This window comes from Anarhichas minor, unplaced genomic scaffold (assembly GCF_050575085.1).
Source record: "Anarhichas minor isolate MPS153535 unplaced genomic scaffold, ASM5057508v1 ptg000021l, whole genome shotgun sequence".
Lineage (NCBI taxonomy): Eukaryota > Metazoa > Chordata > Actinopteri > Perciformes > Anarhichadidae > Anarhichas > Anarhichas minor.
Window position 1 is genome coordinate 502,501 of NW_027466467.1, and position 65,000 is coordinate 567,500.

The 65,000-nt window shown below is 41.0% G+C and overlaps 4 protein-coding genes and 1 pseudogene across 5 annotated transcripts in view; 3 read left to right on the forward strand and 2 right to left on the reverse strand.

Annotated features, from left to right (window-relative positions):
* Positions 1 to 14,813: 14,813 nt before the first annotated feature.
* On the reverse strand, positions 14,814 to 18,786 carry oser1 (oxidative stress responsive serine-rich 1). 2 transcript variants are annotated; one of them, XM_076095779.1, is made up of 4 exons: positions 18,659 to 18,786; positions 17,467 to 17,576; positions 16,218 to 16,334; positions 14,814 to 16,060 (listed from the first exon to the last, which is right to left on the reverse strand). In XM_076095779.1, the coding sequence occupies exons 2-4, from the start codon at positions 17,541 to 17,543 to the stop codon at positions 15,121 to 15,123; spliced, it is 1,134 nt and encodes a 377-aa protein (XP_075951894.1). In that variant the 5' UTR covers positions 17,544 to 17,576; positions 18,659 to 18,786; the 3' UTR covers positions 14,814 to 15,120. The 2 variants fall into 2 exon arrangements, with proteins under 2 accessions (XP_075951894.1, XP_075951893.1); XM_076095778.1 differs by having other exon boundaries at positions 18,408 to 18,779.
* A 1,721-nt stretch (positions 18,787 to 20,507) lies between these two features.
* Positions 20,508 to 24,168, forward strand: manf (mesencephalic astrocyte-derived neurotrophic factor). Its single transcript, XM_076095755.1, has 4 exons — positions 20,508 to 20,716; positions 22,108 to 22,235; positions 23,175 to 23,316; positions 23,739 to 24,168. The coding sequence occupies exons 1-4, from the start codon at positions 20,629 to 20,631 to the stop codon at positions 23,921 to 23,923; spliced, it is 543 nt and encodes a 180-aa protein (XP_075951870.1). The 5' UTR covers positions 20,508 to 20,628; the 3' UTR covers positions 23,924 to 24,168.
* A 3,169-nt stretch (positions 24,169 to 27,337) lies between these two features.
* On the forward strand, positions 27,338 to 32,536 carry rbm15b (RNA binding motif protein 15B). Its single transcript, XM_076095754.1, has 2 exons — positions 27,338 to 28,088; positions 28,731 to 32,536. Exons 1-2 carry the CDS (start codon positions 27,559 to 27,561, stop codon positions 30,823 to 30,825), a joined length of 2,625 nt encoding a protein of 874 aa, XP_075951869.1. The 5' UTR covers positions 27,338 to 27,558; the 3' UTR covers positions 30,826 to 32,536.
* A 5,120-nt stretch (positions 32,537 to 37,656) lies between these two features.
* Positions 37,657 to 37,748, forward strand: LOC142955026 (U6 spliceosomal RNA; annotated as a pseudogene).
* Positions 37,749 to 60,094: 22,346 nt separating this feature from the next.
* Positions 60,095 to 65,000, reverse strand: part of pcbp4 (poly(rC) binding protein 4) — a 51,616-nt gene continuing 46,710 nt past the window's right edge. Inside the window, exon 13 of the mRNA XM_076096332.1 lies at positions 60,095 to 61,054. Within this exon, the coding sequence (XP_075952447.1) occupies positions 60,649 to 61,054 (406 nt within the window). The 3' untranslated portion in view covers positions 60,095 to 60,648. The remainder of the gene's footprint in view (positions 61,055 to 65,000) is intronic.

The following is a 65,000-nucleotide window of genomic DNA, read 5'->3' on the forward strand; positions in this document are numbered from 1 at the left end:
GAGGCGTTATTAAACCCATTATAGAGTAATAACACTATGAGCCTTCTGTTACACCTGACTCACCTGCTCCTCTCCTCCAATGGAAAGTCTTCGTCCCGCCCTGTTTTGCACGTGGTTGTAAAAGCATCTTGATTCGTGCCGTTCTTTAATAGTCGAGCATCACATGTTAACCAGTAACGAGCATATTTCTGGATAATCCTCCGCTCCATAAAGACTTCTAATAAACTCTCACTCAGTCGGCCATGTTGAAATGATTCTTCCTCCTCCTCCTCCTCCTATTTTTAATTATTTTCTTGTTTTCATAAAACATTTATAGATCAGCTGTCTGTACCTTTATAATAATCAGACAGAAGATAATTAGTTAATTGGAAAGTTTGTTTTTAAACACTGGATTAATTGTTGTTTTTCAGATAAACTATATTTATTTTAAATAAATGCACAAACGAACATGAATGTGTTGTAATAACTGGACCATGATGGCACAATATCAGCCTGTTCATTTACCTGCATGCTGACTCTCCAGACCGGCAGTGACCTCTGATGGCTCCGCCCACCTGCTCACCTGCTCACCTGCTCCCACTTCCCTCATTAAATCCCTGCAGTACATATACCGGCCTATTTACAGCTGCTCACGTGTGCTGGTCAAAAGATGCTTCTAGCTTCTGATCCTCTGGTTCTGATGGTTCTGATCCATTAAGCAGAACAGAAACATTCGATGACTTTTAGCTGTTAAAATGCTCCAAACCGTTAGAACAGAAGATCTGAGAGGAGATGAACATATTACTATTTCTAAACAGAAACTAACAAACATCTACTAAGTCTTTGCCCTCATGTAGTGATTTATGATTTCATGTTTTTGTTATTGTTATTGCGTCTGACTTTATACCACGTATCTGTTTTCATGCTGTGGTTTTATGTATTTATACATATTTTATTTCTTATCTTATTTCGCTCTAATTTTACTTTATTTTTTACTTTTTTACCACGATCAATTTATTCAGTGTTTCATTTATTTATTTATTCTTAATTTGGTGAGCATTAGTCATTCAACTTGATTGATTGAAAACATTTCTAGCTTTTAGGGTTTGCGTCAGCGTTTCTCCTCAGGTCCAAATTATTTGTTGATATAAAATCATGCTTTAAAAAAATCAAAAACACAAATGAGAAATCATTGATCTTGTCTGCACTACAAGGTGTCTATTTTAATGGAGGTCTATGGGGGGAAATGTTTTCTTAAGGCCACGCCGTGTCCAACTTTCTTCATACATCCATGACACATTTACCCACAATGCTGTTCACCAGCTCACTAGTATTTGTATCCCTACAGATTCTAAAATCTTTCTAAAGTCTTTAATTTCACTACAGAGCGATCAGGACGCCTCGTTAACTATGAAGGTAAATTGTTTTTTTATCAACTCGTGTCCCCATCAAACATTCAAAGTAACTTTATTGGTCGTTTGCATCGATACAAACATGTCGACTCTCACACGGTTCTCCGTAGTTTAGAAGAGAAACAAAGAAGAAACAGACGGATTAACAAGCGCTTAAATACATAGAAACACAAAACATGTTTTTAAATTAAGTCGTAGATCTACTCAGGTGATTTTAATGTGTTGATTGAACCTTTAGATCTTCATGAATAACATTCCTGTAGAAGTTTGTTTCTCTCTTCAAGCTGCAGCTTGAACGTCAAATCCTTTTCTTCTTCACCTCTTTTCCCCTTTTCGTTTCATCCAACATTTTCCCCGTAACTGTGCCTCTTCTCCCGCTTCGCTTCGAGGGTTTCTCTTTCTTTTCTTTAAAATGAGTCACTGACTAATGAGGGAGAGGAAGGAGGAGGAGGGGGGGAGGAAGAGGAGGGGGGAGGAAGAGGAGGGGGGAGGGAGGCTGTTGAGGTGAATGTCGCACCCACCTAAACTTTAGACTTGCTCACTCTACACACACACACACACACACACACACACACTTCTGTTGTGTAACCATTCTGGGGATCATTAATTGGAGCATCAGGTAGATTTTATTTCATATTTTCATAATAAACTGACTTCAGTGTGTTTCTGTGGTCGTGTTGAACGCGTTGCCAACGATGACGCTCGTCCTCGCCTCGTCTCTCTCTTCTCGGGGAGTCGATCACTTCCTGTTATTAAGTCCGGCTGAGGGTCAGAGGTCAGGGGTGAGAGGTGAGAGACGGACACAGTGATGACAAGGAGAGGAGGGGAGGCTGTGTGTGTGGGGGGGGGGGGGGGGGGGGGGGGAGAGAGAGAGAGAGAAACGTGAGCAGTGAGAGGAGGAATTACTGAGGAATGACTGGAATTTCCCAAATGGCAGTGATGGAGGCTGTCTTTATGTCTGTCTGTCTGTCTGTCTCTGTCTCTCTCGTTTAACAAAAACAAACAGTCGGTGGCATTAGATGAGATAATATGCGATTAGTTAAGCTAAGTTAATTTAAATGTGATGTGTTGGGAGTGAGAACGAGTGTATGTGTTCAACACATCCACTCGTTTTCATTAAACAAATTTCAATTCTCCAATACTTTTGTATATCTTTGTGCCGTTCGACAGGAAAGCCTGTTTGGAACACTGATGCCGGTGTGTTTAAAGACACTCCGTTATTCTGAGACCATTATGATCTGGTGTTAATGATTCCAACATTCATGTTTGTTTGTTTTTCTTCTGGGTTTCATGAATAGCTTTCATTGAACACCTTGAATAAAGTGTTTGAAAGTGTTTGCACAACAAAATGATGATAAATGATCACACGTGACCTCATTTAGTTTACACTTGCTCTGCAGGAACGCGTGACACGTTTTGTCTGAGAATATATATATATATATAAATACAAATAATTCCCTTGGTGAGTTCCACCTGTGAGCCGCTCTGCAGTAATCAGGATCATATTATAGCTCACTGAGGCCCTCCAGCTAACCCGCTCTATGTGGACGTGTTACACCTCCCGCATTGTTCTCCAGATGAGCTCTGGGAGGATCCTGTTACACGGCGGTGTGACCCGCCAAGCAAAGTACAATGAGAGACGGCACAAACACACACACACAGTAACACACACACACACACACACACACACACTGCTCAGCAGAAATGTCATCAAGGAGGCAAGCATGAGTCCAGATGGTTCTCGTCTTTGCTGTGAAAGGACAACATGCGTTTCTCTGCACGGCTCAACAAGAACAACAACCTGAACTTCTTTCCCCCACAGGAGATTTGTTTCCGTTAAACAATTGAAGGGGTATAAACTCTGATATAGATCATTTCACTGCTTAGAAATAAAGTGGAAATGACTCTTTATCGGTACATTTGTTTCTGGAACGGGTTTTTTTCACACACGCTACACTTTGATAGACATTTGTCGGCTCTGTTTAGCACGACACATGTTCCAGTTGCAAACAGCAGCTAGCTGTGATAAAACAGATAAGACATGATAACACTACATCACGTCGGCTCTACAGGTAGTGAGAAATGAACCGTCCCAAACCATCAACCGGCAGCGTGCGTTAAAAGCACAGAAGCCCCGCCTCAAACATGTCATGTATGAAATTACCCAGTCATCAGAAAAAATGTTGCATTATTCGCCAAACATTCATTGAATGTTTAAGTTTCTGCACTAAAATTTGTTCCACAAATATGTTTCATATCAGCCTCGTATCACCTTTGCAGAAACTCACTATGACACAACGTTAACGTCGTGAAATAATTGGTTAAATTTAAGCAACAAAACTTCTTATTTAAGATTAGAAAAAAGATCATAGTTTGTTTTAAAATAACTTATAACGTAATATTACAACACAACGTAACAACATAATCTAACAATGTAACATAACCAAACAATGTAACATAATGTAACAATTCAACAAAACAACATAACGTGACAACATAACACAACAATGTAACTAAACAACATAATGTAACATAACAACGTAACATAACGTAACAATGTAACGTAATATCGTAACCCTACAACGTCACAAAGTAATGTAAACGTAACAATGTAACATAACAATTTAACATAAAAACATAATGTGACAACATAACACAACAATGTAACTAAACAACATAATGTAACATAACAAAACGTAACATAACGTAACAATGTAACCGTAGTGTAAATAATTAACCGCCCCGAGCAGATTTTCTTACTTAGTGTCACAAAACATTGTCAAAACATCCCACACACTAGATTCCTTCACAAACAACTTAAAGCTAAAGTATTTATTGATGAGCTACACAGGATCGTTTGTGATTTCTTTCTCTCTGTGTAACAACGTGATGCATGTTGTTTCCTGTCTGCAGTTGAAGTCTTGTTACTGACTTTAACCACAATCTCTACCGCAAACACACCGCTTGGTTGATGCTTTAATCTCAAGGACTCTGTGAACATGGCCGATGAAAGATTAGAAACGTCATGGCCGTCTGCTTACGATCACACCTAGAATCTTTGGTGAACATTAAACACATTGTGATCGTAAAGAGGTCATTTTATTTAAAGCTTCAATGCGTATGATTTCAGTTCGTGATAAAGCAGCGTGTTGATTTCTATGAATTATTTTGACTTGACACCAGAATCTCCTGGAGAGGAGAGGTGCTGAGCTTTGACAGGCTGTGGAAGAGGAATTAGAAGTTTGGGGGATTTGTGTTCGGGTCAAGCTAAATCAGCACCACGTGTGTTTGAAGGTACAGTAAATCCAGCCCCAGCCCCAGCCCCCCCCCCCCCCCCCCCGGGCTCATTTAAGGGAGGCTGGGATCAAAACTAAGCTGACTAAAGGCTGTTTGAGAGTCCCCACCCTCAGGGGAGACATCAAGAGGTAAAGTCAGCATACTTCATGCATGGAGTCAAAGAAATATGATTCCCTTTCTTCCACTGCCTCCTTCTCATTGTGTGTGAACATGTGTGTGATAATGTAACTGACTCTGTGTGTTTTAAACATGTTTCGTTTTTTATTGTGTGACATGTGAATGTGGGTTTAATCAGTTTAATGTTGTAAAGTTTTAAAGCTCGAAGTGCAAAAGTTGGTGTATCGATAAAAATAAAATGTTATAAAGTGCGACAGAAACAGAAACAACCAGTTAAAAGTTCCTCATAATGATTTGAAATAAACGTGATTGCGTTGTGCGAGTAGTTCGCTTAGCTTTCTGTGTGAACATCCAAACGACTGACACAGCGATTTTTGTCTATAACGTGTTTTGTTCCACCGTGGCGGGGTTCTTCAGCTCTGGATCTCCAGCTACGTGATTGGCCAGCGCCGGGTTGCGTTCCTCCAAAGGTTTAGTCTGTTTACATTTTTAGCCGCAAGACACCAAATTATTTCACCGGCCAAACGTACATTCAAATAAATGACATTACACACAATCACGAGGCTCATCATCTTCTTATCTCACTTTTGGAAAGACGGCAAACACAGAAACATCTTTGTGAGACTTCGGTAATCACACGAGACAACACCGGGTCCGTTTCATGTAACCTGCTGAAACGCTTTGCAGCTGTGATGAAACTAAACTTGTTCCTAAATCGGTTTCTCTCAACGACAAATGGTGATAAAGGGCCGGTGAGAAAAATGGCTTGTTTATCATCTGCATTAAAGCTGACGGAAGCAAGAGCATGTGGTAGAACAACAGCTGGTGAGACGGGATATTTTTAACCGACGTTCAAACGGCCACATATAGAATTACATGAAAGTGAATTAAACTGAAAGAAAACAAGAAGTGTCGGCTGGCTCTCTGTCCTTCTGTGATTCTATGTGTTTGAGGCCCACAGCGACTGTGAGAGGGTGAGGATTAACCCGAACCCCCGAGCCCTTCACTCCCACAGCGTGCAAACGCGACCCATCAAAGCGCCGTTCAACCCTCCTCAAGCCTGAGCAAATATCACCCAGCGCCAGGGAGGAAATCCAGCCGCACCGACAGGAAGTGGCTGCAGACTTCGGTGACGTGTTAAGAGGCCGTTCCCCATTTTTCCCTTCAATGCAGCGGATTCCTTTAAAACGGGTCAAGACGTCTGGTTGTCTCAGAGTCATTTTAGTCTCCAGCATTGATTATAATTTCTTAATATGGTTCAAGGAAACAGACAAGCTGACGTGATTTTACAGTATTTATGCCGATGTTTATCCCGCCTGTGAGTCTGTAACCAATGCAACTTAAACCAACAGCTGTTTGTACCTCTTAGTGCATTCAAGGTTCAGCACTTTTAAATATTCAATGCATTTCAAAGAAAAAGCTTCTGAGATGCAAATGACAAAGCGCTTTGAGTTAATTAGTTAATTAATGAATAAACATAGAATATGTACAGTATATTAATTCATTTGAGCTACTGGTGTAAACAGAAAATGGCTCCTTGGATTGAAAATCACTTCATCAAGCTGCAACTAAAGATTATTTTTAATATTTATTCGTCTGCTTTTGTCAATAAAATGTAATAAATTTTAGAAAAATGTCCGTCACAGTTAGTTAGAGACGTCTTCTAATGTCTCAAAACCCCAAAATGTTCAGTTCACAAAGAAAAACAAAAAAGCAACAAATCCTTACAATTGAGAAGTTGACCCCTGAGATTATTCGTAATATTTGCTTTTAACGTTACTTAAATTATTTTAAAATTATGATATTTATTTTCTGTTGTTCAACTAATCAATGAATCGACTGATGTGAAATTTAAAATGCATATTTTCTGGGGTGAAAGAGTTTAGATAACTCATTAAATAAAACATTCCTGTCCTCAGATCAGACGTGAATGGGAACAAACACAGTAACAGTAACTACACACAGGATCTATTCATTGCACAGCAGGGCTCTGTCTAATTCCTGGCAGTCTTCATCCTAATATTTACTTCTAATGAGGCGGATGTGGATAAAAGGGTTAGTGCAGAGACCCTGAAGCAGTAGTAGTGTTCAGACCCAAAATAGCACAGAAATAATGCTGAGTGTTGTTTCAGGAAGATGTGATTCCAGTTTGAGTCACAGATCAAAACACTGCAGAGCGGTTTAAAATAATACGAGGAAGGATTTTATCGGATGGAGTGCGATGAGATTTTGTTTCAGACATTCATGTTTCTCTCAGGATGAACTGCAATAACTTTGTTGATCCTCTTGACTTTTAATCCAGCGCCACCACCAGTCCACCATTTGTCTGAATACTTTACTTTTTGACCAAATACCTGCAGAACCAACGGCATTCCCATCAGCCTCAGCTTTACTCTGCTAATGAGCTGAAGTTAGCACGCTAAAGAACGATGGTGAACATGGTGCACATTAGACCTGCTAAACATTAATGTCTGTGTTTATGTACTCTTTCCCTTTGAGCCAAACAGCTTTACTGACTGTGATTCATTAGAAGTGATTCAACTCTGCTGTACAGCTGAAAAGTGACAGAATCTTGTTCATGTTTGTTAAAAAGCACATTTGCAGTACTATCATGGTAAAAGACCTTAAAAGTTCATATTTTATTTTTCAAAATGACAAGAGACAGCGGGTCCACGCTTGGAATGATAGTGCCCTGTTGGTAATAAAGACATGTACATGTGTGTGAGCATTTGCTGGTAGAAGAGGCCGGTCTCGACGCTCACAGATTTGCATTTGGGTGTTTTGATAAACATATCTGACTTTTGGAGAGCCTCTGATTGGACAGAAACTCGGGTTAATAACCGTTTCACAATAAGTGACCAACCACAGCAGTGATCAGATGGTTATCAACACACGTAATGGATGTTAGATGATGTTTTGACCCCATCAGCAGGACCTGCAGGATCAGGCCTAACGCACTGTCTATCTGCCTCAACAAAAAACAAAAAAATGGTTTCATAACGATGGTGTGTGTGAGTGTCGGTCAGGTGCACGATGGTTCAAGGCGCCAAGAAGACACCAGAACTTTACCTGCACACTAGTGATGCAGCTGGTCGACACACAACACGGGGTCGGGCGGGGTTACTCGAAAATATCACGAAGTTTGGAGCAGGCGAGTAAAAAGGTGACAAAGCAGAAACATTCAGGCTGGTCTCATCCAGCGTTCGTAGCAATACCTACGAAAAATAATTTGTAATTTGTAGATATCCCACAGAATTATTTTCTCTGTTATCAACGTAATCGTTGACGATTATCATCAATGAAGTCAATGGTGATGTTTTTGTAACTTGTGTACTTCAGTAACGGCACTTCCGTGGTTATTCTAACCAAACGGCGATCTTTTTCTAAACCTAACCGAGTCGTTTTGTTGCCTAAACATAACCGAGTTTCATGTTACGAGCGGAAATTGACTAGAGCTGCTGGGCTTTTAAAGGAAAATACAAGAAATGAGGAATAACTTATATCATACGATATCGTATATTGTATGTGTGGTTCACCTTCTCTTCTCCTCTTAATACCGTCTGTAGCATCATCAGCTCACAGCACGCTAACTGTATGCTAGCTGCGTGCTAGCTACGTGCTAACTAACAACAGCTTTTAAATATAGCTCAAGTTACGACCTTAACTGACCTGTGATCTGTTAAAACCTCGTCCTGTTTATTTCTTCTAAATGAAGTGTGGTGACTTTTATTTTCAAATAACTAAAATAAATGATCTTTATGTCTCAGGAATACATTTCAAGATGTCGCTTCTCTATCAGCATATCAAACTGCAGTTATTTATCTATTTATTTTATTTAGAAATATTGTAGTTGGTGAACTAACAAATTATCAGTTACTATTTTCTTGAATTACTTTCATTCTTCAGTTTTTAATCACTTTAAACAGACGTAATGAATTCACAGCTCTGAGAATGACATTTAAAAAAAGGGTCAACAAGTGTGCTAATTAAAGAAATACTACAATTACTCCACAGCGTCAAACGTTTCCTGGAGGGTTCTGCTTTCCCACAGATTTTGGTTCTCACACATCCAAACTCACGGACGTACAAGCGGAAGCATGTGGAAGCATTTAGAGCTGGCAGCTCCAAATCACCGAGTCCCCCCGTCACCCCTAAACGCCACCCCGAGAGGTGGCGTTTGAACCCGGTCACGGAGGTCAGAGGTCGAATGGGAGGGGTGAGCACCGCGATGGAGGCCAGGCCTCCCAGAAACCAGCAGCAGCACAACATCACCGATACTGGTGTTCATGAGAACGTCCAACAGAGGCAGTCTCTCAAACCATGACCCTTATTTAAATAACTTAAAGTCATTTAATCCCAATTTATTTACCATTTGATGAGTTGTGATGTGACTGTAAAATAATAAAAGATTAAAGTAATAATCTTTAAAATAATAAATGTCCATCTTTCTACTGTCTACTCTCAAAACTTTGCTTTTTTTCCAGATAAAATCCAGGAAGTGACGTGATCTAAAGAAGCGGTGAGTCGTCATGAACAGTTACAGTGTTTTTGGAACGTAATTCTCCTTTAATCTTTGTGTAAATGTGTATTATTCTTCCTACATACTTTCTGTATGTGCTGCTAATGTTTTTCTGAATTCTTTGTATATTACATTTTCTTAATAAACAAAAAAAAACAGTTACATTGAACAAATGTATAAATAAAAAGAGCGCCACCTACTGAAACCTCCCAGAACAGAGTGATATTCTAACAAAACCATCTCACCATCTAAAGCTAACGGAGCTGCTTCCTGTGAAGACTCAGGAACTAACTTATGTTGCTGGACTTTAAAATAAGAAGAAACTTTTCCGTACTATATCATAGGAAGAGTTGAACACCGCTGACATATTTATTAGAACCTTTATGAACTCACTCACTAAGTTGTTTGTAGGAGCTGCCAAGTATTTTTCGTTTTTAAACTGCAAAAGAAGAAACAAAAGCGACGCAGCGATTAAAGATTAGACTGGAGGTCTCGTGACGCCCTCAAGCAACGAAAAAGCCAATTAAGCGAACGACTGTAGAACTATAAAGAAAATTGCCTGAACATTTAAAGAAGAACAAGTCATATCAGGACCGCTCTGCGTCAGTCGACTCAGACAGTAAATCTCTGTTCTGGGGTTAGAAGCAGTCGACTTTGGCTTCGTGCCTCTTTAACCTCAAACCTCCACCACATGTCAAAACAACACGCTAATCATCAAGAGCCACCTCAGGTATTTGGTCTCCTAATTTCTTTCTTTCCCAAACATTCATAACCTTTTGTCTCTTTTCTTCCCGGTTCCCGGCTGCGCCTCGTTTCTTGTCTTTGTTGCTGTCGGCGGTAACAGTATCTCTCTCTCTCTCCCTCTTTCATAATCTGGGACATTATAGGAACCCGATCTGACGGGCTGCATTCCTGCAAACAAAAAAGGAAGGAGGTGTCACCGAAGGGAGCGAGAAGAAGGAGGCGAAGAAAGCCAAGTATCAAGAGTCACAATCCTAAATCTAATAGGTGATAATTGATATGAATAAAACAAATCATGTCCACCTTTTTGAATACAGAAACGTTTTTTGTATGTTTTGCTGATTTCTTTATTTTCTGTTGAAGTTTTGGGGGGAAATATTCGGCTCGTTGGAGAAAGTGGACGAGAGCAGGCGGTGTTGGAAAAAAACTGCGGTCAAGTCGGATAGTTTCCAATCATCCAATCAGGACGCACCCCTTCAAATCAGTGAAAGCATGAAAAGCTGAGCGTCAAGTTTCGTTTCCTCATTTTAAACTCTGACAAAGACCTGAAACCTTTTCTGTCAACATGTGACCAATCAAAACGACAAGTCTTCTGCACCTCTTCAGGGTGTTGAATTAAGAGCAGAAATAGAGAAAGTAGAGCTGACGTCACCTGAAGCGTTCACAGTAAGTGAGTGAAGGGAACACGGTGTGTCTCTGTTTGCAGGATGTGAAACTGACCTTTCTGTTCTTCTGCACTCTTTGATCTCAGACAGAAATCACCGTTCGTTCTTTCTGTTTGTTGAGTGTGTGCTGAACGTTGTGAAATGAGTAAACTTGACTGTTTACCACAGAAAGTATTGATTGTCACTTCTCTCCTGCAACATTTTAGCAAAACATTTTGGTACAAATGTGAAGTTCTGATCAGGTTTCAATCAATAAGTTTCATGTGAGAATATAAATCCATCCTGTTCATAACACAAACTCTCACCTTCTGTTGCTGAGTGACAGAATAAGTGACGGATTAACTCCTGAACACTTTAACTTTAAGGGATTATGAAAAGAACATCAGTGATGATGAGAACACTTTACAGATGTATTTCATAGACTGAATGTAAAACATGGTGAGAAGGTACTGTAGCTCTGTTTTTGTCTGTTGTTTAGCTTGTAGATGTATTTGGTAAGTCGGGTTGAACAGAGTCTCTTTTACTAGAAGCAGCTCTGCTGCAGGCTGAAACAACTCAACAATGAGCTGAAAGACACAGAAAGAGCTGAGATTAAAGCTACTAAACGTTCATTATGTGTTGATTATGTCGCCCCCTGTGGACTAAAGTGGTAGTGTCTCTGAGCACCAGAGTCTCTTTAGAAAACCTCTCATTCTACTTCAGCAGGTCTGACGGTCTGACCCTCTCAGTCCTGGTTCTGGTTCTAACGTGCCACAAAAGAAAAAGTCCCTCCAGCGGGTTTGTTACTGGAATTTTTTTGTGTTTTGTATTCGTGTAACTGTCATGGTGTCACATTGTGATAAATGATCAGCTGCAGGGTGTTTCCAGAGACACTCTCTGTGGTTTCTCACTTCTCCTGCTGGCCTTTTCTGATCAGTGAGGTTTTGAGTTCGAGGGTTTCATCGCCGTGCTGAGCTGAATGTTGGATTTCCCCCTCGTCTTCACACTGAGCTCAATCGAAACAGAAACGACTGAAGCGTCAGATCGTCTGTGTCTACAGGCGGTGCTTTTCTTTTGTGACGGGAAAATAATAGCTGACTGTAAATCTACAAATTAATAAATACATTTTCATGATAGAACTGACAGATTATTGAATGGGCCAAAGGGTTCAGGGGCCCCTGGAGCAGAGCCTCAGTTTGAGGTGACGATTCTTGTTGTAAAGTCAATCAACTACAAGGAGACACAAAACGAGGACAACGAGTCGTAAAGTGACAAAAACAGCCACAAAGTGACGCAAAATGACCAAAAGAGATTAAAAAAGACTTCAAAGGGACATAAAATAACCATAAAGAGACAAAATAATACTAAAGAGATATGCAACATGTTAAAAAAAGAGACATTGACTCAAAACAACCAGACTCTCTCTCTTTCTCTCTCTCTCTCGGTTGTTGTTCATAGTTTGTTTTCTGGGATTTGTTTTTGTGGTCTTTGTTGAATGTGGATCACCAGACGAACACACAGCAGCTTTTCTCTGAACTTTGTCCCTGGAGCTCAGAGTTTTTAAGACGACTGCGTTATGTAATACTTTTAAATGTTCTAAATCCTCACTCATTGATCCTTTCTTATTATAAACTATATATTATAGCAACTTTAAGCTTGGGAGACACTTAACTGTAATAAACTAAATGCAGAAGAGCATCTTTATGATTACTGTCTCATGTGCCACTACTGATTTACTTAAGTCAAATAAGTATCTACATTTTGATGCCAATACTTGTGTACTTATACTCAAGTATAACAGAGTATTCTACACTGTGGTATTACTACTTTTACTTCAGTAGAGGAGCTGAATACTTGTCCCACCTCTGCTTCTGTTCACCTGTTGAATGACTGAAGAAGTGACGACACTGAAGCGGGATGATGAAGAGAGAGTGTGACTGAGATAAGTCGCAGTAAACAAACTCTGTGGTCAGAGAGGGAACAGCTGTGTGTGTTTGGACGTCAGGATTCCTTTCATGCGGCTCCATCGGTCCACAACAAGCTGCACTGCTTTAGTCATTTCATTGTGTTCTGCTTTGGCTCGTCTTTTTCATCCCTGAGCTGCAAAGACAAGAGACATATCCTGATGAATCGGTTCAGGTCATGCAGAAAGTACACTGTAAAACACTGGGATTCACTGGGATACACTGTAAAACACTGGGATACACTGTAAAACACTGGGATTCACTGGGATACACTGTAAAACACTGGGATACACTGTAAAACAATGGGATTCGCTGTAAAACACTGGGATACGCTGTAAAACAATGGGATTCACTGTAAAAAACTGGGATACGTTGTAAAACAATGGGATACACTGTAAAACACTGGGATTCACTGTAAAAACATGGGATTCACTGTGATGCACTGGGATTCACTGTAAAACGCTGTGTTACACTGGGATTCACTGTAAAACACTGTTACACTGTTACACTGGGATTCACTGTGATGCACTGGGATTCACTGTAAAACACTGTTACACTGTTACACTGGGATTCACTGTGATGCACTGGGATTCACTGTAAAACACTGGGATTCACTGTAAAACACTGTGTTACACTGTTACACTGGGATTCACTGGAGGAAAACATGAGGAGATGCTGCCACCTGGTGGCCATTTGTTCCAGAGCGCAGCAGGACTCAAATTTATACAAAATCAAACATAAAAACTACTCACAAATGTTTGGAAGCCTATTTCTGACACTGTGATATAAACAATTGTCCTATAATTCATTTTAACGACTTATAAAGAAGTTGTTTTACTTTAGTTTAAGTACAAAAGTATTTGCATCAAACTACACTCAGAACGAAACGTAACAATACTTAATTTCAGACTTATATTTTTGATATAATTATTGATGCATTAATATGTTCACCTGTTCATCAGTTGAATTTCTTTTTATAGGCTTCTACCTCCTCTGATTATATATGTTTTTGTTAATATTTAATATAATTTTTGAACATAAGTGGATATATTCCTAATTAACTTAAACTGTATTTAAGTACAGTACTTGAGTAAATGTACTTACTTTCCACCACTGGTTCACTGTAAAGATTAGAAATGTGTTTATTTTAGAATAAAACGAGGAGACGCTGCCACCTGGTGGCTGTTATAGGAAGCAGCAGCAGCAGCCCGGAGCTGGAATTTAATATCTTCATTAAAAAGTGCTCTATGACTCTAATCTGTTGTGAAACTGTCTTCTTATGTTTCACTTCTAGTATCCTGAAGCTTTTCTGATAATACTTGTGTCGCGATAATACTTCTCATGATAATAATACCGTCATTCATTCAGAGACACATCGGAGGGAAAGTCCCGACAATAGTTTATCTTCATTAATTTCATTAGTATTGGAAAGTTACTAAGTACCTTTACTCCAGTACTCTGACAACAACTTTAAGGCATTTGTACTTATGCTCCTTTAAACTTCTACATCTCAGAGGACAGTATTGTACTTGTATCTGCAGTTTGTCTTTAAAGAGTAACTTAAACTCAAACTACTTTCTTTCAGCTGAAAACCAACATTTGTGTATTTTTGTGCGGCCTGCATAAAACAAAAGTGAGTCCAGTATTATGTACAGGATTGTGACCTCACAATCAGACATATGATATATATATATTATATGATATACATTATTATATTATAGTGATTATTATATGATATATATATATATACATTATTATATTATACTGAGACTAAAATAAGATGTCCTGACGTGTTTATCAAAGTGATATTTACTGCTTTTTTTTGTGTTGGAATAAAGGTTAAATATTTAACTGCAAAGTAGTAATACGTGTTTGATACCTTAATGTTTTTGCATTAAATCATTCTGGGATGTTTTGGGACATTGATTGGATGTGGCACAGCGCTACAGAGAACATGTTCCACCAGCCAACACTGCCACAAACCCTCTTGTTACTAAAGTGAAAGTATAATCAGGATCTTCTTCTTCTCTCAGACTTCATGTCGCCCCCTGCTGGTCAGAGGAGAGGATGCAGCTTTAAAGACAGGAAGCTGCTGTTGTCTTTACTTGTTTCTACTTTGACTGAAGAGACGATGACACACTTTCCAAACTCAAACTTTATTGAGTGAAATAATATCCAGACAATGACTCTCAGGTCAAAAACACTTTTGGCTTCACAAGTTTGCAACCATCATCTTTTTTCTGCAAGTCAAAACAAATGAGAAATAGATTTGTTTCTGTCAGTGTAGATAAAATGATGGGGGGGGGGGGGTAACCCGGGTTAAAAACCAGCTAACGTTGTATATTTAAACTACAACTTTCATGCCTGATCCATTCTTCTACTGACGTTCCTTCCAGGCCACGTTTTACGACATTATTTCATTATTTATTATGATATTATATTTATTCTTAAGTGTACATCATTTCAGCCATGTGTGACATCTTCTTGGGGATGTAGAGGTAATACTCCATGTAGCCGGAAAGGTCCTCTATCGTGATGTCGTCGACGTAGACCCTCGCCTGCTCCGAACACGAGCGAGGGGAACCCGACGACGAAGACGATGAAGGCGGCAGCGAAGCTGCGGCGATGGCGGCGGCGTTGCTGTTGGTGCTGAGAGTTCTGTGAGCGTCGTCATCGCGGCTCCTCTCACTCTCCGACATGACGTTGCGGAGCCCCGTGAAGGAGTAAACCTCCACGCCGCTCCAGTCCTGATGGAGGGACCCACACCGACACTCGGATTCGGCGCCCTGGCCCATCTCCTCCGGGGGATCTGAATCTTTCTTCTTCTTCTTCCAGGCACAGGAGCAGGGGACGTGGGGAACCTCTGCAGAGACACCGCCGTGGCGCTCGGACAACGCTCGGAAGTCTGCGGCTTCTGCGGATGTCCGAGGTGGTGATGGTGCTCCTCCTGCTGCAGACTCTGCTCCTCCACAGGCACTTTTCTCCGGGGTGCCTTCCTCGCTTGACTGGTCTCCAGAGCGTCCTCCGTCCTGCCCGGAGGATGTCGTCGTCACAGCGGCGGGGATCTCAAGTACCGCCGCCGCAACACGCGTCTCATAGCCAGCGCAAGATCCAAAAACCAGAGGGGAGATGTGGCCGGCGGTGCCCGAGGAGGAGAGCTCTTTCTGGGCCGACGACGGAAGAACGGCCACGGCGTCGCCGGCGTGACGAGGCTCCGACGGCTCGGGTGCGGCCAGCCGCTGGTGCTTCAGGCCGCTGCTGGAGGTCGACAGAACGGAGGCCGCCGCGGTGCTGCAGTAGGTGAATTTGGGAGGGTGGAGGATCGGGGACTTGGACCGCCGGCGCCGCTGGGTTCTGGATGCTCCTCTGGAAGTCTTCCTCATGCAGCTAAAGATGGAGGAGAGAGACAACATTTGGTAACAAAGTGGAGACAAAAATCATTATTTTATAGAGATGTGTGACAAAATCCTCAGGATTACAGCTGCGTGTCTCACAACACAAGGTTTAGTTTAGGTTAAGTCTTAAAATAAAAAGCTCAACTAACCCGTGCCAGTTGTCCTTCGGACACCCGAGTTTGGGCTTCGCTCCGCTGACGTCGAGACAAACGCGAGACGCCACTCTGGAAACCGACGCCTCCGACACACTCACAGCTCCGGGTAAACTGGACAGAAAAAGAGAAACGGGAAGAAACTTGTAGGAACTTTATCGCAGCAAATGCGTCACTTACTGAGCTCAACATCACTACTGTGGCTTCGACCCTGAAACAGAGATCAACGACCTCCACGGTCTGAACGCGAGTAGCTAATTAAAAAGGAATGACCTGCTAGCTTCTGATTTAAATCACCAAACTCCATCATTCCTCCATGATCGTGTAAACAGACTGTAAACAGGCTTTTACCATATTTCTTTCCAAAGTTCACGGTTACTTTCAGAGCAGCTGATAACAGAACATAACAAAAGAGACTTCTCATGTCTGATCAGACTGAACCTAATGTTGTTTAAAAGTTTACGTTATATTAAAATGTTTATTTCAATGGAATCTGATGGAATCCTGCATAAATAAAGTTCTACGGGATCTTTTGGACAGATTTCTTTGCATAAAGTCAGTGATCACAAACTGAATGAGTTTATAGTTTGTATCGATTGGATGTTATCAATACCACTTCTCTTGTTGATACTCTCATCGGTTCTTTTTGATTATGTTGTGAGAAAAAAAACAATAAATTAACAATCGATATTGCTTTATTATTCTTGTTTGTAAACAAATAGTCTTTCTTGAGCAGCAACACAAGAAGTTCTAAAGTCTTTAAAATACATTCTCAGCTAAACAGCCAGAGACAAAGAGACAGAGAGAGAGGTTTGGGGGGGGGGGATCCTTAATTATGTCACGATTATCCCGGCCAAAATAATCAGAATTCACGATATTATCCCGAAAATGACACCAAAACATACTAGAATCATGTTAACTGACATTTTGGACAGAAATCTTTTTTTTGTTTTTAAGAGAACTTCCTTTTAGCGACAAACATACAATCTCAAATATTGCAATCTTAATTCATAAATAAGGATTCAAATAACAACATTATGAGAGTGATAATTACTCCATTAAAACAAAACAAACCAGGCTCCATTTCTGACTGTTCTGTCATGGTAGGGAGCTACACAGCTTGTCATGTCACTCAAGACGATATACTCCACAATCAACCATCTGTGTGTTTATTAATCTCACTCCACAATAAAACTCCCTCATTGTCCCGTCTCTGGTTCAGTGACTGCAGGTTGTTGTTATTTACCTCTCAGCGTCGACTCTCAGCTTCTTGAACGCCGTCTGCAGAGTTTCCTCCTCACAGTCCTTCCCTCCTGCCTCCATGGTGGGAGGAGGCCGCTCCGACCAGCCACCCAGCTACAACACAGCAGTGATCAATCGCATCATGTGTGGGCTTCTGCTTGATCTTAAAATCTATCGTCAGGTTTAAATCTTGCAGGTTAAATGTTAAAACATGAGTTGGACACATAATAAAATATTAAAGCAACAGTTAGAGACAATAAAGCCCTTAGATCCTCATAGAAAGGCTTAAATAACAATGATTCACACTGAACAAGGACGTTAAAATAGAGATGCAGACAGAAATAATAGTGTGTTATTGTTCTATATGTTATTGTTCTATATGCTGACACATCATGTGATTGACAGGCTGATGGTGCCACAAACGTAAAAATACAAGGTGTGGATTAAATGAATAAAAACGAATTATATTAGTTTAATTCATATTATTATAATGTTATAATATTATATATTATAATATACATTTATATTATTATATAATATATCAATTATATATATATGCAATATTTTATTGAATTGAATTAAATTTAAAAAATGGAGATGCAGACAGAAATAATGCTCATGTAGCTATTGTTATTATTAATATAATAATATATCATGTGTTGTTGTTCTATATGCTGACACATCACGTGATCCGACAGCCACAAACATAAAAAACACACAAGATGTGTATTCAATTATAAATAAACTATGATAACGTAGAGTATTTATCTGACACGTCACACTCAATAACAGACATTTGCTTGTAAACAGTAGATTTCATAAGAACTCCCACACACCCTGTTGGTGGCTAATGCTAGCAAGCTACTTTAGCTGCTAAGCTAAGCTAAGCTAAGCAAGTCACAGGACGTCTTTGTTTTTTTTTAAACACGAGCAGGTGATACTCACGGTTGAGGATATCCTGGTCACGTTAAAGAGAGAGAGCTTTATACCCGGGGCATAAAGGCTGTTTCCCTCGCGACAGGGCCGTTGGATGTTGACAAGCTAACGACGGCTAAAGCTAAAGGCTAGAGGCGCTAACGTTAGCTTAGCTCTGTGCGACTCCGGAGAAAAACACGGACCTGTGCCTTTTATTATGTAAAGTGTTACGGCTGATACACCCAGCACCGCAGGAATATAACTCACTAATGAATACAAACCAAAGAATAAGAAGAGAGGGCAACAGACGCGTAAAGGCCCTAACGTTGTAGCTTAAATGGAGACTCTTCTTCTCTTCTTCTCTCTTCTTGTTTACAGTCGCAGTGACTCTGCAACATCGCGCAGTCCTGGTGACGTAACCAGCCATAAAAAACAACACCCTGACGTCACTCTCTGCTGTTATTTAATTTAATGTTTCACACATCATTTACCAGTGATGCTTCCACATTGATGCTTCATTATAATCAACTTATGTAAAATATATAATTCTATAATGAACCATGATGCATAATGAGGACTTTGGTTCCTCTATTGGCTAAAATAGAATGTGTTCTACTGTTGGGTAGATACACATGTAAATAGCTGTTTGTAGTACACATTTTGAACATTATAAATATAACATTTAATTAATTGTAAAATGATTGATTATATAAATTGTATATACATAAATGTAAAAAAAGAGTTTCCTCCATTCTCACTGGATCTTTTATGTGAATTTAAAGAATTAAGACTCGAACTTACAAACACTAAAAAAGTATTACAACCGTCGTTGAACTCTTTAAAGAATATTTGTTTATTAATATTCTTGTTTCTGTACCACTATGTTGAGTACATGTCTGCAAAGTTTTTGTATTTGAATGTTTTTTTTTCAATAAAGACTAAAAAAATAAATAAAGTTAGAAAATATCCAACTTTACCTTCATGTTTGATACATAAACTCTGCTTCAACACAGTATTATATATATATATATATATATATATATATATATATATATATATATACAGACATCCAGACCGTCTTGTGCTGTGGAGAACAACCTTTGGCACATTAAATAAAATAAACGCATCCTGCATCTACTGCATGACAGCCACAAAAATAAATACATTTTTTGAAATCATCAATAGAAATAAGTATATTTACTCAAGTACTGTATTTAAGTGAAAATGCAGTACAAAGCGAGAAAGTGTAATAAAATAATTTAGCAAAATATAAACAATAAAGTTTATCAAGAAGGTGCAAAAAACAAATATACAGAATGCCAAACAATGCAAACAGATGAACTGTAAGTGTCATATATATTACAGTAAGGTGCCAAACATGTAACGTTGTATAAGTATGCAAAGCTCACTTCTCTGGTTCCCTATAGGCTGATACAGAATGTTTTCTACTGCTGGGTGAATAAATATGTATTTGTTGTCTTGTTGTATGAAATACTTGTTGAGATCAACAGCAAAACACAGAAGAAGGCAACAGCGTCATCAAGTGATCATACAGGAAAAAAGAAATTCGGATTCAAAACAATGAGGAATAAATTAAAGAAATAATAAAAAACAAATAGAAAAAAGAGTCATAAGACATAAAGAAAACAGGGGTAATTTAGATGAAAACGTGTTAAATGTTACAAAATGGTTTGTTTTTGAAGGACAGTGAGTGGCTGTAATGTATATCTTTGACGGAAAATGAAAACTTTTGCTTAACAATATTATTAAATATGAAAGTGTTGATGTCTTTCCAGAGTTTATTAGTGAATCTGCAGGTTTTCTGTAAATAAGAAACATCTTCAGGTTGAATTTTTATTTATTTTAAGAATTAATTTTATTTCTTTAATAAAAAGAAAGGAAAAAACAACCATGTCCATAATAAACAAAGTTCTTATATCATAGTTATTCTACGTGGGAACGTGGGAACGCTTCATGAGGAGCACGTGGTAGACGTGGACCAATCAGACGGCGCCAACTGGACGTTGCGCCCGGAACGTTCTGCCTCCGTCCAATCACAGGAGATCGCGTGGAAGGCCACAGGAAGAGTCGCACCTCTCGACCAATAAGAGCTCGGACATAGTGTTACGCAGCACACACCGGAAAAGACAAAAAAGAAAAAGTCACACACGTACAGTCAGTTTACCGGCGTCTGTATCGAAGAAGTGTTTTCTTTAATTTGTCTTAAAAAGGTTTGAAAACGAACCGAAAGATGTTGTCGTTAAGCGGGCTGTCGGTGGCTCTCGCGCTCGCTCTGTTTCCCGGTTCCGGTGAAGCCCTGAAAGAAGGAGATTGTGAAGGTAGGCTGTGTCTGCTAGCTTTGGTTAGCATTAGCATTAGCTACAGCGTTAAAACTGAATGGTGTGTGGAGCTTCACCAACTTAAACAAAAACAGATATTACAGGAAGTCACATGTATAGACACAGCTGGTGATGATGGAGGTTTAGTTTTAAACGATGGTGTGTGTGTGTGTGTGTGTGTGTGTGTGTGTGTGTGTGTGTGTGTGTGTGTGTGTGTGTGTGTGTGTGTGTGTGTGTGTGTGTGTGTGTGTGTGTGTGTGAGACAGACAGACAGACACCCTTGAATAAGATAATTAAACACGTATTTATTTCTTATATTAACCACGATAGAAACCTCATTACAGTGCTAATGATATTAAAGCTGCAGTTAACTATATTTCTTTGTTAAAGATTAATCTTCTGATTATGTCCTCTTTGTATATAAAATGTCTGACAATAATGCAAATTATAATTTCTAAGAGTTTAGTTTATTTACAAAACAGTTGAAACACAGGTATGATTATAAGATATAATGAACATAAGGTATGTGACACCTGAGAATAGGGGCAGATATGAGTAAATTGTATTTAAAATATATGTTTACTAACATGTTTTATATTTGAATAAGTTTATCTATTCTACAGCAATATTTACAACCTACAGAAAGATGAACCAGTCCATAAATACTAACGACACTAACCAATAAACATGTATTGCATCAGGCTACACACCGGCTAAGTAGGTACGATTAGATGCAATAAATAGAGATACATAAGTGTAAATATGGTTTACATTGATTTCAGAGTAGAGTAAGTATTTTAAGAAGTACCCGGCCGGTTAGAGTATTCAAGCTTTAATATATTCTAGTAAACTGCTGCTTCTAACAGTCCAAAGATCGACTTGTTTTGACCAACAAAATGTCATTTTTACTTATGAATAAAAGAGATTCAAATCGGTTATTGGCTCTTGAAATAGCTGCTGATTAATGTTATTATTGACTAATCACGTATTTGACTAATTGTTTTATCTCACGATCTCATTTTGATCTAACATCCCAGTTTCAAACACACTCTGGGAGGTGTTAAGGTTTGTAGAACCCCGATTTTAAATATTCAAATTCATGGAAAAGAGTCGGCTGTCACTCGTAGGTATTGTTTGTTTGTTCTTATGTTATGTTCTGTTACTTAGTCTTTAACAGGCAAGTGTCACTTTGCAGAAAAGTGTTTATTTGCTGTAAAAAAGTGACATTAAGTCCTGAAGGAAAGAGTAATGTTACGTAGTTAGCTTCAGGTGGATGTTTGTGTGCATAACTACCAAACCAATAACTATAATCTCTCATTTCACTAACGGCTAGTGTTGAGTAGCTGCCTCTGCGCGACGTTGCCTAACTCGTATTGTCCTCTTTCTCTCAGTGTGCATCACCTTCCTAGGGAAGTTCTACCAGTCGCTGGAGGAGAACAACGTGAACTTCAACAGCGCCGACATCGAGACGGCCATCGTAAAGACCTGCAAAGACGCCAAAGGCAAAGAAAACCGCTTCGTAAGTGAACTACAGAGTGTTATTGGACCTGAGATGTGTGGAGAGGGACAATATAACGTTCTACTTTAGTTTCCATCAGGCTCTGGTGTTGGTGTCACTTCTTCTTCACTTTGTATTTAATTGTATTTTGTGATATTGAATATTTTTACTTTATTTATTTACCTCACTCTTATTGCAATTGTGTTCCATTTTTCACAGGTGTCAGTATCATTTTACACTTAATAATTCTATTGTTCTTATATGTTTTGTATTTTCATTCTATTGTTGTTGTCTTTAATGAAACTTTCCTTCAGGATAAATAAGTTATATCTTATCTTACATCCTCTGGTATATATATATAAAAATATAAAAATTCATTCTCGTATTATTATCTTCCTGTAAATGTTGAGTGAGTGAAATGAAGGGAAGCGGAGAGCCACTGGAGCTCTTTTATACATAGTTAACCATAGTCTATTTAATGAATTATTAAGTCATTCATTCTTTATGATTATTAATTTATGATTAATTCTACTTGAATTGTTATTTTCTTTTTTTGCTAAGATACAATTTATTTTTTATTTTTTTTTCTCCCCTCCTACTCTCTTGCCCCCCCTTTTTTGTGTGTATGCATTTATATATATATATATATATATATATAGATTTACAGTCTTTATGTATTCATGTGTATATTAAATATATCCCATATTACTACAGAACCTCGACACTCGCACATTAACCAGATCTCTCTCTCTCACACACACACACACACACACACACTTTTGCTGATACCTTCGTTTCTCACTCTTATACTCTTCATGTTGTTCTCCTCACTTTGTTCTTGTCTTACTTTGTATCATTCACTGGGTCGTATATGTGTTCATGTACTTGTTTTCTACTCGCTTTTCTAAATGATAATAAAATACTCTGTTAACAGCGTTCCTCCCTGTTTCTCACGTCTAGTGTTACTACATCGGGGCGACGAGTGACGCGGCCACGAAGATTATCAACGAGGTGTCGAAGCCGCTCAGCTACCACGCCCCCGTGGAGAAGATCTGTGAGAAGCTCAAGAAGAAGGACGGTCAGATCTGTGAGCTGAAATACGGTGAGGACAAAAAATTTGTTTCTACTATTTAATGTATATAAAAACACTCGCAGCCAAATGTTCCATCTCTCCAAACTACAAGAATTACACATGCGTTACATTAAATTAAGAGAGAGGTTTGTCTTAATAAATATTTATTGATATTATTTAAGAAATATAGGAAAATATTAATATAAAATATTTTACAATTTAAAACATACAAAATATAATTATATTTATTATATAATATTTATAATATTTTATCATATTAAATTGAATAATAAAGATTGATTATTGATTCAAAGATAATTGACCGTCGTTATGCATCACAGGGTTGCACAAATAATAAACCATTTGCTGCAAAAAACAAAAACCCCAATGACGATAAATAATTGCGTCAGGTCTTCAGGTCATAACTTATTGTCCTTGTGTGTCCCGTGCAGACAAACAGCTGGACCTGACCACGGTGGACCTGAAGAAGCTCAAAGTGAAGGACCTGAAGAAGATCCTGGAGGAGTGGGGCGAGTCCTGCAAAGGCTGCGCCGAAAAGTCAGACTTCATCCGCAAAATCACAGAGCTGATGCCCAAGTACGCGCCCGCAGCCGCCAAAGCACGGACTGACCTGTAACCAAAAAACACAAATCACAACCACACAACTTTGGACTTGACTGGGAACCAGACCGCTATCCAGGAAGAGGAAGAGGAGGACCAGGAGAGGAAGAGGAGGAGTTTATCTGGGGTCATTTTTTTTTATTTTATTTTTTGGAGGCGTAATCCTTCCCTGCTTCAGAAGTATAGATATCGGTATAAGTCCTATACTATACTTTCAATCCATGTGTCAAGAATGAACTCATTAAAGGGGAATTACGAGCATTGTTTTTATTTTTTTTTGCTTATGTCGTCGATACGGTTCACAGTAAACGTTTGCTGATTCTCCAACACACAGATATTTTAAAACTGCTGGAAGGTAAAGTGACAGCTTCCTGTTTCACAAACTCACTCGTCTTCACTTCTCCGGCCAACGAAGTCTTAACGCCAAGATGCTTTTTTAATTTTTTATATAAATATAGAAACTTCACCCTGATTCTTCCGGTGACGCCCCGCCGACGAGTGAACACGGATGTTGTTCAACTGATACTTAAAGCTGTTTTTTTTTTTTTTTTTTTGTTTTTTTTTTTCTCCTCCAAGTCTATCTTCAAACAATACGACATATTATGTGCATCAAAATAATGATCAGTCGCTCTCAATCATACAGGACCCCGCTAGTTCCCGTTCTAATGTAGACGATGCTGCTGAGAACGTTGGCGCATATTTTCACAATAACGAGGTGAAATGATTACAGCCACCAAACAAACTGTTGATGTACGTGTGTGAATATTGACCTGGAGAAAAAGAATGTGAACCGATCCTTAAAGACCTGAGTTCAGATTTTCAACATCAGTTTTTTTGTTTCAATCTATTCTTAACAAAGTCACCCATATTCAAATTGTGCCGTTATGTTGAAAGAGAAGTTACCTTCTTGTTCTGTGTCTCATTCATGACACTGAAGTGTGTCGTCACCAATAATCCACGAGTTAAACTTAATTTTTATGTGCCAGTTTTACATGATGCATAATTAGTGCATTAATTTAAACACAGGTGCTACATGACACGTGTCATTAACAAGCGTCCAGTGAAGAAACGCTTCTGGTTTCTCTATTTCACCATCGTTTAAAGGAAGCAGCGACTGTTTGTAAAATAGGTGTTAATGTGGTGAATCAGACCCGTTCACTCTGTTACGTCTCCACAAAATAACCAACTCGCCCGAGATGTTTTATAACACACTTGAAATGGAAAAATGTTTCAGACGTCGTGGGTAAATCAGCGTTCCTCGATTAGAAAGTATGATTTCGTAGGTGAGCAAATAACTGTTTATAAAGCAGCTTTTTAACAACAGTCTACAAAGTGCTCTGTGAGGCAATATATTAGAAAAACTAAGTTAAAATGTAAACCCAGATGAAATCAGTGTAATAAAACTCAATCGCTAAGATGAGAACAAACTAAGAAATATAATGATAAGATAAAATAAAGCAGTAGGAAGACATCACATTAAGCCAGTCTGTAAAAATGATTATTTTTCGCCACGGTAGGGATGTTTTTGTACAAACTTTAAGTTTAAAGTTGTACACAAAGATAAAAACTCTGAGTATGGGTGACTTATGTGTGACTTATCTTTGACAAAAGAAAGTACAATAAATATTACGGTAAGATATATTCTAATAGGTGAACATTGCTCTGATCTGGGTACCAGGTGGTTTCTGTGGTGATATATATTCTGATGTTGGTGTTTGTGAACGTAACTCGTTAAATCGTCCTCGGCTCTCCTGCTGTCCCACGTTTCTCTCCTGAACACCGTCGGTTGATCAGCTGCAGTTTAACACAATCGGTTAAATTCTAGGATTGTTGAAAATTTACAATAAAAGAAAAAATGAAGTTGACTGACGGTTAACGAACGTTCAGAATGTTTTGAGTTCAGCTGTCGCAAGAATATTTATGGTTCCTGAAACATGGAGGGAAATAACTGTTTTCTTCCACATGTTGCACACACTCCCACTCACATGCGCACACACACACATTCACTCACACACACATTCACACACACTCGCACTCACTGAGAATGGAGGATGGAGACTTTATTGTTTGATGTAATAGAAACACGATAAAATGTTTGTTTTTACTTGAAATGGGAAATGAAAACTTAAAATATGCCGTTTGTTTCACATTGACCTTTTTTTTCATGTCATTTGTTACGACTGTACTATTCTACTTTTTCATTAAAATATAAAAAAAAGCCACGTTGAGCAGAGGATCGTATTGTTTCATTAAGTTAAGCGACAAGTGGAAAATGAATGTTTGAGCTCTGGATCTAAAAACAACAGATTCCAAATAGCTTTAAATTCCCTCAAACTGTGTTCTGTATCAAAATATTTAATATTAACGTTCAGGCGTCAAAGATCCGGATTCACAATATGAATATTGGATGTTATTTATTATAAATAAAAGTTTAATGAGCCACAAACTTGATATTTACAGAATATTAAAGGTACGAGAGAATTAAAACAAGTAAAGATAAATGAAACAGAAATCAGATATTGTTGTCAAAGTCTTAAGAAATAGAACAAACGGTGTTATGATCATCAGTACACATGCAGATACCCTTTGATATCCTTTTCTACTAAATAGCCTCCAAGTTGCAGTATTTATAGTATATTTACTCAAGTACTACACTAAAGGACAATTTTAAGATACTTTCCTGGAGTATTTCTATTTTATGCCACATTTCAGAGGGAAATATTCTGCTTCTGCTGCACAACATTTATGTGACTAGTTAAATAAAAACAGATTAATACCTACATACAAACCACAGCATCTGCTTTCTGGACCAGATGCAAAATAAAAATGCTGCTTACACATGAATGCACCAGTATTATTAATAATATATATATATATATATATAATAATACAATATCCTTCAATCCATTATTAACACCGACGGGTGTCATTCTGCATATTGCTTTTACTTTTGATACTTTGAGTACATTTTGCTGATATTACTTTGAATGTAAGACTTTTACTCGTACCAACGGAGTACTTTAATAACTTTACTTGAAGGAGCTTTTTATTGTGATGATGAAATGTAGTAAATGTTTCTATAACAGGATTTCTTGTGATGTTAGTTGGTGTAATCCTGATGGCTTCCTTTATTGTTTATTCATGTATTGCATCAAAATAATTCTTTGAGACATTTGCATTTATTACAAAAGTTTACATTTAAACTTTAAAAACACGACTTCTGTCCAAATCTTATTTTCTTTCAAATAAAGAAATAAAATAAATAATAATAAAAAACAGGTATTGGTCCCGCTTTGAAAATACTTTTCACACATAAGTAATGTAATAAAATAGCTGTATTGTTTCTATGTCCCAAAAACAAATTGAGCGTGTGACGTCAAGACGTCCGCCGACGTCGCGTCATCGCGCGCTCCGCCCTCCTCGGGGGAAAAGCGCACATTCTTATTGTCCAAGATGGCGGCGTAGGAGCAGACCCCTCATAGGGCTGACATGTTTTTAAACGAGTTTACGCTTTTATTCGGACATTATATGCGAGTATTTAAACGTCCAGGCAGCGGTTAGCGTTTCTTTACCGGAGCGGTCGTCGCCTGCCACGTCGGAATTCGCTGCGCAGGCGCGGGAAAGTTTGAGCTCCCAGCATCCTTTGAAAAGATGAAGAGGCAGGCCGGGAGAGAGACGAGTCCGTCCAGGGCCGCCACTAAACGGATCCGGGAGCGGGAGAGCTCGCGGAGAGAGGAGCTACCGCTCCCGCCGCCTCCGTTGGCTCTGCTGCTGGCGGAGAGCCGGAGCTACCACCGACGGAGCCGGAGCCGGGAGCGAGAGAAACCGCGGCTACGAGAGGAGCGAGCGGCGGAGGTCCACCACCGACACGAGCTCAGCCTCCTCGGTCGCCCGCCGCTGCGAACCACGACGTCGGCGGCGTCAACAGCGTCAACGGCCGCAGTGGAGCAGCAGCTCCCAACCGCCAGACCCGGCACCCTGGAGTACAAGACGCTGCTCATCAGCAACCTGGGCTCGCAGGTGTCGGACGAGCACGTGGAGGACGCGCTGTTTCACGAGTTCAAAAAGTTCGGCGACGTCAGCGTGAAACTGTCGCACACGCCGGAGCTCGGCCGGATCGCATACGTGAATTTCCGGCACCCGGAGGACGCCAAAGAGGCCCGGCACGCCAAATCCTCCAGGTTTGGTTTCATCTTCTTCTTCCTTTCTTTTTTTGATGTTTATTGGCGGATGGTAAATAATGAATTGGTGCATTACCGCCACCAACTGGTCTGGAGTGTGGATCAGGATGTCTAGTAGTTTAGTATAAAACATTAAAATAAAGAGAAGATTAAAGAAACAAAACAACTGGCTCATATTTCAGGTTTGGTTTCTTCTTCTTCTCCTCCTCTTTCTTCCTCCTCCTTCCCTTCCTCCTATTTCTTCCCTTCCTCCTATTTCTTCCCTTCCTCCTATTTCTTCCCTTCCTCCTCCTTCTCTTCTTCCTCCCCTTTCTTCTCTTCTTCCCTTCCTCCTTCCCTTCCTCCTCTTTCTTCTCTTCTTCCTCCTCTTTCTTCTCTTCTTCCTTCTCTTCTTCCTCCTCTATCTTCTTTCTTCTCCTCCTTCTTCCTTCAGTTTAATGGCGGACTACAAACTAACGTTTACGGTGCATTCCGCCACCTAACTACCAGAGTGTGTAACTTCATGACTTGATGACAGTTATCATTTAAACACAATAATAAAGTTATTTATAAATAAGCGTTGAGTCCTGTATGTCCTAATCTTTAATCTACAGAAGGTAACCTCTTCTTTTCTACTTCTACTTCTCTCACTCTTGACTCCAGGTTGGTTCTGGGCGATCGACAGCTTAAAATCGAGCCCATGTACGTGAGGAGGCGGAGCGTGACGCCGCCGCCGGACGCCGGGTATTTGCCCCTCCACGCTCCGTACCCTTACCGGCAACGCTCGGTGTCCCCACCGGGTCCCGGTGTGAGCAGAGACATCCGAGACATCAGAGCTCGACACTATGCCCTGGAGACCCTGGGGCTCAACAGAGAGAGGGAGAGGCTGTTGGATTATTACGGCATGCTGGACGAGAGAGGCCGACCGTATGGCTTCCCTCCGATGCCGGTGGTGGAGGATTTAAAACCAGAGGATGACCAGAGGGCGACCAGCAACCTGTTCATCGGCAACCTGGACGGCAACGTGTCGGAGGCGGAACTGAGGAGAGGGTTCGACAAGTACGGCGTCATCGAGGACGTCGTGATCAAACGGCCGGCACGTGGACAAGGCGGCGCGTACGCTTTCGTGAAGTTCCAGAACCTGGACATGGCCCACCGGGCCAAAGTGGCCATGCAGGGGCGGCTGATGGGGGGCAACCCGATAAAGATCGGCTACGGAAAAGCCAACCCCACCACGCGGCTCTGGGTCGGTGGCCTCGGGTCCGGGAACTCCCTCGCCGCGCTCGCTCGGGAGTTCGACCGCTTTGGAAGTATACGGAACATCGACTACGTGAAGGGGGACAGTTTTGCTTACATTCAGTACGAGAGTTTGGACGCCTCCCAGGCCGCCTGCACCCAGATGAGGGGGTTCCCGTTGGGGGGACCCGAGCGGCGTCTGAGGGTGGACTTTGCTAAAGTCGAGGAGAGCCCCTCTCGGCCGTTTCCCACCGGTTACCAGCCACCCGTCGCAGCCCACTACGAACTCCTCGGAGAGGCTGCCGTCTACAGCCGCCATCGCAGCCTGGAGCGAGAGCTGAGAGGAGCCAGGGACCGCTCGTCACCGCCGCTGCCACCGCCGCCGCCCTCCCACAGCCTCCCACCCCAGAGGGAGAGAGAGAGGGTTGTGTTGGAGAGGGACTACCCAGCCAGCCCCACCCGCAGCCTGGAGAGGAGAACGGTAGGAGTGGAAGCGTTCGGGAGGAGCGCGAGAGGAGCAAGGAGCCGGAGCAGGAGCAGGGAGCGGTGGCTGAAGGAGAGGGAGGAGAGGCGCAGCAGCAGGAGGAGGAGCAGGAGCGCGTCCTCCACCGACCGGCTGATGGAGGAGCGGGGGAAGGAGAGGGGGAGGTCGAGGGTCAGAGGTCAGGGAGGCATCGCCGTGTCTCCCGACGCGAGCCCGGACCGAGCGAGGGTCCGCGCTCCCGACTCCACCACCGAGCCGAGAGACCACTCGCCCGAGAACGGAGGAGGAGGCGGGCGACACTCTGTGGCCGCCAACGAAGAAGATCCGCCGTCCGGCCGCCACCACGGCAGCAAAAGATCCGGCGAGCATCTCAACAACCATCACCATCGAAACAGCGAGGTCGTCGCTGTCGCCGCCGCCGCCGTCTCCGCCGCCGCCGTCCACACGGACACCTCCTCCTCTCCCGGCACGCTGTCTGAGTTCGCCCAGGCATCGCTCGCTAAAACGTGGCACGGCTTCTTCGCCCTCAAGAACAGCAGTTTCCCCGCCAACCTGTACATGCTGGAGGGCGGCTCGTCGTTCTTCAACGCCGTGATGAGGGACACCCGGAAGAAGCCGTCGCCGCAGAGCCAGAACCAGAACCTCCAGAACCAACCGGGCCAGCTGAAGATCGCCCAGCGGCTCCGCATGGACCAGACGCGACTGGACGAGGTGTCGCGCCGCGTCAAGCTCGGGCGTCCCGACGGGTACGCTGTCCTGCTGGCCCTCCAGGGCCCCATCGACCGGCAGGCGGCTCCTGCGGCCCCCGAGCCGGGTCTGCAGGCGCGCTTGCTCCGACACCTGGTGACCTACCTGCGCAACAAGGAGGCGGCCGGCGTCGTGAGCCTGCCGGGCGCTAAAGAAGGAGGACCCGGGGCCATGCTGTACGCGTTCCCCCCCGGAGTGTTCTCGCAGCAGTACCTGCAGGCGGCCAAGAGGACTGTGGGTAATCTGGACGAGGAGCACATGGTCGTCGTGATCGTCAATGACACTAACTGACACTGAGGCGCTTTACGGAGGCACGAACACGACTACACAATACTTCCATGTTGTTGTTTTTAGATGCATTTTATGCTTTTATTCGGTATCCTATCAATGACGCTACATCTCTTATTACTTTATATCACTGAACTTGTCACATTTACAGGTGATGATTTTACGTGACGGGTCATTTTAAACAACACTTAAAGGACGTTAAAGTTCAGTATTCTGCACACACTGTTGCTTTTATACTCTTAAGCTGTAACGTACAAACACTAAACCTTTGGTTGAAATGCTCGTTTACTTCATCTTTTTATCAGGAGATACCAAGTTGTTGTGTATATCACATATATACTCTGAGGTTTTTATACAAAGTGATTGTACTACAATGATATCTGACTCCACAGCCCGTAGAGACAGGAGGGACGTCCTGAACTCGTCCCTGTGACTGTATATTTTAACATCGATCTGTGTTTTTATCAATGAACCATTCCAGTTGTTTCTGTTCTTTTAAAGGTGCGAGTGTGTTGTTGCATGCAGGAGAAGAGAAGAAGAAGTTATGTTTTGTCTCTGTTTGCTGGAGGTCACGTGATCAGCTGTCATACTGGTGCGAGGTCCGATCATCACGGTTCGGATTTTATATTGTATACAGACTTCTTCTTAGATCTGAATGCATCGATCCATCCGTCTCTCATCCATCCTCCTGGTTTTCTTTACCTTGTTTTAAAGTGTTTGTATGATGGCTCGTCTCACAGTCAGTGTTCTACTTCAGTAGATGTTCTGCTGTGGATTCATTTAGAATGTTTTCATCTCTTTACTCTCTGTCAGACGGACCTGAAGCTGTTCTCTATGATCTCTACACACACACACACACACACACACACACACACACACACACACACACACACACACACACACACACACACCAGACTCCATCCACATAAAGAGTGGTTTAACCTCAGAGCACCGGAGCAGCAGCTCTCCTGCTGCCTCCATCTCTGACTGCGTTTGTTATTGTGTGACTCTGGTGATTTAAAGGTTTTGGGTTTAACGGGTTTGTTCAGATTCACATAAAGATGTTTTTGTTTGATGGTTTTGAAGAGAACAAAGACTGATACGCCGGTTTATGTTCTCCGTCTGACAGCGAGGTAAAGAGGTGAAAACATTCTAAATATAACGTTCATTTAAACTGATATAGATTGTTTTAGGAGTCTAGAATACGTCCACAGCAGAACATTACTGAGAAGAACCGTCATACCAACACACTTTAAAACATCAGTACTGTCCCTTTAAATGCATCCTCATTTACACCTTTGATTACTTCTAGAAATATTCAAACACATGGGTGGTAATTTAATTTAAACTCATTTCAGTCATTCTTAAAGTCACCGAGTCTGTTTTTATCCAACTGGAGCAGAAGTGATGAAGAGTGATGAAGAGAATAAAGAAGAACGAGACGGAAGTTAAACATGTTTTTATTTTATTCTCTTTCATTTCTATTTGTTTTCTTACACGAGGAGCTAAAATACACAACTAGACTCAACTGATTTATCTTTTATTGATTCAGAATTCGTTCTTTAAAACGTCAGAAGAAAAGTACATTTTTCCTCATTTTTAAAGTAGATTGTTCTTCTAAAGTGAATATTTTCTGGTTTCTCTCGTCTGACGATAAACTAAATATTTGTTCATGTTGAGCTTTAAAGAAACACTGATTTACATGTTTATACCATTTCTGACCTTTTATAGATCAAACGACTGATCGATCATAAAATAATGAACAATAAGAATCATCTTTAGTTATTACACTGAAATCTTCCTGTCGACAAGTTCAACTTCATTTGTACTTCTTTCATTCACTTACTTCAGAGTTAATCCGGTACATTTAAATACAGCTTTAGTATATTTGTACTCGTAGTATTTCCATTTTCTACTTCATTACGTTCCAGAAGTACATATTGTACTTTGTTTACTCCTCTTTGTTTATCTGACGGTTAATTATTTGTCAAACAATCATGCTCATAAAAACAAAGTAGTTTTATTCTGGAAATGAGTCGTTAAGTTTTCTCGTAGAAAAAGTGAAACATCTGCAAAAAAGTGAAGTCGTAATATTTCAGTTTTCATTTTAAATCAACTTGTTTCATCATTTGTCATTTTTAATCTTGTTTAAAGACACAAACTAAAGTTTTATGACTCAGAGACAAAAGACTTCTGCTTTTTGCAGATGAAAAACTTTATTGAGAGTTAAAACTTTGACAAACTGCAACAGAAGATGCTGCTCACACGTTTACTCATCTTATAATCCTTTAATATTTAATAACATTGTGAAGCATCGTGAGTACTTTTACTTTTCCTACTTAAAGTAGAATTTGCTCTCAATGCTTTCGTACATTTTATATTTGATGTGTTTTACTTGTAAAGGAGTATTATATAAATGTGGTAATACTTTTTCCACCACTGGAAGTAACATGTTCACACATGGATCGATGTTTTTACTTTATTTCCTAAAAGTACGTTTAGTGTTCTTCATCTCGACACACGCAGCGTCTAATTTATTAGTTTTTGGTTCTAAAGTCGCTCCATCCAGCTACATTATTATTATTATTATTATTATCATTATCATTATTATTATTATCATTATTATTATTATTATTATTATTATTATCATTATTATTATTATTATTATCATTATTATTATTATAATTATAATTATTATCATTATTATTATTATAATTATTATTATAATTATTATTATAATTATTATATTATTATTAAGCGGTTATGAATCTGTGGCTCGAATGTGTTTTATCAGAATAACAACTGGTTGAAACTGAACGATAATCAGCCTGAAGAGCTTCAACGTGTCCTGGAACCCAAATGGAAACTCAATAAATGAGGTCACGTGACCTAACGTGTTGCTGAATGTTCATCACGGCCTGTAAATAAAGTTTTGTACAAAACGCGGTTAAAGAAAGCTAAAGATAAGACTTTATATCCTGAATAAACTGGTTTATGAGCGATGACGTCACTCAGGCCTGCAGCTCAAACACACAGATTCCCTCTTTGTTTGTCTGTGCGTCAACATATTAAATGTGTATTCTGTAGTAAAATAAAATGTAATAAACATTTAACAAATGTACATTAAGTATACTCACTTGTATGAATTTTCAGCTTGATAGAAATCAAGAAAATAATCAACAGATTTAATAGTTAAATAATTAGTTAACAGTTCCAAATGAGCAAACAGTGAAAATTCTGCTTTTACATAAATACACGAGTAAAACAAATCTATTGATATAATATGAAATAATATCACGTTTCACTGCCTTTGTGCCACAAAGCCACACTGAACAAACGGCTCTAAACGATAGTGACGGCACACAATGGGTTAAACTAAGTGAACGTAAAACAACGCTGACTGTGATGTTGTTTGATTGGTTATTCTAGGTGTCAGTCAGCCACACTTGCGCTAATTGGTTGCAGGTAAAGCAGGGGGCGGGGTGAAGAGACCCTCTCTCTTTGGGGAGTGCTCCGTGTAGAGTCACACTGATGACTGTCAGAACGGATTTACAGCCATGCTGGAGGGAAGGATTCGCAGAGGGAGTGAGTGCCTCTTTCCTCAATATATTATATCTGTGTTGGGTAAATCAAATTACATGTAATCAGATAAACACAGTTTTTAGAGTTCAGACTGCCGGGTCATTGTATGGAAGACCTCCTTCGTGTGTTGATGAGTGAACCAGTGAGTGTTGAACATATCCACCCTGTCCTCTGGGTTTAGGGTTATAAAGAGGTTTTAATTGAGCTTTAACCAGGAGCTCCTGTAGGTTCTTATTCCTCCTGAATGCTGTGATGGTGCTGTGGTGCTGTGGTGATGAGGTACCTGTAATGTACTCTACTAACAGCAGACGGGGAGTATGTGTGTGGTTACAAATGGGAGGTCAGAGGTCACCACTGTAGGGTTAGTCTGCTGAAATGTCCTGTGAGATTTTCTAAGAACGGTCCTAGAGCCCCCTCTGCTGGCCAAAGATAGGAACCGCACTCTGACAGCCGCGTTGAAATCCTCCTGTGTGCTACAGATTCTATGAGACCTCAACAACTGTGACGTAATCAAGCCTGCATGAGTGTGTTTCGGGTGGAAACAGAGCGCGTGCGTCTGTCTCTTTAACGAACACGTTTACATCCAGTGTGTGAGTCTCATGGAACCCGTCAGAAAGTCAAATTAGGAAAATTCTCCATTAAATTGAAAGTGATTTTTGGTCAAACGGATCTCTGACAGCTGTAGTGACTCTTTGTCTGCTCTGTTTTTGTTTGGGTTTCTTACGGCTTGTATCTCCTCTTTGATGTCAACACTAGTATCGAGTCTATAATATCAATAGTGAACCGGATTAAGTTGTGAGGAACGTGAAGTGTTTTCACTGTATCGACATGACGGTACGTGTGATGTAACGGGGTGTGTGGTGGAGAGAGGCCTGAGGGGGGGGGGGGGGGGGTCGACCTGGAGGGACCTCCTGTGGTTCGCTCCACTTCGTGGGGTCCTTGTGGATTCTAGGCAGCATATAGATTAATCTGGCTCTGGGTTCCGAGCTGCCCAAATGATGAATTATTTTCTCGTAGAGAGTTTGGATGATTTTATTCATAATTGTGAGTTTGTGAAACTACACTGGACATTTAAATAATCGTGTATAGATGAGAGCAGCGGTGATAACGCTTCTAAAAGTTGTGTTTTAATTAAAATAAGAGCTCACTGGTGTGTTGGTTGAAAGCTTCTCTAGTCTAAACTCACGATGAAAAATATCATAATTCATGTTTTTAGAGGTGATAATTCTTTATAAAAAGGCAAACCACGTGTACATTGTGATCTTTTTTTAATGTAATACAGTCTGGCGGTTATACTTCATCAATGCATATGAAGGAGACATGCATATAAATGAGTAGTTCGTGTTCCATGCAGTACTTTGTGTGTTTCCCTCCATGTTCTGCAGTCAGACCACAGCCTCACTCCATAGACCGGCCACAGAGCGACACCTGCTGGTGAGTCGGTGAAACTGCACCGGCATTTTTTTTCAATGAAAACAGGAAGAACATCATGTGAAAATACTAGAGAACAGCGTTTATTCAGTGGAATAAAACCAGTCGCGCTTGTTAAACACACACATGTGGAGTCTAGAATGAGTCTGAATGAGGTGGACTACATGTCCCTCTTGTCCCCTTCAGTCCTGATCATGTTTAGAACACAGACTGGACATAAAGAGGTTCAGGGTTCTTCATAGAAAGTCCTGAACAGTTTATCTGCAGCAGAACAACACGATGAAGACATAAAGCTCCAGATGTGACTCTGTGTTGTTTCCTCTTGGTTCGTCTCTCCTCTCCCACAGCTTCTGGTCTCAGCTTCTGGTCTCAGGCTCGTGTCTCGTTTATCCTCAGACCATCTCCGTCCTCTGGAGTGTCCGAGTCAGCAGAAACCTTCAGCAGCTCCACGAGTCCTTCGTTCAGAGCGTCCGGCTGAAAGAGCCGGTCAGGGTTAGGGTAGGTCACGTGTCTGTGTGTCCTCCCCCTCCCCCGTCTCTCTCTCTCTCTGTGTGTCCTCCCCCCTCCCTGTCTCTCTCTCTCTGTGTGTCCTCCCCCCTCCCTGTCTCTCTCTCTGTGTGTCCTCCCCCCTCCCCGTCTCTCTCTCTGTGTGTCCTCCCCCTCCCCCGTCTCTCTCTCTCTCTGTGTGTCCTCCCCCCTCCCCGTCTCTCTCTCTCTGTGTCCTCCCCCTCCCCGTCTCTCTCTCTCTCTGTGTGTCCTCCCCCCTCCCCGTCTCTCTCTCTGTGTGTCCTCCCCCTCCCCGTCTCTCTCTCTCTGTGTGTCCTCCCCCTCCCCGTCTCTCTCTCTCTGTGTGTCCTCCCCCTCCCCGTCTCTCTCTCTCTCTGTGTGTCCTCCCCCCTCCCCGTCTCTCTCTCTGTGTGTCCTCCCCCTCCCCGTCTCTCTCTCTCTGTGTGTCCTCCCCCTCCCCGTCTCTCTCTCTCTGTGTGTCCTCCCCCTCCCCGTCTCTCTCTCTCTGTGTCCTCCCCCTCCCCGTCTCTCTCTCTCTCTGTGTGTCCTCCCCCCTCCCCGTCTCTCTCTCTGTGTGTCCTCCCCCTCCCCGTCTCTCTCTCTCTGTGTGTCCTCCCCCCTCCCCGTCTCTCTCTCTCTGTGTCCTCCCCCTCCCCGTCTCTCTCTCTCTCTGTGTGTCCTCCCCGTCTCTCTCTCTGTGTGTCCTCCCCCTCCCCGTCTCTCTCTCTCTGTGTGTCCTCCCCCCTCCCTGTCTCTCTCTCTCTGTGTGTCCTCCCCCTCCCTGTCTCTCTCTCTGTGTGTCCTCCCCCCTCCCTGTCTCTCTCTCTGTGTGTCCTCCCCCTCCCCCGTCTCTCTCTCTCTCTCTGTGTGTCCTCCCCCTCCCCGTCTCTCTCTCTGTGTGTCCTCCCCCTCCCTGTCTCTCTCTCTGGGTCTATGTCTGTCCTCAGAGCCCGGCCGGGGGTTAGTGTGGGGGTCTGTGAGGAATGCAGGCGGAGCTGTGAGTAGATCCTTTTGTCCTCTCGTCTTCAGCTCACCAATCCTGTCTGACTGACGTCAGTGCTCGTTGACTGTATTTCCCATCAGCCTCGTGGGCTCCTCAGCAGGGCAGACGGGACCTGAAGTGGGTCAGACTGTTTCAGACCAGATTCTGGAGCCGGTGAAGGGTTCAGGGTTCACAGCGCAGCACCCATACCTCTTCATACTTGTGTTTTCTGACCATGGGGCTCCCTCACGAGCCCCATGCTCTGCTACCCTCCCTAGAATGTCTACCCGGGTCTGGACCTATAAGAACCCCCCAGGAACACTGGTCCTTTGAGTTATTTCGATAGCTCATACTTAAAATTGGAACGATACAGAGAAGATTAGCATGGCCCCTGCGTGAAGGATAGGATATTGCTCATTGTTCTCTGTGGGAGGAGGAGGGAGGAAAGGGGTGTTTTTGCTCCTGTGCATCTGGTGGGATGCAGAAGGTCAGCGGTTCGATCCCCGCCAACGGCAAAGCGAGAGGATGACACGCAAACTCGTGAGGCGTTCAATTTTGCTGAAAATGATGATTTCTTTATCAATACTTTTCATATTTTTTTCATATTTGGGGGGAAACAGCGCCACCGTGGCCGCTGTCGGTACTGTAGTCGTACTGCAGCAGCAGAGCAGAGCTCCTTCACTGCGGTTAGGGTCAGTTAGTTAGTTATTTAGAGCCGTGGCTTTCTTGTGAAAGTCACGAGGAGCACGGGCACACGGGGAGCATCTAAAAAGACCTTGGATTTTCTTCATTGGAAAGCATAACTTGTCCATAATACTGGACGTTTAATTTGGGTACGGTATGAATCATGAACCTGTCCACGGCTGGCCTCCCTTTGTTACACCACAGCAGTGTACATTAAAGTAGAGGTGAAACCCTTTATGATCACATCCCCGCTAATATTGCAGTTATTTAATAAGATACGATATTTGAGATACCTTTTGGAAATGATGTATTTCATCATTTCTGTATTTGAGATATATACCTTTTGTTTGAGACACAAACCTTTGGGACAGAATCATAATGTTTAACGAGTAGAAATTGTGGGACTCGGAGCATTTTGTTCGTAAAGATCACAGAATACTTTCCTGCTCCGCTCCACTCTGACCGAGATGTCATCACTCTAGCGCTGAACATTCCGTGCAATACACAAATTTTCCTGAGACTTAATCTGTGACTTAATGGAAACTGTGCTAGCTATCAAAATGTCCATTTGGCTCAATAAATTGCAGCGTTTTTGTCTACGTTTTAAACTTTGAATCATGTTTCTACGTTAAAGTACGGCTAGTCAATATGGGCCCAAATTCAAGTGTTTTATTTGCTCTCTTCACGCCGAAACCCCATTCAAGTGAATGGAGGAATTTTGCTCCGTTGTTCGCGATTTTCGGGAAAACCGCTGGGCGAATCTCTCTAAAAAATACTTAGCACACGATTCCCGATCAGGCCACACGTTTTGATGTATTTTTTGTTGCGCAGGTGTTGGCAACGCTGTGTGAGGAGAAGCGCGGCAAACTGTCTGGAAGAAGATGATGATTAAGACCGATGGATTATAGTCAGTGTGCTGTAGCACTGAATTATATTATAATCATAATACACAACAAAAGTGAAGCGATGTGGTTCCTTGCCAAAAATAACAAACCTCAATTTTTCTTTTTTTCTCATAAATTTGAAACGTGTCTTCTCACATATGTATGACTTTAAAATCTCAGAGAATATTCACGTTTTTTTCTCAGGATATAATTATCTATTTTATTTTATTTTGTCCACTGATTCTAATATGCCGTCCTAAATAATACAGAAGATTATTAATAGAAACCACAACAGTCGGATGAGATGAATCACCTCCGTGGTACCTTTTTGAGATCCCAGTTTGTGTTGAAGTTCATTTATCCTGCAGCGCTGTTCACGTTATTGTGTCCACTCCCATGTCTGATCTCACTACTTATAACTGATCCCAGGACGGGATATGTGTGACCACCAGGGGGCAGTGCAGGCTAAGGAAAGGAAACAGGCTTCAGTCATCTTAACTGGGATTTAACTGTGAACTCAAACTGACAAACTGGTTCCCAGTGACATCGGACAGGTTCTTTTTTTAGTCCAAACCTTTGTAGAAAAGAGGAAAAAAGTTCATTTTTGGTTTTTGCATTCCCTTTAATGTTTGTATTTAGTTAATTAAACTACACTTGTTTTCCCACCAGAAGTTTTTTTTTTTGTTGATCATGACTTTGTGGGTTCAAACACCTTAATGTGAAGTTTGTTTTATAGAATTACTGCTGAAAATGAGCTAAACTGAACACGCAGATGTATAAGATGCAACAACTTTGAATATATTAATGCTAGAAAATAAGAGAATTAACATTTTTATATCTACTTTTTATCGGAGAGCCCTTCCTGCTTTTACATTGTTTCATTTGACTTTAATTGTCTTCTTAGTTCAGTTTTTATGAATCATAAAAACTTTATTGGAATTGATTTTAAGACTATTTTTAAAAAGTCCAGACTTCAGATTTAATTGAGAGGATTTGAGTTATCTTGTGATCTCAGATTTAAAATATTTTCTGATGATGATGATGATGATGATGGTGCTGATGATGATGGTGCTGATGATGATGAGGTTTTTACAGGCAGGAAACAGAAAGCTGGTTAAATATTAATATGGAATCTTGGGACTTGACTTGCAACTTCAGGTGGTTCAAACATGAAGTGTGCTTATGAATGAGGATTCACAGTCATACAGCTTTTAAATTAATATATATTTAACAAACCTCCCAACGGTGTTTTAAGATAAATCTGAGCGACTAAGAGGAGCAACAAGGGTCTGTGAGACTAATAGAACACAGCAGGGATACTCATTAACAATAAACATTAATAATAATCATCAGAAATAGATAAACATTAAAACTCTCATAACTCATCTTTCCTTGAAATTCTTTAAAAAAATGATCTTAACTAAATGAACACAACATTTGACATTTAATAGCTGCAGCTGTAATTTAGTTGTAAATTATTTGGTTACATTACAAAGAGTTTATACATATATCATATCATGTATCATATATCATGTATCATGTATCATATATCATGTATCATATCATGTATCATATATCATGTATCATATCATGTATCATATCATGTATCATATCATATCATGTATCATATCATGTATCATGTATCATATCATATCATGTATCATATCATGTATCATATCATGTATCATATCATATCATGTATCATATCATGTATCATGTATCATATCATATCATGTATCATATCATGTATCATATCATGTATCATATCATATCATGTATCATATCATGTATCATGTATCATATCATGTATCATGTATCATATCATGTATCATATCATGTATCATATCATGTATCATGTATGGGATCAGATTTATAATAATTTATGCGTAACGTCCCTCGGCTCTTTTTATGATAAACCAGCTTTTTTATTTTTATGCCCTCTGGCATCATATTTATCCTTATATTATTATTATTATTATTATTATTATTATTATCATTATATCCTCTCAAAGTTTCTTCTTTGTGAAGTTTTTCATTCTCTGATGTCGAATGTTTTTTAAAGATTTTTGGGGCTCAGCAAATAAAATAGTTTTGAATTAAATTATTAAAAGTACAAACAAAGTGTCGATTGTGAGTCTATTTATTAATTTTTTTTATTTAGAAAATGGTCAGTAATAATAACAGAAAGATCAGTGAGTAAGATCCATAGGATCAAAATAAAATAATGAATAAATAAGATATAAATAAATAATAATTTTCTAAAATCAACAAATAAAAATAAAACAGTATAAAGAGTAAAAGTGAAATAAACAATAATCACTTTATTCTAAATAATTGGTAATCATTTGATTTGTACGTTTTTTTATAACTAATCGGACAACTTTTTAGACGCATTTAAAACCCATTTTATAATATAGATCACACCAGCAGTGTCTCTTTTTTAAAGATCCTCTTCCTCACCTCCTCTTCTTCATCTCGTCCTCCTACTGACGGATCTCTACAACCTGTTTGATGGATTGCTGAGTGTGAGGATGAAGACTTTGGTTATGTGTGTGAATGAACGGATGGAGAGGTAATAGTGGACCTGGGCCTTCAGTGCAGTCCTCCTACAGTTCAACCACCTCCTAATAACCTCACTATGACGCCACAGCTACGGTTATTATTGTTTGATGTAAAAATGAAGCTCAACATCTACAAATATACTAACCGCAGAGTGCAGATACATGAATACGTGCATGACGGTCATTAACGGACGATGCATATAGTCAAAATCAATGTAATTAACACAATGACAAGAACAAACTCACAAGAACCAGCCACATATATTTACGTATATGACAACAAATCAATCCAGCAACACTGCAGCGCTAAAACACGCATTCATCCAAACACTGAAGAGCACGAGCCATTCAAATATTATCCACATCAGAGGGAACAATATTAACCACATCATAAAAACCATAGACAAATGAACACAGTAGTCTGCAGTAGTATGCAAACAAAAGCACTTCACTTACCAAAGCTGTTGTTCACTTCAAGACAAAGTCCATCCTCCTTTCTTTGTTAATGAAGAGTTTAATACCGGTTCAATGTTCTGGTTGTACAGAACATCGGTACGGTTCAGTTCCAGCCAGAGGTCCTCCTGTGAACGTGTTCGTTGAGTTTGTTTGTTTGTTATCATGGACGTGTGAACTGACCTGACTGAGTGACAGGATGTGTCATGGCATTCTGTAATTGTTGTGATCTATTGATAGAATGAGCAGGTTGCAGTGGATTCATTGATATTGTATTGTATTCAATGTGACTTCATGAACACAGTGAACTGTCTGCATCCAGAAACATGTAAACACAATAAATACAGAAAGACATTAGACTTCATGTTTTCTTTTATTTCTAAAGAACCGTCCTACAGACGTACATTTACAGTGTTATTGATCATCATATTTCTTTTGTATTTTTGTGTCACAGTGATGGAGATGACGGAGTATTATACACAAAGTACATTCGACCCTTTGTGATTGCAGTTCTACTTGTTGACAAGAGTTACCTTGTTGTGTGTTCCTTTAATGTAAGTAGTACAATGTTAACAGAAATATAACTATTACTGAATCGTCCATAATTCAACTTGCACACTTAATGGTGAAGAAGTCATAAACATATTGTGTAAGTACAGCAGTTACCTTCAGGAACTACATCAGCGTGCTGCCATCTTGTGGTATAAATATTCACCTGCATCACACAGCAGAGCGTCTGCAGCTGAAGCCTGAAGGTGAGCAGACAGTGAGCACCACAGCACTGCTGTCCTTCAGGAAGCAGGAAGCTTCATGTTCAGCGCGTCAGCGTTTTCTTGTGATCTGCTTCTTAAAGCAAACGTGCTGAAATGTCTTGCAGGTCGTGACCTCTTGAGTTCTGTTTAGACAAGTCAACAAGTGTCAGAAGGTAAAAGTCAGACTAAAGATCTGTTCACTGTCCTGATGGATTGAATCAAGTTAATGCCCAACAACCTAACTGCTAGTTTTAGTTTGTATCATTTAAAGCCTTTAGTCAGGTCATAAAGCCGACTGTCATTATTTACTATGCTTGTATAAATCTATTCTTATTTCTCCACAGAGACGTGTTTTGTTCTCCATACAGGAGTGTTGTCCAGCTGAGCTCTGATTGGTCCAATGTGACATTAGATTAACTGTCAATCATGCAGATCACAACCACCTGAGTGATTAATGGGTTTGTGTCTTTATATTTTGCTTGTTTTGCTTTGTGACGTTTATTTGATCGGACCTCGTGCGGATCTTTTGTCTGACTTTTGTCTTCATTTTCTCTTTTGATGTAAAGTTTTATTTTGGATGTGCGTGCTCTATAACTCTGTTAATTGCTGACAGAAGCACAACAGACACAAACAAACACACTCACCACCAGACTGTCAGTAGGCCAACTCACAACTGGAGTCTGTCTGTCTGTTGACGTCGGCTTCCTGTGTTCACTTTAAACTCCAGCGCATTTCAAAAGAGGAAGAGCACAGAGTTCTTCATCTTGCTTCCAGGTATGTTTACTGCACACTTCCACATTACATGATCACACATTTTCCCCTGTGATCTGCACTGGCAAGGTACCTGAGTAAAAACAGCTTGACAGAAGTTGCTAAAGCAGAGGTGAGTTGGTGTGTTTTTAAACAGGAGGGTCTGGGCAGACCAGTGTCAAAGGCTAGACTGTCTCTTTGGATCCCGATTGGTGGTTCCCTGCCTGAAGAGACTGTCTCTCCACCATGACGTTGCTCAGAATCTGGTGTTGATGACGGAAAACCAGGATCATTGAAGCGCCATCAAATGTCCATGAACTATGACCGACTACTACAGATGGAAATACAGAGACTGGAGAAGCAGCTGAGCAACCATCTCACCGTCCTCAGAAACTCCCTGCTGCTTGACGGACAGATGAGGAGCCGTGGGTTCAACATCTGGGTGAATGGAGCCTCCTTCCACGTCCAGATGTTGATCCACGAGGCTCGACTGAACGTTCAGACTGGGATCAGTACAACAGACTATGTTCATACAATCCAAAGTGCCATCTCTACGTATATGCAGGACCTGAACAAGTTACTGGAGGAATACAAGACTCACATGACCAGCACTACGATGGATGCACAATGTGCACATTCAGTTTTGGAGACGATAACAGGAATTGTCAACAAATTAGTTTAGATTGGAGAAACATCATGATTCATTCACTCTGCCTTCAGCCCGTTAGTTTAGTTCAATTCTGTTGGTTCAATCTAAAGCTTCACTAATCGAGTACACGTTACACAGTAATGGGCAACAAATGTGATGGAAATATAAATGTGATGATAATAGGCTGATTTTGTAATTGTCTTGTAAATCTTGATTGGATCAACACCAGGTCAAGCCCTCAATCAAGAGCAAGCAGTGAAGAGCACCTGTTACACATAGTGAGATATAAAAACATCAGTTAGTCCTATAAACGTCATCGTGTCGTACGCTGAAAACAATCACAAGGAAGTCAAAAACATATATTGTCTCAAAAAATCATAGAACAGGTTGAAAAAAAATCGTAAAAGTCATCAAATAGTATGTCGAAGAAAGTCATGAAAAAGTCATACCATAGAATGTTAGAAAGTCATTATAGTGTCACAAAAGTAACAAAAAAGTCATATTGTAGTATTTTGAATAAAATCATAGTATAGTACATTTTTAAAAAGTAAATGAATGTTGAAAAAAGTCAGTAAAAGTTCTAAATAGTACGTTTAAAATTAGAAAAGGTAATAGGATGAAATGTCGATGAACTTAACATATTATGTCATAAAAATGTAATTTAAAGTCATATTGTAAAATGTCTTCACAATCTTATGTGAACAAACATCCATGTACGACAACGAGCAACATCAATGATGGAGGTCACATCTATACATCTTATGAGAAGTCGTTAATGTAATTACCCTGACAGGCCGAGATGAAACAAACAGGAGGAGGAGGAGGAGGAGGTCTACTGATCAAAGGAAGGAGAGAAAATGGCTTTGAAGCTGGTGCTGGAGATAAGGCGGAGGAGGAGAAGGAGGCATCAGCTACACCTGTTATCTCAACGTTCTGGATGTTTAATTAACCATCTTCTGCTGCTGTTTGCATATATTATATACTATTATATATTATATATATTATACTCTACACAGCTTCTTTACTGAGTTAGTGGAACACAATCCTCTTCTCAAGTGCTTCAAACCTTCCGTTTAGCTCCTGAGTCTTATATCCATGTTGTATGTTTGATGTTATGTCATACTTTATATACTGTATATATACACATGCATATATACATAAATACACACATAAATACATATACTCTTTACGTTTTTATCATAAAGGGGCACACGTAAATTTAAGCCCTTATTGTTTTGGTTAGAATACAATGAAAAGAGTTTGAAGAAACCTGTGATGCTTTTAAAAAAAACAATATTAATCTAGAGTATATATTATATAAATATAAATATTCAATAATGCCTAAATTGGAGCGGCTACACTAACTGGAGTGAGCATTTGGCAGCTGGGGAGTTAAAATGAAGGAAGAAAAAAATATAGTCAAAGAAATGAAGCAGGAAAACAAATTGTTGTTTTATCTAGAAGAAGAGGATGATGGGATGAGAGGAGGAGGAGGAGGAGGAGATGAAGAAGAGCTGATGGTAGAGGTAAAGAAGCGGGATGTGGTCGTGGAAATATTCTGAAGTGAGGAAGGCAGGAGGATGACATTTGAGGAAAGGGAAGAAGGAGAGGATTATTGGATAGGGTGGAGGTGGAGGAGGAGGAGACAGGATTAGTTTTGGAATGAGGAGGGAAGGAGGATGAGGAGCACGGTGGCAACATGGAAGCCAAGGGGGGGGGGGGGGGGGGGATGGAGTTGGGAGGATGAGACTGATTGCTCACAGCATGGTGTGTGCCGACAAAACAACACCACAGACTTCTCAGAGAGCGACGGGTCAAGCTGCTGATGAACACAGCTGTCTGCAGCTGGGAGGAGAACGGACAAAATAAAAGGTGAACGTAGAATCCAAGAGAGATAGGAGGAGACGCTTGAGGCGTGATGATCCAAGCTTAGCTTCACAGAGAGAGAGAAGAAGAAGGTGGTTGGGAAAATTGAAGGGAGGGATTACGCAATTAGGAGAAAACTGGGGAAGATGGGCAGAGGAGGAGGAGGAGGTTGTTAGAGGAGGAGGAAGGAGTAGGAGTTGCTCACAGTTTGGCGTACAGTCAGAACAATATGAGACATGCTTCAATCAGCGCCGAGAAAGATATGTTTAGCTGTTCATGAATGGTGGTTAAATGTCAGGATCGGAAGAGGAAGAAGAGGAGGAGGAGGAGGAGGAGGAGGAGGAGGTGTGAGGGAAGCTGTTGAATTAATGGTTAATGTTGCATTTAAATTAATTATTTTAGGAACAATGTATCCTTGATTCCAGACAGAAGACGCTGTAAGAATGTTGACTTTGTGAGTTGGATAAAAAAATAACTTTGATCATTTATTAATAACATTACGACCGAGGTCAATGGAATTAGGTTTCAGGACAGCATGGGGGATGAGCTCAACACAGTGTCTGTGAGATCACAATATATTATATTATATACATATACACTATATTATATATATATATAGTAGTATAGTATTTTATGCCTAAAAATGTTATGCTGTCTGCATCTTCCAGGTCCATCTTTTCTTCTCGCTCTTCTTATAAATGAATGCTGCTTATCTCGCTTAACATTGTTCAATAAGTTGTCGTCTTCTTCAGATACTCTTCATTGGATTCTCTACAGTGTGAGTGTAGAGGTTGCAGGGTTCTGGTTGTACCTCATTCAAACATGTGGTGTGAGTCAGGCAAGATTAACCTCGAAGAAAAACACGGGTCAGTAAAGAGGAGCAGATGAAATGTATCTTCAGCATACAGGGCACAGGACAGCTCCAGCTACGGAACCTTTTATACTTCAAGAGTGTAGTTCGGTCCCAGAGGGTTCACATCTGCTCTAATGAGGCCCAGGAATATACCGGTGCTACAAACATCTGTAAACGATGTGGCGTACAGATGTTCAGAGAGATGAGTGAGACAAGTAATACAAAAACAGGGTCAACTCTTATTCACCGGGCTGGCAGCAGGACCCCCCCCCCCTGCTTTCCATAATGACTCATTATATCGGACATAAAAAATGTTTCAGCTTTTCCGAGCCATTTCCTCCATGAATAAAATCTACCGCTGCCAATTAAGAGCGCTGAAAACAATCCTTCATAGGATGCCCAGAGTCATCGGTCCAAAAGAACGCTCCCGTAGACTCATTACCTCAGCGCGAGGCCGTGATGTGACCAGAACATCTTTGCACAAGCTTAATGCAGTGACGCAATATTGCATTAATAAAAAAATGATGCTCTACAGACTGTGATAAATGGCTTCATGTATTCATTTTCACCCTTGCAGCCTGAGTGCTACTTTACAATTTCATATTCATGACGGTGGTTTCCTGAGAGAAGAATGCAGAACTTTTCTTTCCACTTTTACTCTCATTATTCAGGCTCCTCTCGCTGTCGGCAGCACGTCCACGGAGCCAAATACATCGATGCATTCGTTGGTGCTTACCTGATCTGAAGAGAGGTCAGACATCTTTTGCTCGGCTGTCTTACCTCGGAGCTTGTTAAACATTACACGCTGTCTTGCAATGAATCTCTTGCAATGAATCTCTTGCAATGAATCTCTTGCAATGAATCTCTTGGCTCCAACAATCCAGATGCCATATGAGCGTATATATCTCCCTCTGTGAAGACCCGGCCTCGGTGCTCGACTCTCTAGCCGTGGTGTTTGATGAGTAGAGGGACCATAAGAGGGTGTTTCTCCTCTGCTGTAAGGGTCGAGTGATAAACCGGCCCATAAGGAGTCCGTCACCGTCAACATCCCAAATGGACCGTTATTCAAGATTTCCATCCTTGCTTCCGACGAGTCTTTGTCAGTCTGAGTCTTTGTCAGACTTGGGCTTGTTCAACAATGACCTGTTTCCCTCTCGATTGGTTGATGCATTGATGCCAACCTGGGAACCCAGGTTTGTGTTGCATGCCGTAATATGAGATCGAACCTCTGCATCAGGTTCTGGGTCTACAAGATGGTAAGATGGAGAGTCGGCTTTTCGTGGGCAGCAACAGGAACTTGGTCTCGGCGAGCGAGCTGGAGCTTGAGAGCAGCACCGCAGGTACTGCTGGATCCCGGCTGGTTGCCAGAAGTGCCACTGTTCGGGACTCCAGAACCTCCTAAAGTCTTCTAGTTGGTTACTGACATCTATGTAGAACCAGGGGGCAACATTGAGTAAACCTCAAGTCCTCATGCTTGAAAATCTGTCTGTGGACAGCTCTGCGATCTCGACTGCTAGGACTGCAGCTGTAACCGGTGTGATACAGGCGGCAATGAAAAGAACAGTTTACATGAATGCACAAAGTGATATTTGCACAAAATGAAAGCAGCTGTAGCTCAGGTATTAAACAGAAGATCCACTCACTGATAATGTCCCGTTAGAGGCTAGGAACAGATTCTGGAGAGCGTGATACCATTGTACGCTGTATTTACAAGAAGTGGTCAAACTAACAAAGGAAGTAATTGTTTTCAAAAAATAAAAGACCCCAACTGAGAACTGTGTGATAATGTTCTCAGATAAGGTTTGTCATTACAGTTCAAATACAGCTTGTATGTTGTAGGACGAGAGTAGCACTTAATATCACGTCAGCATTAACCAGCGCTGATTAGCAGAGAGCGTTGTTGTTTGTGCAGGAGATCGGTCAGAAAGCAAAATGAAACACAAAATGAAATTTTCTTTACTTTGAATTTGCAGCCTTTTCTTCTGCATTGATTCAGTGGCACATCTCTGGAGAATAAGATGACACGCACGGTTTAACTCCTAATATTTGCATTAAATCAGTGGATGAAAATGTGGATTTATTTACATTTTCTTTTTTCCCCCCAAATATCTGGAAATTCAATAAAATCTTTGGCCTTTATTTGTACTCACTGGTCCACCAGATCTCACGGCATCCAGTGATTGTTGGGAAATTTCACTCAAAACCACAAACGTCAACCTGCTGACGGCGCTAGAGGAGAACTCGAGGTTTAGCTTTAGACCATGAACGTGTGTCTCGGTCTCATTGCAACCCACTAAAGAAAGATGTCCAGATCAAATACAATTTTGACTTGATTTTGAATTTCTCACTCTTCATCTGCATTGATTTAGTACCAAACTGGAGAATTAGACGCCCCACACTGTTTAACTCCTCATATTACATTTGTTTTCATTCTGAAATTTATATATATATATATATATATATATATATATATTAATATAAATTTGATCCAAAACCACAAACGTCAACCTCAGGATGGCGCTAGAGGAGAAGTGAAGGGTTCTCAGCCTGCAGCAGAAGTGGACCCAAACGTCCACACTGCCAACACCGCTACAAGTTACAGATTTTATTCCGTAGTTTCTGGTTCTTCGCTCCTCGTTCCTCGTTCCCTTTTGTAGGATGTGATGGACGATCCTGGTCTCCAGATATTTATAAGAGTTTGTGTCTGCCTCTCTCCCCCCCCCACCCCCACCCACGGCCTTATGTCTAGAACTTGGCATTTCTATACCAAAGCAAATGCCACATATATAAGTAATGTCACACACACCTTGTGTGTGTGTGTGTGTGTGTGTGTGTGTGTGTGTGTGTGTGTGTGTGTGTGTGTGTGTGTGTATGTGTGTGTGTATGTGTGTGTGGGTAGCATGTCCTTTGTCTTTTTCACAATAATCCAAATAAGCACTTGTTGACACTGTTGACACAGTAACATGTCTGTCAGTTGATGATCGGTGATTTCAAAGCTTCTCATTGTCTCATAATTGATTTGTATCGAGTGATTTCTTGAGTTTGTTGAACTGTTTATGTTTTGAATATTAGAAGTTGCTTTAGTTCCATTCTCTGCAGCCCACATGAGTTAGTTAATCAGCATCTTATACTTGTGACATAGTTCAGTATCATTGTGAAATGTTTTCCAGCGTTCGACACTGAAGCTGTTGGTGATTAAAGTCATTAAGCCCCCGAGTTACATGAGAACGCTTTAAAAACTAAATGAATATAAACTGAGCATGAGAGATCTAAAGACAGCAGCGTCTCGTCCCTTTAATACAAAAAAACACTTACTCAGCAAAAACTCAGCAAAATCCCTCTCTACTGTTACACACACACACACACACACACACACACACACATTAACGTCGGACCACATATATGTTTATTCCTCCTTCTTATGATTGATTATTGACAGTTATATCTTTGTTGAGTATTCTGGTTGTTCACACATATTTCAACATCTGCTGCATGTGATCGAACACAATTTCCTGCATTTGGACTTCGGATGAGACGGGTCTTGTGAATTTGTTCAGTAATATTGTTTGTGATGATTCTTTCTGCTCCGCTCTGCTTCTTCTTACGCTCGTTCTTTGCTTTCTGTATTTCGTGGCCGAGACATTTAAACTAAACTCCAGATCGGTTGTGAGGTCAGAGTGTGAAGCAGCTGCTCATCACAGCGCTGGCTCTCTCATCCCAGTGCTCCCAGTGAAGAACAAACTGTAACTGTTAGTCTGGAGCTGCTCTTTAATCAACAGCATGGCGCTGCATCAAATGTGTGGAAACTGAATTTGAGGAAAGAGGAAAATAGGAAGTTGTGAAATCAGAATAAAGATTCTAAGGGGACCAAAGAAAGTCGACAAAACTGCAATTTTAATCAGAGTCATTATCTTCAAATTGTCATCTTTACAACGGTCCTTGAACACATCATGTTTGATGACTTCTGTCAGAAAAAGCAACCAAAACGAGGCTTAAAATTGTGATATTTCATCTACAAGTCTCATTTAAAGTCTCTCTACAAATAAACCGTTTGCTCTAATGTGAAAAACATTAAAGTGTGAGCTCCTCAGTGAAACTATGACGTCATGATTGATTCACCTGAGACCAACAGTCATGTGACAACAAGGAGGAGACACTCTGACTGAACTACAGGAAGTGAACACAGAGAGGAGAGAGAGGAGAGGAGGAGAGGAGGAGAGAAGAGAGGAGAGGAGAGGAGAGAGAGAGAGAGGAGAGGAGAGAGAGAGAGAGGAGAGAGGAGAGGAGAGAGGAGAGGAGAGGAGAGAGAGGGGAGGGGAGAGGAGAGAGGAGAGAGGAGAGAGGAGAGGAGAGAGAGAGAGGAGAGGAGAGGAGAGGAGGGGAGAGGAGAGAGGAGAGGAGAGAGGAGAGAGGAGAGGAGAGAGGAGAGGAGAGGAGGAGAGAGGAGACGAGAGGAGAGGAGAGAGGAGAGGAGAGGAGAGAGGAGAGGAGAGGAGAGGAGAGAGAGAGGAGAGGAGAGAGGAGAGAGGAGAGAGGAGAGGAGAGAGGAGAGAGGAGAGAGGAGAGGAGAGAGGAGAGAGGAGAGAGGAGAGGAGAGAGGAGAGAGGAGAGGAGAGGAGAGAGGAGAGGAGAGGAGAGAGGAGAGAGGAGAGAGGAGAGGAGAAAGGAGAGGCTGGAAGTAGAGGATGTAAAATGTGAATAGTTTGATATTTGTACCACTTGGAGCCTGATTTGTTTTCCTACATTGTAACACTTGTGGACACTTGGAACAATGTTGGATACAAAGATTCCACTGTTTTCCAAATTTTGTAAAATAAATTATCAAAGAAATGTTTTTTTTCTTTGACTTATTTTGATGATTTATGGCATTATTATTACAACCATTGTTACGCTACGTTGCTACGGTACGTTGCTACGCTACGTTGCTACGTTGCGTTGTTACGCTATGTTGTTACGCTGTATGGATTTTTTGTATAATTGTCTCCTAATTATTGTATCAATACTTTTATATACAGATAAATAAATAAACAACAGGATTAAGCAGAGCTGATCTGAGCCGCTGTTCCTCCTGCCGGTGTGATCTTGTGACATCTGTATAATTACCTCCAGAGGTCGAGTTGCTTGTTGTCTGTGAGCGAGCGTCTTTAATTGTTGTTTAAAACAGACCCCGTCCATGTAATTACTGTCTCCATGACGAGGTCGTCTTCGTCTGTTTGGTCAGTGAGACTCGTGTTGAGACGAGCGAGAGGATAAAGTGTGTTTTGTTTTGATCTTTGAGGAGGCAGCAGACGAGACAAGAAGAGAGCTGCTCATTTAGTAACAGATCAACGTCAGGATTGTGTCTGCAAGGCACACACACACACACACACACTCACACTCACACACACACACACATACACACACACATACACACATGTATACACACACACTCACACACACATACACACACGTAAACACACACGAATCAGACACAAGCTCACACATTAACACATATAAACATTGACATGTTAAGACACATGCAAGACACACTTCATATATATATATACAAAATGTATACACACATGAGCACAGTGACACACGCATAGCCAAAATTGCTGGCTGGTAGTGTGTGTGTGTGCGTGTGTGTGTGTGTTATATTTGACCAGCTGTTGAGCTTTAAGCTCTTATTCTAAGACCCACTTTCATCTCAGACAGGCAGCTCTCAGTGTTTAGAGAGAGGGCGGCTCGTAGCCAGCATGGAGTGTGTGTGTGTGAGTGTGTGTGTGTGTGTGAGTGTGTGTGTGTGTGCGATAGAGACACATATTTATATGTGCATGTCGAGAGAGAAAGCATGTGTCAGTGACTTTCATGTATCAGTAGTGCACAGATTACACGTACTTTACTTGAGTATTTCCATTGAATGTTATACGTCATACTTTCACTTCACTTACGTTTTTAAATAACAGCTGCAGGTATAAACGTACACAAGAAGTGGACGTGGTCGTTGTGACGTCTCACTGGTTTGTGGACTGATGTTTTGAAGCCTTGAGTTTGGCGTCTTTGCTGTCGCCATCTTGTTTTTTTGGCAACCAGTGAACAGGAAGTGACCATAGAGACGGTGTACACGTCTCTGGTAGAGACCTGTCAATCACCGTGTAGCCCCGCCCTAAAGCATCCCCTGCTTTATGGTCTGTTTGACTCTAAATGGACCATAATGTACTAAATGAACATCATGCTGTATTGAAGAAGACTTGAAACTAGAGATTGAGACCATAAACTCATGTTTACAATGTTTACTGAGGTAATAAATCAAGAGAGAAGTAGAGTCATTTTCTCATAGACTTCTATACAACCAGAGGAGTCGCCCCCTGGTGGTCAGTAGAGAGAATGCAGCTTTAACACATGAAGCTCTGACTTCACTTTACAGAACCAGAGGTTGGAGCCTGGTAGTTACTAGTTAGTTTTCAGATTACAAATTTACAAACAAAAACACACACGAAAAGTTAAAAATACAACACGAATACAGCAACCAATATGGGACCCACTGGACTAAACTATCTGACTGTATATAAAGCAGCTACAGCAGTAACATGCTGCTTTAACTTTACATCTAATTAATAATATTCTACACATATATGATCAGATATCAATCCCAGGAGACATCCTACTGCAGAATACTTTTTTGTTTTTGTCACTTTAAGTACATTTTGAAGAAAATACTTTTACTTAAACAGGATTCTGAATGCAGTACTATTTCCACCAATGTGTGTGTGTGTGTGTGTGTGTGTGTGTGTGTGTGCTTTTGTTGCTGAAGCCAGTGCTCGGTCATCATGTCAGTCTGTGAGGTATCATTAAACTTGACTCCAGAGGGCACAATAACACAAAGTCATGTTTTTTTTCCTGCTCCATAGTTTTGCAGTAGAAAGTTCCTCCACTCGTCCTGCAGGACTTTGAGTAAAGAAAGTCGTCGTTGTGTCTTTGTGTCAAATCTCAGCATCTTTAACTTTCAGATAATTAGTGCAAATCCCTTTTTTTACACAATATTTGATTGATAGAAGACAGCGATGGACGTACCCTTTTATCACAGCACACTAGTGTGTTTAACTATTCCAATGCATTCATTACTGTGTGAAAATCAATCAGCAGACTCTGGAATACTGACATGTGTGTAATTTATCAGCGTTGCTTGCTGATTGATTTGAAAAGCCCCGTACGCCACAAACATGATGTCGCTCTGAGAAAACTAATTAAAGCGCGTCGATAGAAACGACTCAGGAGCAGAGCTGAGGTGTAACTTTGTGTGTCTTGGTAACTAATTATGAGAATGCGTAGGAATGTTGTTTACAGCGATGTTGGATGCAGACACATCTCGTATAATCACAGTAAAGAAACTTCTCTCCCAGGTATTTGGAACTATAATTAAAGTTCGATGTCTGCAGCATGCAGAAGCAGGTAAACACAGGTTTTATTGTGTGTGTGTGTGTGTGTGTGTGTGTGTGTGTGTGTGTGTGTGTGTGTGTGTGCATCGCTGACATTTCGTCTGCTCTGAAACTAACCGCGGAGATAAAACAGGAATCAAGTCAACTGCTTATTTTCAGTGTGGGTTTTATTTAGTAGAACATGGCATGAATGGAAAGAAAACAGAGAATCACAAACACATCAGGCTGATATACAAAGAGCTGAAGGGAAGTAGAAATGAAAACAGAAAGATGGTAGTACTTCATAGTGGAGAATATCTCGTCGTTATGGATTTCTCAAGTGCAGCACAGCATTCACAACCGTAGTCCTTTCTGTTCAGCAGTTGCTTCAGTGTGTTTTTTATATGTTCATCCGTTTGCTGTTCAAGCTACATGTGTATTTGTAGTACAACTTGGAATGAGAGCATCATGTTACAGTGAATTCCTTCTTTGTGTTTGATGAAATGATTCTTGCAACACATTTACTGTAAAATATGTTCAGTGCAGTCTGTTTATGGTCTTCAGCAGGAATCGGTTGTAAATAATCTGAATTTAGAGCTCTGCATTTGTAGACACAGAAATAAAATGTTCATTAAAAATGAGACCAGAGGTTGATTGAATTTTTCCCCGGTCACCAAAACAGGAAAAGACACGTTTTTTTCCCTCACCAATGAAATCACACATAAATGGTCCGCGTCCTGTGATTGGTTCGAATGGTGTTCGACCGCGGTCCGAGACCGGCCAGAGTTTAAATCCGGCGTCCAAAAGGACCAGCGGCAAGTAGGTAAACGCTCCAGAGTTCAGTTCAACTGGACGACACACGACTGGTGGCAACAAGTCAGTGTTCACCTTTAAAGTTGAAGAGAACCTTTCTGTACTTCAGTTCTATTTCATCATTTGGGTAAGAATGAAATTCTGAGTTATTCAATTATTATTAACATAGTGCAGCTTAAATTGGATTACACAAGTTGGACAGCTGTGTCATTCAGGTAAATAGAAGTCTTGGACTGTGAAGTATCTATTTGTAAAAGTAATGATGAATTGATCATCAGGGCGGATGCATTGCGCGTCAGACCCGTGGTCCACCGAAGCCCTTTTCATTTCAGCTGCACTTCACGAGCACCAGCACAGCCTCCATGTGACCGCACACACGGATCCATGAGCTGAGCCACACCAGAGATGTTCTTTATTCTCTTTTCTTTCTGTTGCATAGACATTAATTCAAGTCGGACTCATGCAAATGGACGACGAACACGAGAAAAGAGAGAGAAATGGGAAAAGCAAAAAGAAAGTGGAGAGCGTAAAGAGGACGGATGAGAGACGTGATTAAAACACGGCGTCCACAGTTCAGTTCATCAACAATCTGACTTTATAAAAATAAGTGAGCTTGTTTAATATACCACATTATTAGCACTCTTTTTTTAAAAACAGCAAAAAGAAAGGAGCAGAGAACTCTATGCATCAACAAGCCATCGAGTTAAATATGAATGTATTTGTTAAAGTTGAACACACACGCACTCGTATGTTTGCCAGCCAATGTGTCGCTACTCATCCGGCTCTGTTTAGTATTGCTGTTACTTCACGTGAAGAGGGAGTCAGTGCAATGACCGAGGCCGGTGTGTGTGTGTGTGTGTGTGTGTGTGTGTGTGTGTGTGTGTGTGTGTGTGTGTTTCTGTTTGTGTACAAGTCAGTTGGTTGCATCTGTAAGTGTGTGTTAAACTAATCTAATCATCAAGGTCATCTTTGTGTGTATTTACATGTGTGTGTGTGTGTGTCTGTGTGTGTGTCTGTGTGTGTGTGTGTGTCTGTGTGTGTGTGTGTGTGTGTGTGTGTGTGTGTGTGTTAGTGAGGCCAAGCAAACATGCAACATTAGTCTCTGACACTCTGACAAGGACAGAAAACCGAGCTGAGCATCAGTTTAGTTGGAATAAAAAATAAATAGAATTAAAATAAAAGAGCATTGCTACACTTTCACACGCAGAGGAGGGACTCTGCCACAGAACTACAATAAATAGAATGAACCCCGATCCTAACGTGGCAATCCATCGATCACCGTAGCTCAGCAGGAGGGACGAGAAGCGTCAACATTCTGCTAAAGTTTAAAACTAAAGTCTGAAAATAGTGATGCACTTTGATAGTACCTGTACAATAATGTACAAAACTCAATTTCAAGTAAAAGTCCTGCATTCAAAATAGAAAGTAAAAGTATTGTTAGTAAAATGTAGTTTAAGTATCAGATGATTAATGGTTGTTTGTACGACCTGTATTTACATTTAACTCCAGTGGTTGTCGTAATTATGACGGGAGTAGAAAAAGAAGTCAAGTGACGTTTAAAGTGTGTGGGGGGGGGGGGGGGGGGGGGGGTATACTGGTGGGTTAAACAAACACAAGACTTTCACCCAGCAGACCGCTGTTCCTCTCTTGTGTGAAACCAAAAGTAACTTATTTTTACTAAACTTACGTGACGCACTCATGTCAGTAACTTAAGTTACGTAAAAAACGCACTTACTTTGACCCAAACCTTGACCTTTAGTAGTTTTGTTACCTAAACTTTATCAAACTGTAACTATTTCACATCGTTAACCACCTGTTTAAAACTACGATAGTTATGTTTCGGTACGAGGATGTTTCTGTTATTCATGAAAAGCTCCTGTGGATCGTAGAAGAGGAACAAATGGCCGGCGTGGTCGTATGAACTGGAGGAATATTGTATAATTTGACCTTTTTTTGGCCTCAAACTGTTGCTTGAATGAAACGTGTGAGAAGTTCAGCTGCTAACAGCACACAGACTTCATGTATCTTCAACGATGCATCGTATTTTATAAACTCGTCTGATATTTTTAAATATAAAATCTGAAAAGTAAAAAGTACAACATGCAGCAGACTAGAATAATAAAGTAGCATAAAATGGAAATATTCAAGTAAAGTACAAGTACCTCAAATTTGTTCTTGACTTTGTGACTGATGGACAATATTGATAATTGATGAGTAATGAGTTCATTATGAGTAATGAAGCTTCAGTTCTATAGATGTAGCGGATGGGCAGAGTGTGAACCTGGAAGTAGGGATTGGTCTCATTATAGTTTGATTAATATCAATATCGATACGGCTCACCGCATACTTTTGTAAAAATGTTCTGAAAGAAAAGAACTTTTTTTTTTCTGGCAAAGATAAAATGTCAAAAATGTTATTTTTTATTTTTTGTAGCATCAAGAACTATCGCTTCTGATATCAAATAACTTCCACAGGTCTCTGCGTTCTGATCATTTAGTTTTGAATTTCATTGAATGAACAATGTTTTAACATTTTTCTATCAGTTTTACATCTACGCTCAGGTGGTTCTGATGTATTAGTGTACTGAAACACCACACGTTGGGTCCATCCCTTTCATCATGAGTGTCCCTTAACGTGTGTTTGGGCTGCCTGGTATCACAGTGTGGTCCCTGATATATCTGAGCCGACAGCGTTATTGATCAGAATAAAGATCGCTTCACAACATACTGACGTGTCTGGCTTTCAAAACTCACATGTTGACGTTATTTCTCTTTATAAATGAAATCTAAATAAAACGTGATGTGTTTTCAGTAAATTGCCGACTAAAGCGACACAATGCAGCATTGTTGCCCGTTTGAATCGGTTTACGATTAGATATAAATGATCTACGGTCTTGTTTTCTATATATCACCCTTTGCATGACGTGGTAGTTCTACTTTATTCTAGTTCTGTGGATGCTGAAAGTTGAGAAGCAGCGTCAAAACATTCACAAGCACACGTCCTCCGTCAGAACGTGAGCTTGTGGTCAAATGTTCAGTTTGAGCTCACAAGTGAAAACACAACTCTTCTATCCAACAAACATCTGGTTATTAGCATTAATGGGACAGTGATGCTTATTATTCTTTTCCCAAAACAAAACCAAAGAAAAAGTATTTACCTGCAGCCATGTTGGGAAAACTCTGAATGTAATACTCCTCTTAATAAGTTAAAAAATAATTTAAACAACACATTTCAAATGAGAATTGTGAACAAAAACAGTTACAGACTGTTAACATTTTTTTTAAAATTCTGTTGTATGTTTTAAAAAACCCGATACAACAACAACTACAAATAAAGAAAAGAACAGACAGGAAGCAGAGAGGAAGTGGTCACATACGAGGAGACATCATTGTATACAAAAGCCGAGTGGTTCAGCTCAGTGTTAGTGACCAGTGATATAAACTCTCTGAGGGAATATTTCATATTAGTCAATAAATATGAGAGTATACAATAGAATAAGGAGTAAGGGGACAAAAAGGAGATCAGGAGACAGGAAAGGACGGGAAACGCTCAATAGTCTCTATGGCTTTAACAGGCTTTGTGGCCCAAATAACCTTTAACATCAGCATCATCATACAGTAGCTACCAACACCCACCAACACACCCGGGAACAGTCGCTCTGCAACGGGCACAAGAATAAAAACTCACAACGAAGTCGACAAAGTGGGATTATTGGAAAAAGGACGATGCGACACTCAGACCTGCCGGGACAGTTTGGATGTTCTGCTGAATTCGACTCTGATGCTGTTTTATGTCTCTGAGTGCACTTTGTGGTGTTATTTAATACGAGACTGTCCTCATCCAGAGAGGACATGCCACAATTTAATTTGTCTTTGATTTCTGTAGAGCATCTGGGTTCAGTTTACGATCGGACAAAGTCAAATGTCTCTAACGTGTAGACTGGCAACGTGGTGAAGAGGGAGCTGAGCCGGATGGCAGGTCTCTAGATTCACCAGTCCGTCTACATTCTGACCGTCTCCTCTGGTCGTGAGCTTTAAGGTGGTGACCGAAAGAATGAGATCAGAGATACGAACGTAGGCTGTCTGGGTTCAGAGCCTGCTAGAGATGTGAGGAGCTCAGTCATCTGGAGAAAACTCTCTTTAGAGGTTTTCTGGGTACGTCAAGAGGCCCCGGGATAGATCAGTGAAGCCAAAAGTCTTGCTTTGGAAATCTGATTCTTTCTTCTTTCTTCAAAGTGACCAATCTCTACCATCTATTGCTCCGACAGTCGCTGTTTCTGGCTGCTGGATACCTGTAATGCCATTAGCTCGGGCAAAATTAACAGTTTAACATGTTTAATATTTTCTGCTTATGGCTTTCATTTTAATGCGGTTGTAAAAGGTTGGGTATGTACACTTTGCCTGTTTTTTAATGTGGTGGTTTAAAACTTTAAAGCTTTTTTTTGTTTCTTTGTTGGTGTCAGGAGCAGACTGAACATTCAGTTCTGGAGGAGGTGTTCTTCACTGTAGATCTCATTCATATCCTCAACTTAGCTAACCAGTCAACAGATAGTACCTACGAACTGCACAGAGAGACTTAAAGACACACATCGGTTGGTAAAAACCATTTCCCCAAGATTTTCTGTAACGCAAAGGAGGCATTAGCTGATGCAGATTGTGACGCACGAGTAGACTGTCTGAGCTATGGCTGTGTTGAAGACCACTTATCTACAAAGGGGGGGGGGGAGTAGAGAGGAGTCAGCGACCCTGAGCGGTTCATTAAACCAGTGAACATCTGCACGTGAAACATGCAGCTTTGGCGCATAAGCAACGCAAAAATAAAGCATCACAGTAGCCGGATGGAGCGATCCATCGCTCTCTGTACAGGATTGTCTACTTTTGCACACAAAGTCACAAACATCCCACAAATGCTGCCAAATTATCAGTACTGGCAGGATCACGAGTGACCCGACTTTGAGGATTTCTTTGAGGATTTCTCACGAAACTTTGTTTTTATCCACTCGAAGAAAAAACGCTGACACAAACGTAGAAAAAGGTCAAGAAAGCAGGATGGAGGGCATTATTTCTTTATCTTCCATTTGTTCTTTAATTTATTTTCCCCATGTGGAGCTTAGACGGATAGCAGCATGAAATTGTGACAACCTTCGCTCATTGCATTTCTGATTACCCATGAGCCTCTGCAACCGGGTGTCTGGCTGCTCTTAATCGGTTAACAGAGTGTGGCAGCAGGTTTGGAGTTAAATATGTCAGTTTGTATGAGTTTTGCAGAGGAAGTGACAACTTCTTTCTGCAGTTTGTGACTGAGCAGCACTATGAAATTACAACCAGCATTTTAGTCGCTCTTTCTTAAGGTTTCTCTTTGTGGGCTCTGGGCCGAGCCAAGCCGGGCTGACCACGACCAACCCGTGACGGTCACGACTCCAACCAACGGAAAAACCTCGTTAGTTGCTGCACATGTCATAAAGTCACACACGTTCCAATCATCCCACTTTGACATTGTTGCGCGGTCAAGAAGAAATAAGAGACGAAGAGGCAGAGGGAGAAAGAGAAGTGAGAGAGTAAGAAGTAAAGAGTGTAGAAGAAGGAAAATAAAAGTGCCCTTCCATCTAAAAGAACCAGCCTCGTTCCCAGAAGCTACCTCAGTGATGCAAACTCCTCCTTCATTAGTACGGCGCAAACTTCTGTCTCTCCGGCTTCTTCATCCCGTTGGCTGAGGATGAGATCTTGGCCGTGTAGGACGCCAGGGCCGCTGCCGCCGCCGCGTGAGCCTGAACCGGGACGCCCGCCACCGTCTGCATGGAGCCCGGCAACATGGCAGCCGCCGCTGCTGCTGAGGTGGGAGGGGTGGAGAGTGCCAGGTAAGGGAATGATTTCATTCCCAGGAGGCTGGAGAGGGGGAGGGCGTAGGGGCCGCCCAGCATTTGAGCGTGGGGCATGGCGGCGCCCATCGCTGCCAGGGGGGAGGAGGAGGACGAGGAGGCGGGGGGGGCAGGCTGGGTGAAGCTCATGGTCAGGTCAACGGGAGACGGCATGGAGGAGGACTGGGCGGTGGATTTGGCGGTCTCTAAACTGGAGGAGGGGAGGGATGGGGGGAAGGGAGGGAGGGAAGGAGGTGGAGGGAAGGGAAGGAGGGTGGAGGGAGGGGGAGGAGAGGGGTAAGGGGGAGGGGTTTTTGGATGGAGAAGGGTTAGAGGGGTTAAATAAAAGACATGTTAAAAAAAAGACGAGTAAAAAACAAAGCCTAAAAGAAAAAAACCAAACAGGATATTTTGGAGAGTAAAAAAAATGAAATAAAGGAAATTTGACAAAACTCAAATCATAAGACAGGTGTGTTTTGCTGGAGGTTGCAACAGATTATTGTAGGGGAGTTCGCCGTACGGATGGGGGGTGTGCTGTATAAGTTGGGGTGATGGCTTGGGAGGGGGCTTAGGGAGGAGGAAACACAACCAGTGTAGATTTATTAGGATGGAAGCTTTGTCAGAGATGATTCAAAAAACAGGAAGAAGAAGCACAAACACAAAATCTCTTTTAGAGAGCTGAAGTCCAGCTCCACGTCGAGGTTAGCGTCTGTGAGCTAACCTTCATTTCTCAGTGTTCTCTGTGGAAACACGGTCTTTGTTAATAAACTGGGGTTTTCACATTCTAAGCAGATTAGACGTCAATGACAGTAACCGACATTAACAATGAGCCTGAAACAAAGGATGCTAATGCTAATGCTAACGACAACATTTACTTTGATCTTGTTGTTAAATGCTACGAGCCAAAAGTGCAGCAGACTCATTTCTTTCTTTCTTTTATCTAATACCACATAAAAAGGAACATTAAACAAAACAATGCAAATGTATTATAATATATAATAGAATATGCAAGTGAGGCCGAACAGTTTTTAATTCAAACAATCAAATAATTAAGTACAACGCAAGAAATTGTAGCTTCTGGCGTTCACACAGGACCCGATCAGACGTCTGGTTGAACGTCATGTTTGTTTGACTCGTAGAAAACATGGATTTTTCAACAACCGTCGAAATATTACACGACTTGCTTCAGCAGATGTCTCCTTCTGTAACGCGTATGAATGCACCTCACCGGGTGACATTCATATTTAGACACCTGCGTTTAAAAGATAGCGAGTCCGACGTTCCAGAGCGAGAGAAGGATGAAACAGAACCCTTTTCTAAAGACGAGAGGACGGGTGCAGCTCCATTTCAAGCTCAACAGCATTAAACAGAAAAAGAGATGAATTCTATACCTCACCCACTAACTGTTGAGTTTAGATGCTGTATTTTCTGTATCTTCTTGCACTCTATCAAAGATCATCTAACAGCAAAAGTACCGTCCACATTTACACAACACAAGCGTTCCTAAGTGCCGTGAGATAAAATAGTGCGTCATGTACGAGGAACATCCAATCAGAGCTGGCAGATATCTCTTCTTTTCTTATGTGAATAATGGTCAACGGTACATATCTGAAGGAGGAGAAGTTTATCATTTTATTCAAGGTGCTGGAAATATACTTTTCTTGTCAGTGAGGTTTATTGCTTGAATACCGGAATCTTCAAAAACATTGAATTTAAAAGGTTTGGAAATAAATAATTTGTCCTGATAGAATCTCTGAAATGATTGGTAGATTGTTTTAAATGTAAACGCACTGCAACCAAATCACCAGCAGGATATTTCACCAGGGTGTCCCAAAGAGAAGACGATGGGCATGAATAATGACTTCATGAATGAGTTACAGTACATTGTGTACACGCACGCACACACACACCCATTATGATTCCCTTTTTAATAATAATAATAACAGTAACTTCTTATCTTATTTTGATGTTTTTAACTATGTAATACTTTCTTATCTTATATGGTTTTGTCAAGTATGATCTTGGACTTTAACTTGACTTTGGAGGAAACCTGCTGAAAAGGCTGGAAAACTACCAGATAATCTTTATTAATAATGTACATTATTTTATTGTAACGTCTTAACATGTTGGGGAGTGAAATGTATCATATTTCTCTTTGCATGTAAATGCAAATGCAGTGAAGTATAAACATAAATACTAATTTTCTACTCATGAATGGACCACATGTTGACCATCTAAAGAGTCATTTCATTCAGCTGCTGTTCTGAGGTCAGCCGGTGGAGCTAACTCTGACAGGAAGTCTTATCTGTCTGTTGACTGACTGGAGGAAAAACAGACAAACTGTAACGGAAAAGAGAGAATTTGTGGTTGATACTTCAGCGTCGGTCTCACCTTCTGTGACCCGACATTTCAGACTGACTGAGGCCGACCCCCCCCCCCCCCCCCCCCCCCTCCCGGCTCTATATGTGATATTCTCCCGGCTGTCAGGCAGAGTGCTAAATGAAATATCAATTTCGTCCAGAGTCCAATCATGAATTTGCATATTGATGGCGGTCTGTGTCCGTCACATCGAGAGCTTAGATGAGACGGTGAAGGAGAACCGGAGTTGTTCTCTGTGTTAGAGCTTCATCTCTCATTGTTCTCTGTGTTAGAGCTTTATCTCTCATTGTTCTCTGTGTTAGAGCTTTATCTCTCATTGTTCTCTGTGTTAGAGCTTCATCTCTCATTGTTCTGTGTTAGAGCTTCATCTCTCATTGTTCTCTGTGTTAGAGCTTCATCTCTCATTGTTCTCTGTGTTAGAGCTTCATCTCTCATTGTTCTCTGTGTTAGAGCTTCATCTCTCATTGTTCTGTGTTAGAGCTTCATCTCTCATTGTTCTCTGTGTTAGAGCTTCATCTCTCATTGTTCTCTGTGTTAGAGCTTCATCTCTCATTGTTCTCTGTGTTAGAGCTTCATCTCTCATTGTTCTGTGTTAGAACTTTATCTCTCATTGTTCTCTGTGTTAGAGCTTCATCTCTCATTGTTCTGTGTTAGAGCTTCATCTCTCATTGTTCTCTGTGTTAGAGCTTCATCTCTCATTGTTCTCTGTTAGAGCTTCATCTCTCATTGTTCTCTGTGTTAGAGCTTCATCTCTCATTGTTCTCTGTGTTAGAGCTTCATCTCTCATTGTTCTGTGTTAGAGCTTCATCTCTCATTGTTCTCTATTAGAGCTTCATCTCTCATTGTTCTCTGTGTTAGAGCTTCATCTCTCATTGTTCTCTGTTAGAGCTTCATCTCTCATTGTTCTCTGTGTTAGAGCTTCATCTCTCATTGTTCTCTGTGTTAGAGCTTCATCTCTCATTGTTCTGTTAGAGCTTCATCTCTCATTGTTCTCTGTGTTAGAGCTTCATCTCTCATTGTTCTCTGTGTTAGAGCTTCATCTGTCATTGTTCTCTGTTAGAGCTTCATCTCTCATTGTTCTCTGTGTTAGAGCTTCATCTGTCATTGTTCTCTGTGTTAGAGCTTCATCTGTCATTGTTCTCTGTTAGAGCTTCATCTGTCATTGTTCTCTGTGTTAGAGCTTCATCTCTCATTGTTCTGTTAGAGCTTCATCTCTCATTGTTCTCTGTGTTAGAGCTTCATCTCTCATTGTTCTCTGTGTTAGAGCTTCATCTGTCATTGTTCTCTGTTAGAGCTTCATCTGTCATTGTTCTCTGTTAGAGCTTCATCTCTCATTGTTCTCTGTTAGAGCTTCATCTCTCATTGTTCTCTGTGTTAGAGCTTCATCTCTCATTGTTCTCTGTTAGAGCTTCATCTCTCATTGTTCTATGTGTTTGAGCTTCATCTCTCATTGTTCTCTGTTAGAGCTTCATCTCTCATTGTTCTCTGTTAGAGCTTCATCTCTCATTGTTCTCATGTGATGCATCCTGCAGATGCAAAACAAGAAGCACAAACTGCACAAGAGATGTTGCTCCACTTAACAAAACTAAAAGTTGAATTCTCTCTGCTGCCATTCAAATGCACTTAACGGTAAAAGTCGGACTGTTTGACAGACGGTTCTGTTCTGCAGGAACATCGTACGCGCTTCTAAAAGAACCGAATCCGACTTCACTTTTAACAGCTTGTACATCAAAATGAGCAACAGCTGCTCTATTAACCAAATTCATTTTATCCAAACA

What these genes read in the sequence shown, in the direction of transcription:
- oser1 (XM_076095779.1), bottom strand. Translation starts at nt 17,543, where the DNA reads ATGGAGGCAGGAGGGAAGGACTGTGAGGAGGAAACTCTGCAGACGGCG. An exon ending in CTGAGAGTCGACGCTGAGAG is followed by an intron (nt 16,335 to 17,466) that starts GTAAATAACAAC and finishes TTTTCTGTCCAG; the next exon opens with TTTACCCGGAGCTGTGAGTG. An exon ending in CCGAAGGACAACTGGCACGG is followed by an intron (nt 16,061 to 16,217) that starts GTTAGTTGAGCT and finishes CTCCATCTTTAG; the next exon opens with CTGCATGAGGAAGACTTCCA.
- manf (XM_076095755.1), top strand. Translation starts at nt 20,629, where the DNA reads ATGTTGTCGTTAAGCGGGCTGTCGGTGGCTCTCGCGCTCGCTCTGTTT. An exon ending in GAAAGAAGGAGATTGTGAAG is followed by an intron (nt 20,717 to 22,107) that starts GTAGGCTGTGTC and finishes TCTTTCTCTCAG; the next exon opens with TGTGCATCACCTTCCTAGGG. An exon ending in AAGGCAAAGAAAACCGCTTC is followed by an intron (nt 22,236 to 23,174) that starts GTAAGTGAACTA and finishes TCTCACGTCTAG; the next exon opens with TGTTACTACATCGGGGCGAC.
- rbm15b (XM_076095754.1), top strand. Translation starts at nt 27,559, where the DNA reads ATGAAGAGGCAGGCCGGGAGAGAGACGAGTCCGTCCAGGGCCGCCACT. An exon ending in CGGCACGCCAAATCCTCCAG is followed by an intron (nt 28,089 to 28,730) that starts GTTTGGTTTCAT and finishes TCTTGACTCCAG; the next exon opens with GTTGGTTCTGGGCGATCGAC.